This window comes from Lissotriton helveticus, chromosome 4_1, assembly GCF_964261635.1.
Source record: "Lissotriton helveticus chromosome 4_1, aLisHel1.1, whole genome shotgun sequence".
Lineage (NCBI taxonomy): Eukaryota > Metazoa > Chordata > Amphibia > Caudata > Salamandridae > Lissotriton > Lissotriton helveticus.
The window spans coordinates 263,725,263-263,797,351 of NC_136063.1; positions in this window are offsets into that span (position 1 = coordinate 263,725,263).

A 72,089-nucleotide genomic window follows, 5' to 3' on the forward strand; every position below is an offset into this window, starting at 1 on the left:
TCATTAAATGAAAGATTGCAGTGGATACGCAGGTGCACTGAGAGTTCAGAGTTCAATTGCAACATTGTTGTGTGAACTTGCAAACACCAGAGGTCTTGCAAGAGGTGGTTGCTATGCAGAAAAGGCATGAAATGGCAGAGGGGGGAAGGGTTTTCATTTGAAAAAAAGTGAGGGAAGAGTTTTGATTGGGTGACATGAGAGATATGTGTGAAGAATTACAGCATTTCTGTGCTTTTGATAGCTGCAGACTCTGGAGTGCATACCTTTTGCTCTGCTGAAGACAAATTGGTGTGTTTCTGAGACTGTTTTCAAACTCAAAGTATTTGCTAAGGTGAGAAAATATTTCTTTAATTTAGATAGAGAATAGTGTGCTTTAAGGAGAAAATTATGAAGAAAGTTGTGTTTTTCAAATGTTGCTTTGTCTCAAGTGTTTTACAAATAGATTTTGTTTCTTTGAGAAAATGTAATTGGAGAAAATGTGAAGTATTAGTACTGACAGGGTGTTTTTCTGCATAGGAGCTGTGGAGTCTTTTCAAATTATGACTTGAGAATCGTTTTTGAGGAAGATGAATGGTTATAATATTTCTGACAAGGACATAATGGTGTATGCTTCTTTATAATGCAATTGAATGTCTCTGATGTTATTTTTCCCATTTTAATGTAAGACCTTTCTCTGTGGCGCAAATTGCTTGTAAATATGCTCCCACCTGTGCATGGTAAATTTAGATTTTGAATGTTTGTGTTACATAGCCATGTTAAAAGTGATACAAACATGCTGCAAAGGCAATCAAAAAATGCTTTTATGTGTCTTAAGGACATTTTAAGTAATTTTCCCATGTGCAGTGTTTTGAAATTATGATTTGAAAATCGTTTTTGGGGAAAAGGAATTGTTTTTAAATTTATGACAAGGACATAATGGTGTATGCTTTTTTATAAGGCAATTGACTGTCTCTGATGTTATTTTTCCCATTTTAATGTAAGACCTTTCTCTGTGGCGCAAATTGCTTGTAAATATGCTCCCACCTGTGCATGGCAAATTTAGATTTTGAATGTTTGTGTTAAATAGCCATGTTAAAAGTGACCCAACCATGCTGGAAAGGCAATCAAAAAACACTTTCATGTGTCTTAAGGACATTTTAAGTCATTTCCTCATGTGCAGTGTTTTCAAATTATGATTTGAAAATCGTTTTTGGGGAAAAGGAATGGTTTGTAAATTTATGACAAGGATATAATGGTGTATGCTTCTTTATAAGGCATTTCTGTGTCTCTGATGTCATTTTTCCCATATTATATTAAAAGACCTTTCTCCGTGGGGCACATTCATTGTAAATATGGTCACACTTGTGCATGTTAATTTTGGTTTTTACTGTTTGAGTTACATAACCATGTTAAAAGTGACCCAAAAAAATTGCAAAGGCTTTCAAAAAACACTTTCATGTGTCTTAAGGACATTTTAAGTAATTTCCCTGTGGGCAGTGTTTTCAAATTATGAATTGAAAATCGTTTTTGAGGTAATGGAATGTTGTTAAAATTTATGTGCGCCATATGCCCCCAAATTTCTTTTTCAGGGGTGCAGCAGGGTGTTCTTGAGACACCCCTGCACCTTTGGAAAAATTCCTAATTTGCGATGAGCTAATTGCTAATCGCAAATTGCACCTTCATTCATATGGGCATCCTGGCCCATGGAAATGAATGGGTAATTTGCAATTAGCAATTTGCTCATTGCAAATTAGGAATGGTAAAGAATTGCTATTTATTCCTTAAAATTTGCTATTTTGGAAATGCGAAATAGTTATATGATACATATGCCGGTTGATGTCTAACAAGATAAGAAGCTTAGGGATACATTTATGATGACTGGCGCAATGAAGTGGACATTACTTACTTCATTGGTAGAGCTTTACATGTATTATGTCCTCTGTATTCTTCATCAAGCGTAACTTTAATCTGCAATCCTGAGTAGGCCTCACCTTAAACAAACCTCTGGATAGGCCACACCTTATCGTCATCATGAATTAATCATTTAAAATGCTAGGGACAGATTTATGATAGGTGTATGCCTCTTTTGCGCCACTTACAAAACACTGTCCACGGGGAAATGACTTAAAATGTGCTTAAGACACATGAATGTGTTTTTTTAAAGCGTTTGCAATTTTTTTGGGTCACTTTTAACATGGCTATGTGACTCAAACAGTCAAAATCTAAATTCACCATGCACAGGTGGGAGCATATTTACAAGGAATGTGCTCCATGGGGAAAGGTCTTATAATGTAATATGGGAAAAATGACATCAGAGACAGTGAAATGCCTTATAGAGAAGCATACACCATTATGTCCTTGTCATAAATTTGCAAACCATTCCTTTTCCCCAAAAACGATTTTCAAATCATAATTTGAAAACACTGCACATGTGGAAATGACATAAAATGTCCTTAATTCAAAATTTGCTATTCCTTATTTTGCGATTGCACTGAAGGATTTGCAAATTTTGCGATTTCTTAAATGCAATGTATCAAACAAAAAATATGTAAAAAATGACATTAAGGATTTGGAAACTACCACCAACTTCTAGTTTGTGGTAATTTGCGAATTCTTTTCAAAAAACATTTTTTTCCAAAAAACAAAAGGTGCCATATGACGCCAATACATGTCCTTAGGGCATGTATGTGCGCCATATGCCCCCAAATTTCTTTTTCAGGGGTGCAGCAGGGTGTTCTTGAGACACCCATGCACCCTTGGAAAAATTCCTAATTTGCGATGAGTTAATTGCTAATCGCAAATTGCACCTTCATTCCTATGAGCCTCCTAGCCCATGGAAATGAATGGGTAATTTGCAATTAGCAATTTGCTCATTGCAAATTAGGAATGGTAAAGAATTGCTATTTATTCCTTAAAATTTGCTATTTTGGAAATGCAAAATAGTTATATGATACATATGCCGGTTGATGTCTAACAAGATAAGAAGCTTAGGGATACATTTATGATGACTGGCGCAATGAAGTGGACATTACTTACTTCATTGGTAGAGCTTTACATGTATTATGTCCTCTGTATTCTTCATCAAGCGTAACTTTAATCTGCAATCCTGAGTAGGCCTCACCTTAAACAAACCTCTGGATAGGCCACACCTTATCGTCATCATGAATTAATCATTTAAAATGCTAGGGACAGATTTATGATAGGTGTATGCCTCTTTTGCGCCACTTACAAAACACTGTCCATGGGGAAATGACTTAAAATGTGCTTAAGACACATGAATGTGTTTTTTTAAAGCGTTTGCAATTTTTTTGGGTCACTTTTAACATGGCTATGTGACTCAAACAGTCAAAATCTAAATTCACCATGCACAGGTGGGAGCATATTTACAAGGAATGTGCTCCATGGGGAAAGGTCTTATAATGTAATATGGGAAAAATGACATCAGAGACAGTGAAATGCCTTATAGAGAAGCATACACCATTATGTCCTTGTCATAAATTTGCAAACCATTACTTTTCCCCAAAAACGATTTTCAAATCATAATTTGAAAACACTGCACATGTGGAAATGACTTAAAATGTCCTTAATTCAAAATTTGCTATTCCTTATTTTGCGATTGCACTGAAGGATTTGCAAATTTTGCGATTTCTTAAATGCCATGTATCAAACAAAAAATATGTAAAAAATGACATTAAGGATTTGGAAACTACCACCAACTTCTAGTTTGTGGTAATTTGCGAATTCTTTTCAAAAAACATTTTTTTCCAAAAAACAAAAGGTGCCACATGACGCCAATACATGCCCTTAGGGCATGTATGTGCGCCATATGCCCCCAAATTTCTTTTTCAGGGGTGCAGCAGGGTGTTCTTGAGACACCCATGCACCCTTGGAAAAATTCCTAATTTGCGATGAGCTAATTGCTAATCGCAAATTGCACCTTCATTCCTATGAGCCTCCTAGCCCATGGAAATGAATGGGTAATTTGCAATTAGCAATTTGCTCATTGCAAATTAGGAATGGTAAAGAATTGCTATTTATTCCTTAAAATTTGCTATTTTGGAAATGCAAAATAGTTATATGATACATATGCCGGTTGATGTCTAACAAGATAAGAAGCTTAGGGATACATTTATGATGACTGGCGCAATGAAGTGGACATTACTTACTTCATTGGTAGAGCTTTACATGTATTATGTCCTCTGTATTCTTCATCAAGCGTAACTTTAATCTGCAATCCTGAGTAGGCCTCACCTTAAACAAACCTCTGGATAGGCCACACCTTATCGTCATCATGAATTAATCATTTAAAATGCTAGGGACAGATTTATGATAGGTGTATGCCTCTTTTGCGCCACTTACAAAACACTGTCCATGGGGAAATGACTTAAAATGTGCTTAAGACACATGAATGTGTTTTTTTAAAGCGTTTGCAATTTTTTTGGGTCACTTTTAACATGGCTATGTGACTCAAACAGTCAAAATCTAAATTCACCATGCACAGGTGGGAGCATATTTACAAGGAATGTGCTCCATGGGGAAAGGTCTTATAATGTAATATGGGAAAAATGACATCAGAGACAGTGAAATGCCTTATAGAGAAGCATACACCATTATGTCCTTGTCATAAATTTGCAAACCATTACTTTTCCCCAAAAACGATTTTCAAATCATAATTTGAAAACACTGCACATGTGGAAATGACTTAAAATGTCCTTAATTCAAAATTTGCTATTCCTTATTTTGCGATTGCACTGAAGGATTTGCACATTTTGCGATTTCTTAAATGCCATGTATCAAACAAAAAATATGTAAAAAATGACATTAAGGATTTGGAAACTACCACCAACTTCTAGTTTGTGGTAATTTGCGAATTCTTTTCAAAAAACATTTTTTTCCAAAAAACAAAAGGTGCCACATGACGCCAATACATGCCCTTAGGGCATGTATGTGCGCCATATGCCCCCAAATTTCTTTTTCAGGGGTGCAGCAGGGTGTTCTTGAGACACCCATGCACCCTTGGAAAAATTCCTAATTTGCGATGAGCTAATTGCTAATCGCAAATTGCACCTTCATTCCTATGAGCCTCCTAGCCCATGGAAATGAATGGGTAATTTGCAATTAGCAATTTGCTCATTGCAAATTAGGAATGGTAAAGAATTGCTATTTATTCCTTAAAATTCGCTATTTAGGAAATGCAAAATAGTTTGATGGTACATATGGCGGTTCATCTGTAACAAGATAAGAAGCTTAGGGATAGATTTATGATGACTGGCGCATCACCAGGGATGTGCCAGTCATCCTGCGCCGCTGTTCCGCCACCCATGGTGTGCTGCATTTACAATGCGGCGCAGCATGGGGCAAAAATGGCACAGATGCGTGACGTATCTGTGCTGTAAAGGTGGCGCATTGCTGGAATTGTATCGCAAGTGCGATGCAGCTCAAGCAAGGCTCAGGGGTGCCCCATCTCCACAATGTTGCGTCAAGACCTATGCCTGCTTAAAGCAGGCGCAGGGTTTTGACGCAGCTTTCTCCTATCTGATTGTAAATACGGCACACCATGGGTGGCAGAGCAGCGGTGCACGTTAACTGGTGCATGCCTGGGGATGTGCCATTTAACATAAATCTGCCCCTTTACATTTAAGTATGTGCAGGGGACACAGAGTTGGTGAGGCTTATCCAAGGTTAAGAAGAGATGAGTCCTGTTCACTGAAAAATTAGACATAGGCTTCACCTGCTCAGCATCGCTGGACATGGCTAAATAATAGCTGCAAAATGTTACTCTTGTTAAACAATTTTACTATTATAATCTCTGAGATTTGTCTCTTACTCTGCAACATCTCATTGTTGTTATCTTTCTTTAAAGATAAAGACAACATCAACATGAGCGACAATCTGCAATCAGTTGATTTTGACCTCATCATTGAACTTGTAATTGAAACATCAGTGGATGTTGATCCCTTGGATGATTTAAATCCTGAGGATGAAGAAGAGCGTGATGAGGATGCAGATTTGTCCGAATTATATGACATAGGGTGGGAAGCTGACCTGCTTGAGCCTATGGAACTATAAACATTTATTTTTAAAATTTATAATAAATAAAAAGTAAAAGTGTAAACCGTTTAATTTAAAAATAAAGACACCTTCAAAAACAGGTTATGTGTAGTGTCTTCAATAAAATATTAAAAAATGATCATAAAATTAGATCAGATTCACATATAAAATAGCACAGGTAACATGAATATAAATTCCATTTCTTTTCTGCTATTTCTGTATTGTAAATTTGCCAAGGACTAAAAAATCTTCTATTTAAAATGTCAAGTAGTGTGTTAAGTTTTTGATCACTGTTATTGATTTACTGTTTGGTAATAGTGGTTAATAACATTTTTTAATATATTTTACCACAGATTCAACTGCAGATCATTTCAACATTTCACCATGCCAACGAAAGAAAGAGAGAGAAAGGCTGCAAAACGTCAAAGACAGCAGGCCAATCAAAAGAAGCAGCAGTCCTCTAACAAAAAGATTTGTCAAGTCACGAAGAAAGCACCGGGTAAGAGTACAAAAACATTCATAAGAAATATGTGTAGTAAAAAAAATATTACTACAGAAAATGTTTCAGTCCATAAAAAGAGAAGCAATTCAAATGGAAAAGAAAGGCCAATCAAAAATGTTACTGCTAGAGCAAGAGATAACTCTGTGCATGATAGTAGAAGGAAACAACAGTTTAGGGACATTCGTAAACGAATGTTCCGCAACAGGATAATTGGCAATTTGTTAAAAAATATTAAGAAAGGTCAACAGAAAGTGGTTTTTTATAAGAGAAAAAAAAATTGAGAAAGTTATTAATGAGGCATTTGAAATTAAACGTAAGTTATTTATTTTGATAATCAATAGAATTAGGAAGCTAAACAAGGCAATTTATGATTTCAAAAGAAATAGTAGATGGAAGAGAATAGTTAATCGTAGTAATTTTTGTGAAGTTTTTTCTTGAGAATGGATGCATAGTTCAAGCTCTGAGGCATTTTTTAATGAGGAGAGTTATTTCCAGGATAATGATTTGGTGCATGCAGTTGACACCAGTGGTCGTGCTTATGAAGTGAAAGATGGTTGTCCAGTTGAAAAAGAAAAACTTGTGACAACAGAGGCAGAAGAGGTGTTAGGTAATGAGGTTTTAGGAAGACGTGCTAAGGGTCCTGTGTACACCTGGAAGTGTAGTAGTATTTGTAGTGTGCGACAGGCTTCCATCAATTTGCTTTGTGATTTTGTACGGTCATTTAATAAGAAAAGTTTGAAGCAGAAAATAAGGTTGTTGCAAGAATTAGATCCTTGCAGAGTGAGAGAAGTGACAGGTTTGCATGGTCATTCACTGGCTTGTCTTTCCAGGAGAGTATGCCAGAGTGTTTTTCATCATTTCAGGATGCTAGCAGTGCATCATAATAAAGTGAGGAAATTAGTTAGAATGTTGTATTATGCTAAGAGTCCAGCAATTATGCTTAAACAATTATGCGCTGCTCTTTTGCATGGTTCTGAAATAGATGTGAAGAATATATGTGAAGAAATTGAGTTTTGTTACTTTGGAAGTAAAGAGGAGAATGTTGAAATTGACCAAGAAGAAGCGGGTAATGTGGAAGATAGTGTACAGGTTTCCAGTACAGATAATTTCCAGAGGGAAATTGCGACGTTTCAGGTCAAATCAAGTGAGAGGCCAAATTTCACTTGTGTGTGTTGTCGACGCACTTATTATAAGAATCAGACTAAGTTAGTGGATTTATATGCAAAAAGTGAAAGGGAAAATAATAGTGAACGGAAGGATTTCACAACATACTTGATGGTAGAAAATTGTTTTGATTTGGGATTGGATCAACGTGTGTGTACTTATTGTTGTAACAAATTAAATCAAAACCAGATGCCTGCTAGAGCATTTCATAATAATCTGGAATTGATTGAGATTCCTTCTGAATTGAAGGATTTAAATACTTATGAATCTATTTTGATTCAAAGTATCCATCCCTTTCAGGCTATTGTAAGAATGGAGCCAGAGACAGGGAAATTGCCTCCATCAGATTTACAGAGAGGATTAAAGGGAAGAGTTGTTTATTTGCCTCTAGATTTGAAGAAAAACATTAACACAATTGTAGTAGAAAAAGTGGAAGAGGAACCTCTGGTTATCTTAGTTAATGGGGTTCCGACAAAGAATAAGAAAATATGGCAAGATTTAGTAGATGTTAGGAAAGTTAAAAAGGCAACATTGTATTTGAAAAAAAATAATAAATACTATAAGAATGTATATGTTGCAGAAGAGGAAGTAAGTGAGGAAGAGGATAGCGATTTGTGTGCTGGTCAAATTGAGAAAGTAGAACCCTCTACTAGTGAAGAAATATATGAACATTATAGTGTTCATCCTTTGCATTCCAAGGAAGTCATGGGGAATGCTATTGAGTTGTTTCAAATGAAACAAGCCAAAGGGAGTCCCATTAGTGTTTGGGAGGAAAGTTTGGAAGCTCGGTGTTTCCCACAGCTTTTTCCAACAGGTCAGGGAGGAAGATATGATGAGCGACCTCATCAAATTCCTGCTTCTGAATACCGGACTTTGCGATTGTATGCAGGAGATGCTAGGTTTCGACAATGCATTCCTTATTTGTTTCATCTCCTGTTTGAAAGCGATCTGTCTGGACTGTCATATGCAGTGAACCACATCTTGAAAAGTGGTATACACATGCAAAACATCTCGGCAAGTGACTTTACGGATAAAGTCAATGTCCAAGACAGTATTTTGGATTCTCACCTGATTAATCTCATGGCGTGTCAGCGTGGTACTAATGAGTACTGGTACCGTCGTCATGGTGATTTAAAATGTATGCTGAGGAACTTAGGTACTCCCACATGGTTCCTCACTCTGAGCTGTGCCGAGTATGGCTGGGAAGACTTACTTGAATTTCTACGAGAGGCAAATGCTAACGTAGATAACATCGAATTCAAGACACCCGGAGAACTGTGCTCTTTGGATCCAGTCAATGTATGTAGGTACTTCAATCATAGATTTGAAGCTATGATGTCTTTCATCATGAATAAGAAGAATCCACCTCTTGGAGAGGTGTTGGATTTCTTCTGGAGAAAGGAGTACCAAGCAAGAGGTGCTCCTCATGTACATATGCTGCTGTGGATCAAGGATGCACCTAAATTTGGAACGGATCCAGAAGACTCAGTGATGAGATTCATCCAACAGTATTCTACGTGTGCTGTTCCAAACGCAAAGGAGAAGAAAAGCCTAAGAGAAAAAGTTCTGCGTTTCCAAAGCCATCGATGTGGAAAGTACTGCCGTCGTAAATTCCGAAACAAGGACAAGTTCTACACCAAATGTCGTTTCGGCTTTCCACGACCGGTGATTTCTAAAGGAAGAGTAAACCGTTTGATGTCTTCGCTGCGACATAATGTGATGAAGAAATCACCTAAAAACACATACAATTTGAAGAGGAACGAAGAGTCCAAGTACATCAACGACTACAACCCGGTGATTTTGTCCATGTGGAATGTTAACATGGATATACAGTTTGTGGCTGATAACTGTATGGCTGTGGCTCGGTATGTGACATCTTACATCACCAAAAAAGAGAAGACAGAATTGAAGGATATGTGGGAGGACATTTCCCATGAAAAGAGCCTCAGCAAGAAGTTGTACAGTTTCAGTCTGAAGATGTTGTCGCATCGAGAAATCGGAGCGTACGAATGCTCTGACCGGTTGTTTTCAGCAAGTCTCTATGCCAAGTCCAGGAGTATCGTTTGGGCGAGTCTTGGTCTTGCTGCAACGCGTAATCGAGTTCTGAAACCTGTGCGGGAAATTGAGTATTTGGCGGAAAAGGAGCCAAACAGTACTGACATTTTGAAGACCAACATGTTGGATACATATTATCCAAATAGAAGCAGTCACCTCGACAATGTTTGTCTGTATGAGGTTCTTCAAAATTACATATTCAAGAGGAACATCAAAGAAGATACTGAGAAAGGAGTGTATGCTGTAATAGGAAGTGAGGGATGTCTGGTCAAGCAAAGAAAATGCCACTTGTTAAACCATCGAAAATTGACTGGCGAATCTCCTGAAAAAAAGGAGTTTTTCTATTTAGCACTTTTGCAACTTTTCAAGCCTTGGCGTGCAGAAGAGGAACTGCTTGGAGATTTCCTCTGTTACGAAGACTCTTTCAATGCTGCCAAGGAGACCATAGAATGTCCTGCTTTTCCCAAATATGTAGAAATGTTGAATGCGGAAATTGAGCAGGAAGCAACGATTGCAGCCGAGATTGCCAGAGACAGTTCTCAGGACAGTCAGAGTTCTGCTTCATTGAGTCAGGATCCACTAGGAGGACCTGTTATCGAAAATGAAGCTGCCACTGCCATGATTGAAGTGGAAAGAGCCATGGCACATGCTCAGGAGGATGCGGTTAACTTAGAAGAGTTGGAAAGACAACTCAACGTTGAGCAGAGGAAAATATATGACGAAGTTACCATGCAAATTGATCATGGATTAAGTCATGACAAGAAAGAGTGCTCATGTACGTCGTTGAAGCCTGTCCGACTGTACGTGAGTGGAGAAGCGGGAACTGAAAAAAGTTTCCTCATTAAAGCAATTTCATGCTATTTGCAGGAAAGGACAGAGTCATCGCTGTCTTGTGTTGTCACCGCTCCAACTGGACTGGCAGCACATAACATTAAAGGGATTACTTTACATCGTTTACTGATGCTGCCAGTGGAGCATGACAACAAATTACAATATCACATGCTATCTGGAGATGCTTGTTTTGAAGTTTCAAGAATCTTGAGGAAAATGAAACTTCTTATCATTGACGAAGTAAGCATGGTTTCCAATGTCATGCTTGCCTTTGTGCATTTGAGAATGCAAGAAGTTCTCAAAACAGAGTATGATGTGTTATTTGGTGGCAAACACATCATTGTTTTCGGAGATCTTTTGCAGCTGACACCAGTGAAAGGGCAACCTGTGTTCAAAATGCTCACGCATGAAGATACCAGGAAGTGCCTAGGCAGCATTGGCAACGTCAATATATAGTTAAACTTCAATTATGCTGAACTGCATGAAAATATGCGTCAGGCGAAGGATGAAGTTTACAAGACTATTCTACAAGATGTTAGAATTGGAAAAGTGACCGAGCATGGGAAAGAAGCTTTACATGCACGATTACTGTCAAATTTATATCCAGAACAAGATGTTGTGCCTGAGAATATTTTTCAGAAAATTACTGATAAGAAATCTGGAATATGTTTGATGCCAACTCTTGCAGAATGTGCCAAATTCAACAACAAAATGTTGCATTTAGAAAAGCAAGAGATTGTGAAACTGGAAGCTATTGACAGAGTAGAGCATATGGGATCAACAATTATTTTGTCTGAGAATCTGAAAACAAAATTGGATTCATTAGAGAAGAGTATATCTAAAACTGCAGGTTTTGAAAAGACTCTGAATGTGTGCTTGAACTGCCGTATAATTTTAAGAAGGAATTTACATGTTGAAAGAGGTCTGGTAAATGGATCAATGGGTAATGTTGTTGATTTTGTAAAATACAGAAATAGAGATGGAATTGAATTTTTAAAAATTAAATTTGATGGCATTGAGGAAGTACAGCTAATTGGTCGTTGCTCTGCTAGATTTTTGCTTGTAAAAGACTTATATGTTCGCTGTAAGCAGTTTCCTGTTTGCTTGGCATATGCGGTGACAAATCCATAAATCGCAAGGTTTAAGTGTAGACTGTGCATTGGTGAATATTGGCAGTTCTGTGTTCAAGGAGGGTATGGCATATGTGGCATTGTCACGAGTTAGAACTTTATCGGGAATGTACTTGATTGAGTGTGATGTCACAAACATTTGTGCGGATCTAGATTGTGTTAAGGAATACAATAGGTTAAGAAGAGAGTATGCGCCACATTTGCCTCAGTATCCTTTGTTTGAGAAACGTGTGGTAGGCCGGAAACGAAGAAATGTGACCAATACTGGGGAGGTTGTAGCAAAAAGACGAAAAGTCGATGAACCTAAAATTACAAGCAAAAACAAAAAGGATTCTGTTGAAGATGTTGTTGGTTTTCAATTTGAAAACAGTTCTGGTGTCAACTGCTATGCTAATGTAGTGGTTAATGTTTTGTTTTCTCTAGAAAATGTAAAAGAAGAGATTGTGGTCAATTCTGATCAAAGATTTTGCAGTTTGTTAAATTCTGTGTTAGAGAAATGTAGCACTGATAGAACAAACATAGAAAGTGTGTCTGAAATTCGAAATCTGTTAGACAGATGTTCAGGCCAAACACAATTCTCTCAAAATATTCAGCAAGATTGTCAGGAGTTTTTAATGTATATGCTTGATGTATTGCATGCTGAAGGTGTAGATGTAGATCAGCTGTTTGGGCTTTCTTATCAATGGCAGCATGACTGCGAGAACTGTATGGTATCAAGTACTACTAGTGTAGACTCAGAAAGATTTATATATTTAACTTTGCCAGACAGTAAATCAGTCTCCTTTAATAAGCTAGTAAAAGCAGCTGATCACAACATGGAGTGTAGCCAATGTAAATCTGAAATGATGTCCACATTATTTATACGAACATATGGCCAGTATGTCATTTTAATGTTCCAACGATGTAGGCCTGATGGAACAAAATTGACAACTTTAATTAAAAATTTTGTAGCTTCGCAGTTGTCAATATCAGGAAGGACTTTTGTAACTGCAGCAATTATATATCATGACGGCCCTTCAATAACATCAGGACATTACACAGCTTATTTAAAGTCTAGAAATGGCTGGTCATTCTGCAATGATTCTGTTTTAATTTTCAAAAAAAAATTGCCGTATGACCTTAAAAACTCTTACCTGGTGTTTTTAAAACCAAAATTTTAGGGAAATAATCTCGGGATGTGCTCTGTGGAATTTCAAGAAGTTCTAATGGCTCCTACACAATTTGGCCTTGAGGATAAGTGTAGTTCAGAGACATAACTTCTAACCATAAGACTGGACGTCATGGAGAAATAAGTGCACTTTGAATGAGTTCAGAAAAACTATTTCTTTTTATAAGCTAATTGAAGCAGCCAATCAAAACATAGAGTAGAGGGAATGTAAGTCTGCAACGCTGTCTACTGTTTTACATTGCTTTGTGATTAAAAGTGATGTAGAGAATTAAATAATTGTAGTACTCATAGAGGTAGTGTAAGTCTGCTTCATAGTAAGCAGTATCAGTGTCATAGGAAATGTAGAACATGACTGAGCAAGAAGGGGAAGATATTACTATTCCAGGATTGTGAAAATGATCTTCAACATTTTAATTCTGAAAGTTGCAGAAATGCCAAATGACGGGATTGGCTTACAAGAAATCCAAGAGTTATAAATGGCTCTGACAAGATTTGGCCTTGTGGAAACTTGTGGTAGAGAGCAAGAAGTCATTTATTGCATGTAACATGTTTTTAAAAACGATGGAGATTTTCTTTCAGAAAGTGGCGGGTTTAAAGTAATAACAGCACAACAGAGTGTAAGCTGTTCATAGGACATCCTTTGACGTCATGGAAAGTAAGTTAACTTTAAGGAGTTCTGAATTCTGATTTGTTATGTTGTATGGGTTTTTTAAACACAATCATTTTGATTGTGGTTTTTTTTCCCCGCTGTTATATGATGAATACCTTCAAGTCACTGTTTTTAGTGAATTTTGATACATTCTGAGAACAGCAAAAATAAACCATTTAACATGTATAATTAATTCTGTACTGTTTGTATTTATGATGTATATGTAGAACTGTGTAGGAGGCATGGAGAAGGTGAGGCTTCTGTAAGTGTCAAAGTTGTTGCATGCAGTGCTGCACTTCTGCGTATTCTTTCATATGCTGGACTACATCTGCACAATGAGATACCTAAGCAAAGGAAACACAAGTGATGTGATTGTGAAATGAGCAAAATAAATTGCACGTATTTCATTTACATCACCTGTGTTTCCTATCATTACGAATCACATTGTGCAGATCAAGTTTAGGTCTGTCCAGGGAAACATAGGAGGTTTGGACTTTGTTCAAGAGTGCAGTGGACATGACTCACTTCATTGGTAGACCTTCACATGTATTATGTCCTCTATTCTCTTCAACAACTCGAAATTTCATCTGCAACCCTGAGTAGGCCTCACCTCAAACAAACCTCTGGATAGGACACATCTTATTGGCATCCTGAAGCAATCATTTAAAATTTTAGTGTCTTGCGACACTTTTCTGAGACAACAGCAATGCAAAAGATGCACCATGTTTTAAGATAGGCCTCACTTCATCTGCATCAAGATACTGTTAGTTTAAAATGTATATCTTTAGGACTGTGTAGGGGGCCTGGAGAAGCAGAAGCTTCTGTAAGTGTCAAAGTTGTTGAAAAACTGTTTGTCCTTCAATCTTTTCCCTTGTCTTTTGTAATTTTTAAATACATGTTTTAATATTTTTCAAATGTTTGTTCTCTCTTTCACAGATTGAAAGTATAAAAACAAAAAGTGAGTAATTTAACGACAATTATAAGGTAAATGTTTTGTACTCTTTTCGTTACATTTCTATCACATTTAACTTCTATTAGTTCCACTGCTTCATTTCTTTAACCCTCAGTTTCCTGCCTTTGCTACTTCCCTCATTCCTTTCTCTATTACCTACTTACTCAACTCCTTCCACTCTTTTTCTCAGTCCCTCTCTTCTCATAGTTCCTCACTCTTGTTCACTCACTCCGTCTCTATTAATCTTAGTGTCTTTGACTGATCACTGTATCACTATTTGTTCATAATGCTTTCTCTGTGTAGTTGAAGCACACTAAGGGGCATATTATGAACACAGCCAATAAAATTATTGCTCTTTTTATTGGCAGAAAACTGGTGCAAAAGGGGTTTTAGCGGCAGTTTTCTGCCGCAAAAGCAGCTTTAGCGACACATTTCTGCCAATAAAAGCTGCAAAACTTTTATTGCATATGTTGATGATATGGCTCTATGTTACTTACATTTCTTTGCTGTTTCAATTAATCTTTTTCTGTTATTTTTTGTTTTCTGTTTTCTATTTTTTCTCTCTGTTATTCTTCATGTTTTAATCTTATTTTGAACATTCACTCACATTCTCCAAGAAACTCTTCTTTGTTAATGTTATACTCTCTTTTTTTTTCTTTCACTTCGTTATCTATTTTGTTTTTCACAATTATACCCTCTTCCGTCTTTTCTTCGGTAAATAGATCTATTAAACAGTATCTCTTCTTTAGTCCCTATAGCTGTCTTTCTTTTAACATCACTCTCTGTTTACTTTCCTTATACTTACTTTATTTTATTTTTTTTAAAATTTTTGGGTTAGCTCCCGGTCCGCGTACCGGGAAGCTAACCGGGAAGCGAACCAAAAGAAATAGAGCTTGCCAGAGTGCTAAACATTCTAGCAATTTTTTAATAACGGGGAGGTAGTTCTGAAAAGAACTTTTTTTTATATATTTTTGTTGTTTTATATTTTTTTTTTCTTTTTTGAACATTATTTGTTTTTTTTGTATTTTTTGAACACTTATTTGTTTTTTTGTTTTTTTTCAAAGGGAAAGAACAGAAAGAGGCATTGAAAAAGGCTCAACAGGAGCAAAAAAAAAAATTGAAACTTGCTGCGTTTGGAGCATCGGTGTTTCTCGAAAGCCAAATTAATTAATTTCAGACTCATGTTTGCGCATGAAATTAAAGTGCCACAATATTAGCATGTCAGCTTCATATGGACAAATTTTTTTTGAATATTTGGCACTGTTTCGTTGGCCTCTCCAACTGTGAGAGAGATATCAGTAGATGTTCTTGTCACCGAAGTTGGGGGGTTCTGTTGTAGTTCACGCATCTCTGCACGACTATAGTTGTTTGGATGCCACCTCTGCATATGTCGGTGCATCGTGTGATTTCCATAACTGTATTTTTTATTAGTGCCCCGGGATAGCTTATCTTGGCAGATAAGGCACGTAGCATGGCGTGCATTGACTTTTTTCTCTCCTGGTGGAATGGAAAAAAATTGCCAGATAAAGCTAACTTTGCGATGAGATACCCGGGGTAACTCTTTGACAAATCGTGGTCCCTCTTCTTCCTCTTCCTCCTCTGTGTCTCCAATAAACTGTGCAGGTGGTCCTCTCTTCCTATGAGGAGATGGTGGTGGTGGTGGTGGGGGTGCAGAAGCTGAAGCTACTATTGAAGCCATTTTTTAATCAGAGCAAATGATCAGGTCTTCCTTTCTCAAAGTTGAAAGTCAGAGTGAGAAAAAAGGTGGGGGCTTTCATCATTTGGGAAAAAAAATAGTTCTAAACCAATGAAAAGTGTTATTTTTAGGTCACCTGACCTAGCCTTACATCATTATGAAACCAAAAGTGAAATGAACCAATGAAAAGTTTTATTAACAAGTCACATGACCTCTCACGCTCATGTTACGCGCTGCGGAACGCGCCCCGGTTAGCTTCCGGGTCGCTGCGCTTCGCGCCTCGGTCCGCGCCCCGGGGCACTTCCGGGTGCGCTAACGCGGTACGTCACAAGACGCATTACGCGGCAACGCGATATGTCATGCTTTCGAACCGCGCCGCGGATCGCTTCCGGGGAGCTGCGTTTCGCGCCTCGGTCCGCGCCCCGGGGCACTTCCGGGTGCGCTAACGCGGTACGTCACAAGACGCATTACGCGGCAACGCGATACCGTCACTATGTTGATTTCTTACCGGTTCGCGGACCGGGTCGCGGCATTAATTTGAGCTAACGGAAAGCTTTCCGGTTCGCGGACCGGGAGCGAAACAAAAAAAAATATTTAAAAAAATTATTAATAAACATATAAAATAAATTTTTGGATTTAAAGAAGAATACATTTTACAGCTATAGATATTAGCTTTTAAAAAACCAATGAAATTCACTGAAAAAACCATAGGTTATAGACCATATATAGTTAGGAATTAGCATTTACAAAACCTTGAAAATTCACTGAAAAAACCATAGGTTATACACCATATATAGTTAGGAATTATCATTTAAAAAACCTTATTTTACTCACACAAAACTAATGAAATTCCATATATAGTTAGTTGTACTAACTATATATCGCGCACCCGCAATCCACTGCTGATCATGTCACATATTACATCATTCATGACATGGTCAGTGACATCACTGATGACATCACTGATGACATCTCAAATTACATCACTGATGACATCACTGATGACATCTCAAATGACATCACTGATGACATCACTGATGACAACATCCAGTGACTGTATTTTTCTGTAAAGTTAAAATATGTCTTACATATTTAAGAATGAGTGGATGTATAAGTGTCTGGATGAAGGATTTAGTAGGTGCATGACTGACTGTATGAGTGAGTGGTTAAATGTGTCTCACTGAGTGCATGGGTTAGTGACTAAACTGTCTTAATTTGTGCATCATTATGTCTGTTCTTCTGTAAACTGCTGCATGTGTTGATCAGTAGCTATATGAGTAACTATATGGGTTATTGATTGGTTGTCCAAGCATTTGTATGGGAGACTGAGTGTGTGTGTGGGTGGCTGGGAGGTGTATGACTCTGTGCATAGATGTATGGGTTCAAAAGTGCATGTGGAAACAGCTGGATGGGTGGTTGACTGTGTGCATGAGTGTATTGGTGAGTGAATGGATATCTCAGTGCTACATGTCAAAGTAAGTACATATGTAAAATACAGTACATGTGAGAGTTGACATATATAAATAACTGTGCATAAGAGCCAGTGAATGTGTGAGTGGCTGTATGGATCATTGTGAACTTGTATCCAGGATTGTATAAGTGAGTAAATATGTTTTAGTATATGTTTGAATAAGTAAGGTGTGTATAACTGTATAGTTGTGAAAATGGAGGTGTGATTGATTCTTTGCATGACTGACTAGGTGTGTAAGTAACTCCATGGATGAGTGACAGTCTGTGAGTGTCTGTTTACACTGAGTGTATCTAAGGTTATAATAGAGTCTGAAGAGGTTCATCATATTATCACATGAATGATGTCATCAGTGATGTGATCAGTAATGTCAAATGAGATGTCATCAGTGATGTCATCAGTGATGTCATTTGAGATGTCATCAGTGATGTCATCAGTGATGTCATTTGAGATGTCATCAGTGATGTCATCAGTGATGTCACTGACCATGTCATGAATGATGTAATATGTGACATGATCAGCAGTGGATTGCGGGTGCGCGATATATAGTTAGTACAACTAACTATATATGGAATTTCATTGGTTTTGTGTGAGTAAAATAAGGTTTTTTAAATGCTAATTCCTAACTATATATGGTGTATAACCTATGGTTTTTTCAGTGAATTTTCAAGGTTTTGTAAATGCTAATTCCTAACTATATATGGTCTATAACCTATGGTTTTTTCAGTGAATATATATATATATACACACACACTGAAAAACCATAAGCTTCAGGGACGTTATAGTTAGTTGGACATTTCACTCGTACAAAACCAGAGAAATTCCACCGTTATAGTTAGTTCAGCTAACTATAACTCGCGCCCCCGCAATGCACTGCTGATGACATCACATATTACATCATTCATGTCATGGTCAGTGACATCACTGATGACATCTCAAATGACATCACTGATGACATCATCCAGTGAGTGTGTGTTTGTTTAAAGTTTATATATGTTTTATATAAATGCCAAGGTGTATTGAAGAATGAATGGGTGTATAAGTGTCTGGATGAAGGATTTAGTAGATGCGTGACTGACTGTATAAGTGAGTGATTAAATGTGTCTTACTGAATGCAGGGGTTAGTGACTAATCTCTGCGAATATCTGTATCAGTCTGTCTGTTGTTGTATAAGCTGCTGCATGGGTTGGTTAATAGCCATATGTATGTCTCTATGGGTTATTGAGTGGTTGCCTGAGTATTTGTATGGGAGACTGAGTGTGTGTGTGTGTGGGTGGGTGGGAGGTGTGTGACTATGTGCATAGATGTGTGAGTGGTTCATTCACTGGGTGTATGGGTTCAAGAGTGCATGTGGAAATAGCTGTATGGGTGGATGAGTGTGTTGTATGAGTGTGTTGGTGAGTGAATGGATGACTCAGTGGTACATGTCCAAGTTACTACATATGGAAAAGGCAGTGTATGTGAACGTTGGATTATAAAATGACTATACGTGAGAGTCAGTGATTGTGAGAGTGACGTTAAAGAAGAGTGTGTACTTGTATCAGTGATTATATAAGAGAATAAGTATGCATTAGTATCTGTTTGAATAAGTGGTGTGGTGTGTGTATAATTGTATAGGTGAGTTAATGGGAGTGTGATTGATTCTTTGCATGACTGACTAGGTGTGTGAGTAACTCCATGGATTAGTGGCGGTCTGTGAGTATCTGTATAGGTGTATGAGTGCATATGATAGTGTTGTATTGAAGAGTGACTGCATGTATGAGTGATTGTATGGGTGAAAGAGTGGATGTGTGTGTAGACCTCTGAATCAGTGAATGCATATGTAGTAACTGGTATTGGTGCGGCAATGGTTTCGAAAATGGTAGTCAGTATTTTACAGTGGGTGTATCAAGGCGTATATCAGAGTATGAGAAGGCGTATCAGCTTTTCACATGGATGATGTCATCAGTGATGTCATTTGAGATGTCATCTGTGATGTCATCAGCGATGTCACTGACCATGTCATGAATGATGTAATATGTGACGTCATCAGCAGTGCATTGCTGGGGCGCGTGTTATAGTTAGCTAAACTAAATATAATGGCAGAATTTCTCTGGTTTTGTACCAGCGAAATGTCCAACTAACTATAACGCCACTGATTCTTATGTTTTCTTCAGTGAATTTCTAAGCTTTTGATCTCTTCCAAGATGGCTGCCACATACATTTTTCTTTCTGGCCAATCCAAATTGCAACAACACCGTTTTCCATTTTCTCGACTTCCTCGCCTACTTGGCATTCTGTTTACTTCCGGGAGCAACATTTACTTAAGCTTACCACACTGGAGACATGCCTTTTGTAGCGATACAGACGGGAGAGGATTACGACAGTTTGCGGATGACTACACAATGAGGTTAGTACTTTCTGAATTTTAGGAGTTTGTTTCGGCATTATGCCCCTTTTTTTGAAGCTCCTTTTCTATACAAATCTCTGGGGACTCTGGGCCTCATTTATGAGGCCTTGCGTCAGTTTTGCGCTTCCGATGCGTCACTTTTTGTGACGCATCGGTGGCGTAAAACATGCCTCCTGTTGCGCACTATTTACAAAGTGACGCATCTAAGCAGATGCGTCACTTTGTAAACCCCTGCGCTACATTATACCTGCGTCAGGTATAATGTATGCAGAGGGGGCGTTCCCCCAAAAAAAGCCTCGTAATAGTGACGCAGTGAAATCTATGAGATTTCACTGCGTCACTTTTAGGACGCTGTTGCGTCAAAATCTTGCGCCTGCCTAACAGCAGGCATAAGACTGACGCAAGCCCTTTCACATGGGGCTTTCCCCATGTGAAAGGACGCATTGCTGGAGTTGCGTCACTTTTGTGTCACACTCCAGCAATGCGTCACTTTTGCACTTACAGATACGTCAGAATACTGACGTATCTGTAACTCCTTGCGACATGATGCGTCATACATTAAATATGACGCATCAGGTATGTCGCAAGGAGGGCGCACTGAGAAGTGACGCATCGCTGCTTTCACGCAGCGATGCGTCCTTTCTCATAAATGAGGCCCTCTGTGTCCTAGCATATAGATACAATTTATGAGGTTAGCGTTCATTGGTGAATCGAATGCCTTAGAATTCTAATCCAACCTGAAATCATGCTGTTTGTTTACAGGTACTTATCATAGTCCTTTCGGTGCTGTCTTGAATTGGAATTATGGCTTTCTACCTCTTTACTGTATACCATCACACCAGTAACACTGTATAGAGTCAATCTCCAGAACACTTACAATGATAATATTTATTTTCAGCCATTAAAATACTGAATTACTCCAAAGTCACTGACTATCATTATCGACGAGCTGCTTAATTCTTTTTGAAATATGCCCAATTTTGAGGTCAGATCCCTACCCCACTTTTTGACAATAAACCTCTTTGGAAATGTGTACCTCTGGTGTAAACCATTAGATTTCCCTCATTTCATTATGCATTTTTGTATAATTTTGGACTTTCGATTCATGGTTATATTATGGGCATTTATTATCCTGCTCTCAGCTGTGTTTTGCACAAAGCGTTTCAGATTCCCTTTCAACTCTCTATTTGTCTACATTATTTTTTGGATGGGGACTATAAACACTTTTCTCTAATATTTCTATCTTCACATTAGACTATATTCTTGCTTTTTTGCAAGGTTTTCGGTCCTTATTTTTCCTAATATCCTTTTTATACTCTGTCCAGTCATATGTGGATGTGATGTATTATATAGCTTAAGGATAAACTAAATGTATATATATATTTCTTTATTATTGTTCTTACAGCCTGGAAAATGTTAAGGATGTGACAAAACATGTGTTGGCTGTTTCGTGTTTTCTTCATCAAGGACTGGATTATTATTTCATCATTGTAGTGTATTTTAACTTTGAATGTATCACTTGGATTGAAGTGTTTAATTCCTTGCTTATTTTGTAACACATCTATGTAAAACTTGATACCAACCAGCTTAATTTAATGAAAAAATTCAATGTATGTCCTTATAAATGGAATTTCCTGTGTTTCCTGTATTTAGAGTATTCTTAAAATGTTTTTAGTTCTGACTTAATAATGTAAATAATTGATTATTAAATATTATGAGTGCCGGGGTATATCTGGGTTTTGAGGATTATACCACTTGGAGAACAATCTTTGCTGCCGTCTACATCAGAATACGCGGTACCACTTCCATAGCAGTCATTCCAGAAGTATTGAAACAGATGCAAAATGAGTATGGGCAGGACCTGCCCTGGACTTGGGGATGAAACTGATGTGTAATTTTGCCCAAGTCTCTGCGATAATGCTGAGCAACATAAAGGGGAGGAAGCAGCAGTGGCCATACACAGCTGCCTAAGGGAAATAGCACCTAGAAATAAGGAGTAGGAATTACCAAAAATTCCAGAAGAAACCTATGCAGCATTAGGTAGAGATAATCTGGGAACCAAAACAGGGAAGCTGCAAATGGTGGGTAGTACTGACAAGGACAACTCAAAGCAAGCACCTGTTTCTTCTAAAAATAAATAGGAAAATACAAATTCTAAAAAGAACAATTCAGAAAAGAATTCACAATCAAGGGGTGGGTCTCCCCAATGAGAGTCCTCTGAAAAAAAGGTATAACCTTAGGAATCATGATAATATTAGGAAACCTGACAGGTATCAGGACACTGATAAAGGTTCCTTTTGTTCCTTTCAGGGTTCATCAAAAAGCTCGGAGAGGGACAGGGAGCTTGGAGAAGGACGGGCCATCAGAAAAAAAGCAAGAAGATTGACCAAGAAGTTTGACCAAGAAAAAAAGGGATACACATTGAAATTCAGATTAGATTATTAAACAGGAAGAGCAACCTAAAGCAAAACCTCGATTCAAAGTAGCTGGCTTAAAACTTAGACATGCCCAGGTCACTGAGGACTCACCTTCTGAATGGGCTCTGACAAAGCTAGACAGTGCACCAGAAGTAACAATAGCTCAACAGAACCTGAAGGATTTTCTGGTGGCAGCAGTATTGAATGAACACATCAGGGTGGAAACACCTGATACAAGAGTTAGTATCCCATATAGACTATACAAAATTACACTCCAAATAGAGGGGAACATTTCAAGAAAAGTTAAAGGTCTCTTTGGAAGAACTTAACATATGGATCTGACATACTGCTAGCAGAAAAAGATTGGCCACCTGAGTTTGTCAAAGATTGCCTAAGAGGGGAAAGCGTCATTTTGCCTGCCTTCTCCGATCTCGTTCCAGAATCTTTAAAACATTCATATGCACAGGAGTGGGCGCTAGCACTAGCTCCAGAAATATAACGCAGCCATGCAGAGTGGGAAGTGTAGTCTACTCACCACAAAATCCCATTAAAATCTACTCCAAATCCTCAGAGACAGTACCCTATTAAAAATTTTGCAAAAAGACAGGTCAAAAAAATCTTAGACCAACTTGAATACCAAGGTGTGATTGAGACTTGCACCTCCCTGATGAATAATCCTTTGTTTCGAGTAATGAAACCTGACAACACATAACGTCTGGATTAGATTACCAACATTTAAACACATCCACATGGATACTCTTCACTTTTGCTTTGTGGACTTCAACGCGGCCTTCGACAATGTCAATCGAACCAATCTTTGGAGAAAATTAGCCTTCTGTGGGATCCCTGCCCCTCTCCTAAGCCTTTTGATCGAACTGCACTCTAATACGTGGGTTCAGGTGAAGCTTGGGAATGGCACCCACCTCTCCAGGCGCATTCCAACTACAAAAGGCCTCAAGCAGGAGTGCGTTTTAGCGCGAACCCTTTTCAATTTATTTACATCCGATCTGCCGCCTGCTCTAGAAGCCTGCAATGCGCACGCACCCCGACTGGGGGGTAAAGCCATGCCCAGCATATCCTACGCATACGACGTGGTCCTGGTTAGTCATACCAAAGTAGGACTGCAGAATCTCATTAATACGCTGCATGGATACGCCGAAGAGAATTTACTTGAAGTAAACATTGACAAAACCAAAGTACTGTCAATAACTGGGAATAAAAAGTCGCACTCTTGGCTCCTTGGAACACAGGTAGTTACAAACTGCTCTGAATATAAATATCTTGGTATCATAGTCGACAAAGGAGGTCGCTTCTCAAACCACCTTGAGGCCACAAAGAGAAAAGGTATGCTGATCACGACAACACTTAAACAACTTAAAACTAAGTTGACCGGCCCCACTCTTCTACCATTGCTTTGTGTTGCCCAAGTTAAAATACAGTCATCAATTACTTACGGCAGCGAAGCATTAAGAGGCACAGACGCGAAACTGCTGGATACAATCATTTCAAAAGCATACAGTCTTCTCTTAAATCTCCCATCTTATACCTCACAAACCCAGATCCGGCTATAATTTGGACTAACGAGCCAAATGCTCGCAAGGAGAGGATCATATATTAAGTGCTGGCACAAAATAAAGAACTCACCAGAGAATACATTGAACCATCAGCTTTGGCAAGATCTGTGCAGCTGCTCCAAAATGCCGGGGAAAAAATACTTAGAGGAGTCCCTGATTGTTACAGGACTAAAAGAACTATGGGAAATCCCATTACCGCACGCACAATTCAAACGTGTAGCAAATAAGAGACTCTCGCTCATAGAGGACAAAGCTATTTTTTCCCATAGGCGTCACGTTTGGATGACTCTGTGTACATATAAATCACCCGAGTTACAGGCATATTTTGGACTGGGGTACTGCAGGAAATCAAAAAAAGCCTTTTTAAAACATAGGCTAGGAATTCTACCAGCTATACCACATCTACAACCATGGTTGAGAAGTAACTGTGGGACAACATGCAGGTTATGCGGTGCAGGGAAAGAAGATATTGAACATTTGCTATGCACCTGCTTGAGGTTGAATGGGGAAAGAGCAGCTCTTCTAAAAATGTCTTTTAATGAACACAGTATACGCACACGCAGACAAGCAGTCCTTGCATGTTTCGACGCAGGATTTCTGTCACTAAACGGGAAGTTGGTGAAATTCCTGAAATTAGTGGTGCTGAAATTAACAAGCCAAGATGTCGGCCCAGACAAGATATAATGAACTATGGACACTTCCCAAACCCTATTTTTCTACTAATATATCTATTAATATTCATGATCTCTCTTTTTAAGCCTTTTTATTGATGAAATGTGCACCCAAATGTATTTTTGTAATGGTTTTAATTAATCAGCAACAATACATTTTTTACTTACTTACTTACTTACATGGATACTTGCAGTTCCAAACGCACACAGTGCCACATTAATGAATAACATGGTGTGGAAGAAATGCAAAACAAATTTATATAGCTCAAATGAATTCTTCTGCCAAAATATAGCTCCTGAAAACAGATATTTGACAGCATTTTCTGCCCTCTGCACTCAGGGTCACTTCTATTGTTTGCCCCAAGGTTATAGAACAGCCCAGGGCTATTCTCTGCAAGAGTGTCAGACACATTACAAACATGCTATGAGGAGGCAGTATCCTGTGTAGATGAAATCTTCTGACAAACTATGAATTACTTGAACACTTGAGCAGGGTGAACAACATAATTATTAATTTCACCAACTTGGGCTACAAATTTAATTTCAAGAAATCAAAAAATTGCCCATCTCAATGTCTTATTTTTTGGGATATGAGCTCTTCACCAGTGAAGGCAAGAGCCTGGCAGACAACTATTTAGAAAAGAGTGTGCTGCTCCAACCGCCAAAGACTCTCAAAAGTTTGAAATCCATTTTATGATTTTAAAATTTTATCAGAACATACTTTCTAGATTATGCAGAAAGAGTAAAACCTTTCTATGACTTAATCAGACTTGATTTCACAGCACATCAGTGGACACAGCAACACACAGATACTCTCCATTCAGTTCAGTCTGACATGATAGCATCAAAACATTTCCATTCCTGTGTGAATACATCCAACTTGGTGATCCGGATTGTTCCGGGTTTATCAGAATATACATATATCACTTTCTCCCAATTGCATACAAGTCACACTTATACACAAATGCTGAAATGCGATTTGCAGCAACTGATAAAATATTGACCGCAGAACATACTGGTGTAGTGAGAGAAAGAGCGCTAGCACTGGAGAAACGTATTATCGTTGTAACCCCGGTGCCAACTTTAGAAGCTGTTACCGAAGCAAGCATTCTAAGTACAAAAGCATTGCATCAGCGATGGATACTATGGTCTAGTTCTCTTACTGCAACAGATGTAGATTACAATTCTACATTAAAAACACAAGCGTTCCTGCAAGACGAACAAGAATACCCTCTCCTAAATGAAATATTGCCTCTAGAAAAATATGAATACATAATTTATACTAATGGTTCTGCTCAGCCTTTCATAGGAATGAAACAACAGTATAGTGCAGCATGTGCTATAGGAAAAGGACATATGCGGGACGGTAACTTCCATCCCAGCAATACGACTATGCAATCTCTAAGAGATTGTACAGCGCAGTTGGCTAAGCTAAAAGCCACTAGCACTACAGTATACTGATCGGGAATTCCGCACACTGATAGTGTGCAGTCCTATAATGAATATCTTTATTACTGGGGCCAGAATGGGTATAGAGATTCCAACGGTTGCACAATCAAACATAAATTATTATGGGAACAGGTGGCAAAGCGGAAAGCATGCCTGCCACAGGCTCAAGTTATTCACACAACTTTTTGGCATACACGTTGAAGGGAATTCACTGGCTGATGAAGCCGCTAAGGCGACAGTATGAACTTCTGCCATTGCTGCAATCACTCCTTCTAGCACGGAGATAGACGGAGACATACTGATAGATGTAATTCCTGCAAAGAATGTCACTGCCGCCTCGAAAGGCTTCCCACTCAAATATTCCTCCAAATTTGGTGCGCAAAACACATCGTATGATTAAATTCCAGGAGTGGGGGATAGAGTTACACCAAACAGGGATCACAGATTAGGTTTAATTCCAGCTGTACACGATGGTCTGGGCTCAGCACACGCAGGAGTCACTGCTACAATTTCATTACTGAAGTGACGATTCTGGTGGCCAAGTTTGTCTAAACAGCAAAGGCTTATGTCTTAAAGTTCGACATCTGCCAGCAGATGAAGGGTTCCACCGAACCACGGCCACCACAAACACAATTACTCATTTCAGACAGACCTTTCACATATGTCTATTTGGATCACTGCTGCCCCTTAAATTTAGTACATCTTGGTGACAGTAGATTCATGCTCTAGATTTCTATGGGTTTGGCCTTAGCACTCCGCTGACGCTCGAACTGTTATAAAGGATTTGCGAGTCTTCATTGGGACATACTCAAATATTATTATATTCCAATCGTGGCCCAGCGTTTAACTCGCAGGCTTACAAGGAAGCCATGGAAAGTTTGGGCATGGCCTTGCAGTACTTCTCCCCTACCATCCCGAGGGAAGTTCTGTGGTAGAGAGGAAAAAACAGGACCTAAAGTTATCCTTAACAGCAAGAGTATTAGATGTGGGCGGTAATTGGGTCAATCACATATATGGCATCCAGGGAGCACTAAACAATATGCCAAGAAAATCCTTGGGAGGACGTACCACCTATGAGATCCGGTTTGTGGCAAGAATGTGGGTAACTGACCTCGATTGCACCAGCACAGTGGCGGATGTAACACCATTTGAATTGAATGATCGTTAGGCTATTTTACAGGAACTGAATGAATTCCGGTCATTACAAAGCAAAGTCCAAGTAAAACTTACCACCACTGGGGAAGCGAAACCAGTACCGGTAAGACCTGTCTGGTCCTGAAAATTGGCGACCTGGTCAGAGAAAAGATTGTGGACAAGATGGAGGTTTTGCCATCCTACCAAACACCTGTCCCTATCCTGACAGTTCAAGGAACAAGAATAGTACTTATTCCACCTCCTGCCGGCAAAAAAGAAAAAAGATTTGTCTCCATTGAACTGGTCAAACCACATAATGTGACTGATTCTTAACAGTAGGCCGCATGGAATCCTGGGTAGTCGCAGATCTACTCTTGCTACTATAAAGGAAGTTCAGATGGTAAGACTACAATGCTTCAAGACTCCTCTGCAAGTGGTGTGGTGTGGCTCACTGGTTAGAGGCGGCAGACCCGGAAGCAGAGAACAGCCCGGGACCAGGGTTCAATTCCCGACGCGGCAGGGTCGTGGACCAGGGTCAGCGGACTCGATAATTCTCACCTCGGTGCCTACTCTAACCAGGGATCACACTCGGCAACTCTGGGCATTAGCTTGCCTCATCTCCACAACGGCCCCCCACGTACGCCGGGGATGCCTGGTTTCACCTTGGAGATACCCAGTAGGGACCATCTCACAAGGAAAGCCAGGACGGGTTCCCCAGCGGTCTACAGCGCAGAGATACTCCTTCGGGAGTCGATTCTAGCGCTTTAGAAACCCACAATTAATTAATTAATTCATTAAAGATGCCGGAGTTACCAATAAAGGAGTTCAAGTTACACCTGTTGAAACAGAACAACATCCAAATGAAACTGATAAGCAGATTGCAATTTGGCCCAATAATGAAGTTTACATCAATGTGCCAGTTCTACAAACACTGCTGAGTTTCCAAAGATGGATGGACCTGTGGCTGGCTACTTTATCAACTTCAATGACTTTTCTTCAGATCCAAGTGAACCTGAGCAAACGCCACCCATTTCTAAAAAAGAACAATTTCGACTATTCTATCTCTGGGTGAAGAAAATATATTTGTGCCCCTTGGCTGCATCTTTGGTTTGCATTAGGGATCCTGTGAATTTGCTGACAACACCAAACCTATATATTCAGTGCTCTTTATTTACCAACTGTCTATAAAAGTTTTTGACTATTGGAGGGACACGATAGACACAAAATCCATCTGGGGAACGAAAGATTGGCCAGTTCAGGGATCTGAGGCCTTATTTTGAGCTTGCCCCATTCCATTACAGATAATATTCCAAAACAGAACAGTGCATCAGACTGCCTGCTACAGGTTTGCAAAAATGAAAGACCTGAAAACACCACGCATCCCCTTGCCCATACCTATTGATGGTATATCAAATGATACACTGATTAGTGAGGAGGTACTGGGTACAATGATACAGAATGGTGCATCCAAATCATCAGCTCCCAACTGGAAGGGTTGGTTGGTTTGGCCTATCGACACAAATAGGTCTCAAACAAGATTCAAGGGTACCACCAGAGGGTTTAGTATCCATAGGCCTGACCCCTGCTATGTACACACAGGCGACCCAGGGGTAGTGGGTTCTTATAATGTTGGTGAGTTGTGCCTAGAATGGCTAAAAACCTCAACACTATAACAATTAAAACAACTCTTGTCCCTTCTGTCAGACAACATAGATATAAGGGATTCCTTGCTAGGTCCCAAGTAACCACATAAAAAACACTTCTTATATGCCATATACAATGAACTGTGTAAAGTCTCCCTACAGGATGCTGCTGAGAGATTACATGAAATTGGTAGCATTAACCTAGAAGCGGCCACGGCTGTGGTAGACAATTGTATAACCACAGTTTCTTCATATATTTATTCACTGGGCAATATTGTGTCCTCTGCAATTGACATAATGGCACAGGATATGTCTATTTTACAACATGGTCAATCTCAATTGTGCACCATTTTTCTTTTGAGCTGGATGCTACAATCGCTGCATTCTGATCATGTGCCATGGCGGTACATTAATGGCTCAAATCTGTTTTTGGCATTATAATCTGATTGACAGACAGTTGACCATGGCACTCAGAAATGCAAAGTACACCATGCTGCTCATTGAAAAATTGGAGAAGTTACCTTTTACAGTAGCAGACTCACCATCTACATAATGGTTAATTCATGGCTACATCACACTGCCAATCATGACATTCCAATGCCAATACTGCCTTAGATACATCCAAGCAGATAGGTCTGAATCATTGGGTGGAGGGTACACACAGGAAACCTGGGAGTTATCGTACAGATGTAGGTGTAGAAATTAGGACAGTGAAGTTTTGTTAAGAGGAACAGACTGTGAGAATGCTTTAAGAGGATCTTTAGTGTGTAAAGAGGTCTCACTTCACAGAGAGAGTAATGCTTCAAAGGCAAACTTATCTTGCTACTTGAACGGCTCCCCAGCTGCAGTGATTCCTAAGGTTTTCAAGTTACTTTTGAATGGAAGGTATTTATTGTTGAATGATCAAGGCTGTTGTAGGATGGCGGCAGGAATTTCATATCTTGTCAAAATAAACCTCAGGGTTGCTTGTTGTAAGCAAGTATTGTTTCCCCTAGCCCGCATAGTTAAGGAGGCACCACTGTAGCCTTTGTTGAATGTTTCCAGTACAAGGTTTGATTCTCTGAGCAGACCGAAAGCCATGCTGTTTCAACAAAATGTTGCCTTAACTTCAGCCCCAGAGACTTTTGATCTCCAGGTAGCAAGGTCTTCCGCAGAGATACAGGCCCTGGTCCATATGTAGTTCCTGATCCTTTTAAGAGAAATGGTTCATCATATCTTTAACATGTCTGAAACGAGTGGGATTGTACACTTATTTAAAAGTCTTGGATCAGATCTCTTAACCACCTTTCAGACCATCTTCGGAATGATTCCAGCAAGCATTTTTGGAGGGCTTCCTTTGGTCTTACTTTCAGTAGCAGGTATCCTGATTTTATTCCTATTGCTTCGCAATGGACATCTCGATCCCTCAAGAAATGGAGAGAACACTGCTGAAATTACGTTGTCATGAGCGTATGGGGTTCGACCTGACTACGCCTCGGCTTCGAGAGCTGAGTGAGCATTGATTCCTGTCTTTCAGACTGGTTTGGCTAGACTGTGTCCTGCCTGTGTTCCACTGCCTCTTCTGCGGATTCGGATGCATGTAGGACCTGTGTCTGACACTTTCATTGGTTGTGCCACTGGACATAGACATGCTACTAGAGCCTTTGCAGGCCCACGTGTACAGTTGTCCACAGCATATTCCAATGTTGATGACGGCATTTCTAGAGCCTCCACGAAATGCTTCCGCTCCTGTTGGAAGGGAAATCCACTCCACTTCAGAGGTAAAGGCATCGGTTCCCGGCATGCAGGAATCTAATTCTTCCTAAACAGCTGCTGTGGGAACCAGGGATGACCATCTTTGCTCACTAGACACTATATTGGAAGTGTTGGAGGGATGGCATCTGCGGATGCAATGTTCATTCTATGTTGAGTCTTCGGCACAGGATTCATAAACAATCTGGCCTTTCCTCTGCTGGGAACTATTTGGCCTTTTTAAAACATTTTCCAAATTGAAGGCCAAAACTGACATAGTGGCTTTCAAGGTGCTCAGTGTAAAAATAACTCATATACATTTAGAGGACCTTTTGAACATTTTTAGGAAAAATGGTGTTTCTTTTACGGACATTTTTTACAGGCTTTTAAAGAGCTTTTCATATTCTAATTATAGATGATTTTTATGCTATTACTTGCCTTAGCTATATCATTATCTAGCTGACACTGTTGAGCTTTTGATGAGGAGTGGGTGTCATGTCTTTTAGGCTAGTCCTGTCATGTATACCCCTTTTTACATACATTGTACCATCCACACGAAAATAATGGTTATGAACTGGTGACCTTTTAGCTTGCTCCTGTCTCTCTGACATCAGGCTCTTAGTAGTCTATCATAATCCCTGTACCTGACATACATAAACATGTCTCCAGGCACGGTATAATTATTCTGTATAAAGGTCACTACTTTTTACATCCTTGGACAACAGCCATCTGTGCATTATCACATTTGTTTGGAAAAACATTTATGATTGTTTTCAAAACATTTATGATTGTTTGCTAAACATTTTGATTCTAGAAGAAAACCTGGAGTGACCGCTCTAGTATATAAGACCCTTATTTCCACCTGCAAATCAGAGTAGAATTCCTTATTAGCTGACACGTGGTCCTGCATGCTGAATCTTTGACACGCAGCGTGTCATCCTTGAAGCAGAGATGGGGTCCTTCGTTCTCAACCATCAGGTGAGGGGGATGGTTCTTCCCTAGGTGTTTCCCGGGTAGATACACACACACACACATAAATATAACTATATATATATATATTACTGCTCCGTTACACCTAAATCATGGAGCACTCTCGAACCTGTGCTGGGATCACGTTGGTGCACCGCAAATTTATTCAAAGCTCCACTATTCACCTTACGGTAAACAGAAGCCAGCACTCACGGGGAAGTTGGAGAAAGTTGTATTTCCTCAAAGCAACAAACAAACGCGTTTCGGCATTGCACCTTTTTTCGGTGCCCATACCCATGTATATTTGGGCATGCCCCGGTGGATAGGGTCCCCAGGGCGAATGTAAATTAATGAAAGTGGCCTTCTTTTTGTAAAAAGAATTTGGAGTTGCGACCCTAGTGCGGCGCTCAGTGCGGCCCCCTGGTGGGAACTTGGGGGTGCATGGCTCCCAACACGACCTCTGTTGGGAACGCGAGGGGTGCATGGCGCTCAGCAAAGCCCCCTAGTGTGTAAGCGATGGGTGTGCACCTCTAAGTCGCACTGGGTGCGCTACTCCTAGCAAAAATAATTACGATTTTTTTTTATATACACCTAGGTTATATGTTGGGTTATTGGATGGCTCTTAAAAGAGCCCTTGTGTTTATTTTGAGTTTCTTGCAGCTACATGTAAGTGCGGATACAGAGCTTTGAGAAACACTCTGTTCCCTTCATCAGTGAAGTGTACTCCGTCACTCTTGTAGATGCCCTCCATATGGAAACGTAGATTGTTGTTATATATGGAGCCCATTCTATGGTCTCTGAGGTAAGCAGAAACAGCTTTTTTTGACTTTTTTCTACTTTTCTCAATCTGTGGACAAAATGTATTGGACCACTTCCATTTCTCTCTTTGGCATATGGCATACTTTGGCAAATGCAGTTTGGGAGAAAAGCAACATCAATTCTGCAAAGGTGTCCTTCATTAGCATTTCCAGACCTACCCCAGTCAATGTGCCTAGGTCATTGCCAACACAGTGCACAATCATGAGGTCAAGGGGTTGGAGATGCAAAAAAACTTTAACATAAGGCATCAATTGGTTCCACTTTAATCCTCTCTGTCCAATCCATTTAATGTCTACATTTTGCAAAGCTAGGTCTTTTTCAATACCTCTGCGTTCAGCATACCTTTTACACCAGAATACATAGATGTGCCCAACAATCCGCACTGAAAGCATTTTGAAGGGATCTCTGTAGGTAATCAAAAGATGTCTGTAGCTGAGGTAGTCAGTTTGTAGAATGAGAGATATCTAAAATGGTGGAGAAGATGCTTTGTTTAGAAAGTAGAGATATGATTGGCTGTTTAAGAAGATTATACATTCAAAAATAGGGTGCATTTTACTTTGTTTAAAAAGCATGTTTCTTATTGGTTAGTAAAACATGTTTGAAAGGTACTACAGAAAGGATAAGGGCATGTTTTGCAAACTCAATCACACTTGCTGTTCTTATTTGCAACAATCTGTGGTGAACTTGTGACTTGGCAGTTAAGTTGAATGTTGCATGACTTGTTGCTATGGAAACTGGCATTAAGCAGAAGGGGTGAAGAAGTCAGTTGAAAAGGGTTATTATCTATGGAAATGTGTTTGTCAATTTGAAAATCTCTGGGAAGCAATGTAATTTGTTGCTTATGTGTATTTGTATGGAAAAATAAAGGGACATCTTCCCATTACTGGTTTCACCTTGCAGAGTCTGGTGTTCTATATTCACTGTGTGTAAAGAAAATCCTGTCTGAGTGTGTGAGATTTTTCATTCAACAGATTTATTTCAAAGGTGATTTATATATTTTTGAGGTTTATCTAAAAAAGATTTGACATTATTGTAGAACTGTGTTGTTTGAAATATATTATTAAATATAGAGATGTATATGGGGATTATTTTTATTGTACTTGAAGTTTGTTTGAAAAACAGTCTGTACAGTAAGATATATATTTTTAAGTCTGTTCAAAGGTGTAGTTGACTGATGCTTCTTATTTTTAGATAGTTGGTTGAACATGCACTATGAATGCGTATTTTCAAAGATGTTCATATAAAGTGTAGTTTAGTAGGCATCATTTTTTCTTCTTTCTACAAAGGTATCGTTTAATTATACTGCATAATTATAGATTGTTTGGTAAAATGTAGCACAGCTGTGCTGTTTGAAAGATGATCATATAAGGTGTAAATAATGAAAGTTTCTGTTATTAGTTTATACAGAAGGTAAAGTTAAAGATGCCATATGTTTAAAGATAGAATGGTGAAAAATAAGGTGTTGTTAATTATGCTTCTTTTTGTAGTTTGAGCTAAGGTATAGTTGAATGATGCCACATAATTTTAGATACAATGCTGATGATGTATAATACAAGTTTGGTTTTAGAAATGCTCTTAAATGTGTTGTTTATTAGTCTTCTTCCTTAAGTCTGTTGAGAGGTATAGTTTGATGATATTGCATATTTCTAGATTTAATGGTCAAGATGTAGCTTAAAAGTAAACCACCACATTTTACTCTTTATGGTATGTTGTAGTTATCTATACAACTAAATAGTATGTAATGACTCATGTATGTATTCAGATTGTATTTATATAGTTGTATGTATATTTACTGAATTATTGGGAGGTGCCTGACTAATAACAGGAGTGCAAAGGTAGTGAATATGTGATTTTATAAGTACATGAGACATGATTTACTGATTCTATATTGTGCAATCACCCAGTTAGTATCCAAGCATTACCCATGCATTCATGCAATGACTCATGCACTAAGTCATGCAGTGGTAAAATCTCCAAAGCACTACACATGCAGTCCAGCAATCCCCCTGTCACTCCCTATGGACTATTTTAACCACTCTGTCATGCCCTTATGTAATCACTGTGCAAAAACCCAAGCACTTATAAATTCACAATGCTGTCAAGTTGCAGCACTCTAAGTATCCAGTCACTATGCATGTACTTGTACAATGACTCAGCCATTAACACATGCAGTGCTACAATCAAATGTGCACTATCCATGCAGTCCCCTAACCACCTCCACACTACTGATTCACTCTTCCAATTACCCAGGTAGTACCCATGCAGTCCAGCAATCACACTGTCAATTTCGTCCTTTCCTCCAATGATGCAGCCAATACCATGTCCTTATCTAATCACTGCGCTAAAACCCAAACACTTATAAATTCACCATGCTGTCAACTTGCAGCACACTACATATCCAGTCACTCTCCATGTACTTGTACAATGACTCATGCATTAACACATGCAGTGCTACAATCAAATGTGAACTATCCATGCAGTCCTCTTACTACCTCCACACTGCTGATTCACTCCTCCAATTACCCATGTAGTACCCATGCAGTCCAGCAATCACACTGTCACTCTCCGTGCACTCCTGCAATCATCCAACCAGTACCATGTCCTTATCTAATCACTGCACCAAAACCCAAGCACTTATAAATGCACCATGCTGTCATCTTCCAGCACTCTAAGTATTCTGTAACTATCCATGTACATGTACAATGACCCAGACACTAACACATGCAGTGCAACAATCACATGTGCACTATCCATGCAGTTGTCTAAAAACTTACACACTACTCATTCACACCTTCATTTTCCCAGGTAGTTTCCATGCAGTCCAGCAATCACACTGTTACTCCCATGCACTCCTCCAATCACCCAGCCAGTACCATGAACTTATCCAATCACTCTAACAATACACAAAAACTTGCAAATTCATCATGCACTCTCTTTGCAGTACTCTAATCATCAAGTTAAATAGGCACTACTCATGCAATCATACAATCACGCATGCACTACCCATGCACTGTGTGAATCAATCAACATCTACAGATATACTCATGCAATCACCAACACATTAGCATGCAGTTATTTCTCTTTTTTTAACCAGATAAGGTAGTTCTGAAAATAACTATTTTTTTGCCTATTTTTTTGTTTTTCTTAAACTGTTTTGTATATTTTTGTGGTGTTTTTTTCAAAAACCGGAAAAACAAAAGAACTAAGTTTGAACTTTGGCAATTAAACAATCATTGCAACAACAAAAAAAACAGTGGTGATTTTTTGCTGCAGAAACCCCAGCATCTACGGAATGCTCCCCATAGCAAACCACAGTGTTGATTTTACGCAAAGTTGTTTAAGATTGGCAAATTCAGGAAGAATGTCCGGGCCTGAGATGAGGAGCTTGAGGCTCCTGAAGTAATAGGACCAGCTCCCTGGTCATGCTGCTGCATTTGTTCTTGCGCACGTCGCAGTTGTTATCGTGCCAATGGTCGAGGGTGAATTGTCTGCAGATGTTTGAACATGCTAGATGTTCCGCAGGAGTATTTCTTATCACTCCCCCTCGAGAGTAATCTTGGACAAAGAGTACAGCTGACCTTTTCCGCATTCATTTTTTTTTCAAAAGGTGGAATAGTGAAAGATTTCCACACAATGCTTTCCTTCGTCGTCTTCTTCAATGAAATGTCAGATTTTTCTTCTTCCGATGGAATATCCAGTACAGGAGTAGAAGAAGCCATTTCAATGTGAAAAGGAAAACACCAAATAAATAAACAAGAAAGCTAAAAAAACACAGCAGGTGTGTCTCCTGGGATGATGTATGAAGAGTGAGGAAAATGGGTGTGGTCCTCCAACTTCTAGAATGGAAAAGCTTATGAACCAATGAAATGCCTTCTTTTAATGTCACATGGGAGTCTCGCACCCAGCACGCAACCGACGTGACTTCACGAAAGTATATTTAACAGTAATATAACTTTATTGCAATTAGGAATATATCATTTTCATATTTAGTTTACATATTCTCTTGGTCTAATATACATATTCAACTAGTATACATATAGTTTTTTAACTTAAAGCATCCCCTGACTAGGGGATTTCCCTTAGGGCACAGCGTTGTAGCCTGATTGGGGTTAATAGTTTATTCATTTGAAGCTGAAAAAATGAAAAATTCCACAAGAAGTGTGGTTGACTCTGATTTTAATGATGTATATTTCTCAAAACTCATGTGAGTCATAAATAATAATTCTTTTCATAAATGATTCTTATTTCATTCCAAATTAAAAGCGTTCCCGATGCATTTCGGGCATCTACATGCCCTTCTTCAGGACCCTATCTGTAGATGAAACCAAGTAAAATGCGCTATTTAAATTCCACAATGTTTGACACATTCATAATCAATAAGTCTGTGAACATTATGATCTTCATAATATCCATGTTCATGCAGAGTATTATTAATAAACTAACGGACAGTAATTGTGCTCATAGCTACGATAATGTGAAATCCAGGATGTGCAAAGATGTAGTTGACAAACGGAAAAATTTGCTGTGATTACTACATGTATTGGCTGATTTGAACTTCAAGCAAACCAGAATATCGGGCGAAAAACGCTCCCTGAAAGTGACTATGGCTTAGAGGATATATAAACCATAATTGGTCCGTAAAACATGCTGTATTGAAAACGTGAAACTTATGAGTAGTATGTTATAAGCACATAACGTGAGAAAATGACCAAAACGTCTGGGTGGCAAGTTACGCTGGTAAACAGAGTTCCGAGCAAGCTCAGTGTAGAGCGACAATATCTGAAGAAAGAGGGAGGCAAAGACCATGCATAAATCTTGCGAGTTACAAAGTCTACATGGTTTCGAGTGGGTAAACAAGGTGTATGTGTTACTTACAACAGATGATACCAAGCGGCAGCTGCACAAATCTCTATCGCGATGTGAGTCTCGGTCTGTCGTTCTGGCATGTGTGCGCTCCGATATAAAAAACGGACTCTAAACGTCACGTGGCCACGTGAATAACGGTGGGCATCTTGGCGTGTTGTGATCAAAACGCAGAGGTGAATAAAGTTAAAATTGACATCGAAATAAAGTAAGGAGTAGTAGTGATGCGAGTGTATATTTCAACAACGGAAAAGGTGATGCTATAATACGGGGAGTGAACATGAACAGAGATGTACATGTCAATATGTTGTAAGACATGCTGTAAAAAAATGTATGAAACACAAGTATGAGTATGGATGTCTGCATATGGAAAGTGTCTATTATGGTGCACTATTATATATATGAATAAGCCATTAGTGACAAGGGAAGATCACAAGATAAGGCAAACTCAAACGACATTCATAATAATTGGAATTCAATTAGCATATTGATGCCTTTAAGGTAAATGGATTACAGATAACATAGGAATTCCATCCTATTGTTAAGTCCATTAAGTTGCATTGTGTTTAAGTAACGGATCCAAACATTTTCTCTTTATAAGAGTCTTTTGTTTAAATGAGTTCCTCCTTTGGTTTCCACTGTTTCCAATATCAAGAATTTCAGTTGTGAAATGTTGTGTTTCTTGTCTGCAAAGTGAACAGCTAATGATGATTTAGTGTTCTGCAAACGGATATTGCTTTTATGTTCAAGTATGCGAATTCTTATTTTCCGTGAAGTTTTACCCCCATAGCATAGGCCACAAGGGTATTTGATCATATAAATAGCATTCACAGTGTTGCAAGTGGCATTCACTCAGAGTTTGATTGGTGTGCCTTTCATTGGATGATTTATGGTTGCTCCGTGGATGACATTATTGCAATTCCTGCAATTTAGACATGGTTGTAGACCTTTGTATGAAGTTGCGGTTTGGTCCTGATCCGGTTTTGTTAGCATGTCTTTGAGATTGGGGCCTCTAGTGTAGGCAAATATGGGTGGTTGAGAATAGATGTTGTTAAAATAGGTTCTGCTGTCAGAATGGACCTGTGTCTCATTATAATTCTTTTATATTGAGGGCTCATTGTTGAGTATTTTGAGGTGATCGCCATGCGATTCTGTGGTAATTTGATATGGGATTTGAGGAAGTCCTCTCGGTTTTTGTTGTTGCTTCTCCCTAATGCTTTTTGCAATACTTGTGCCGGATATCCACGTTTTTCAAATCTTTTGATCATTTCTTGAACTTGTCAGGTGCTTTCTGCAGGGGCAGAAACAATTCTTTTACCTCTAAGAAGTTGAGAGTATGGAAGGTTGCATCTTAGTTTGGGTCTATGAAAACTGTGAAGGTGTAAAATGCTGTTTCTGTCAGTCTCTTTATGAAAGATTGTGGTCTGAATGCGATTATCTTGGCGTTGTATTTGGACATCAAGAAACTGTATTGAGTTTTGTTGAATCTCATGAGTAAACTGTATCCGTTCGTCAATATTGTTTAGTTATTCAAGTGAGACAAGCAGCTCCTCTCTGTTTCCGGACCAAATAATAAACAAGTCATCATTGTATCTTAGGAAGATTCTACTATGGGTACTCCAAGGTGCTTTGTGCAATATATGACTTTCTTCAATGTGGTGCATGAAGATGTTAGCATATGTGGGGGCTGCACAATTTCCCATCAACGTACCGTAAAGTTGCTAGACCCATTCATTGTCCCATTTAAAGTAACTTTGGTACAGTGTAAACTGTAGAAGTTGCATTAGGAAAATTAGTAAGTCTGTGTTGATGTTACATCTTAGTAAAACATGTTCCACCGCTTCCGTCCCAAATCATGAGGTATCAATGTAGACAGTGACCTTACATCTGCTGTACACAACCAAATTTCTTCTTCTGGTTAAAACCAATCCCATCCAAAAATTCTTTATTTCGGCCATTGAGGCCATAAAAGATACATATAAAAATACATATATTACAAAAGATACATGTTATGTTAAAAACATTGTGTTAAGACATACTTGGAAAAATGTAAATAAAAACAGATATCAATTCCCGAGTTGGTAACCAAGAAATACATTTGCAATACGATTGTATATAAAATCCATCTTTGGAAGTCAGGGTTTTATCAGCTTCCTCCTAATGTGCCACATGGCCATTAGAAATTTAGCAACTGCAAATACTATATGCGGGGAAGTATTTGTTTTCAAAATTCTGTATGAAACCACAAAGCTCCTTACACCCAGGTTCCTACATAAAGGTACTAGCCAGTGTTTCCTGGGTCTATTGTAGGCTGGGCAGAAGAACAGAACATGAATTTCCTCCTCAGCATAGATGCTACAGCCGGGGCATGATTTATCTTCACCCTTAGCCCATTTGCATGTAAAAGATTTAATGGGCAGTGTACCAAACCTCCATTGGATGAATAATGTTCTTGCCAATATCGGGAAGATGATGTCCATAAAATTTTTGAAGTAATAAGAATTTTTGGAGACCAGGAAGCGTTCAGTTAAAATCCCATTGTGGGGTGCAAGCACAAGGGAAGCAAGACTTTTCTCCTTATGAATCTCCACAAGTCTTTTCCGGGAAACTTTTTGGCAGCCTATCTCAGGAGCCTCCCAGAGCTCATGGAGACTAAACCGGTACAATTCTTTCTTTACAAAAGCCAACCACGGGATTCTGTCACATTGGTTCAAGTTCATTACATGGGTAAGATCTTGCCTATAGTGTACAAGCTCAGTGGTGGTCCAAAGCCTGTCCCAGAATCTTAATGGCTCTGATTCCAGATCCTCACCTATAGGGGGAAGGCCCACGTCTAATCTTAGCGGAAGCAGGGGCGTGCCACGGGGAAGAGCAAGGAGGTGTCTCAAAAAGTTGTTTTCTACGCTCGCCAACGCGGACTCCGCTTTGTACCCCCCTTCGTACCAACCTTCAGGATTGCCCCAGACAGTTGAGACAACCTTATCCGAGAACTTGCTATTTGTGGTTCCCAGGATAGATTCTCATGCAGGGTTACCCCCAAATACTGGAATGTTTTTACCCTCTCCAACCTTACAGAACTCAGTAGAGGATTTGGTCTCGTTTTGAGTGAGGGGTTAAATATCATGAATTTGGTCTTCCCTGTATTGATCTCTAGACCGTATTGTCTACAGAAAAGACCAAATACATCCAGGATTCGCTGTATCCCCATCGGGGATTTGGAAAGCAGGAGGGTATCGTCAGCAAATATGATGGCCGGCACCCTCCTGCCTGCCAAAACTGGAGCGTCATTGTCCCTTACGTTACTGAGATGGGATATAATATTATTCACATAGAGGCAAAACAGGGTTGGCGCCAGGACACAACCCTGCCTTACCCCCCTGCGAACTGGAAACCTTTTTGACAAAGCTCCACCCCTCCCACACCTGACCTGAGCAAAATTACCATTATGGAGCCGGATTATGGCCTGTAGAAGGTGTGTAGGAACCCCCATCGCATTTAAAACCTCCCAAAGTTTCTTACGGGGGACCAGGTCGAATGCTGACCTCAGGTCCACGAACACCATATACAGCCTCCCCCCCTCGATCCTCACGGTTTTCCAATAGAGGAGTACGAGGCGGAAGATCTGGTCCATGGTGGACGTGTTTTTCCTGAAGCCAGCCTGAAGGGGGCTTAGGATGTCGTTATCCTCCATCCAGTCCAGGAGATGGTCCAGTTTGAGTCGGGAAAAAAGTTTTTGGGGCACATCTATAAGACTGATCGGCCTGTAGTTGGCTGGGAGAAGAGGACAGCCCTTCTTGAAGATAGGTACTATCTCTGCCCCCAGCCAAGTATAGGGGATCTCCATGCCTCCTGCAATTGAATTAAAAAGAATATGAAAATAAGGGGCCCAAATCTCAGGATGGGACCTAAAGAGGTCACCAGGTAGTCTATCAAGACCCGGAGCTTTACCCAACGCCAGCCTCTCTATTGCGTTGGCCACCTCCCCAAGACTAAATCCCAGTCCATCGCCAGATTGGAGTAGGACGGCTGCAGCCACATCATTGGTATCTTCATAGATATCTTCATAAAGTTTACCAAAGTGGGCTTCCCGCACAGGGGCTGCAATATTAGGCTCTACTGTAGTTTTTGGTTCACCTGTGCCAATATTTACCAGGGACCAGAATATCCTGGGGTCCCTAGATTCTAGGGCAAGAGAGAGACCCTGCCATCTGTCCCAGTCCCATTCTGACCTTGCCCGTGCCATGACATCCTTGTATTCCCGCCTTAACTTAGCGACCTTGCCCCTATCTGTGCCTGCTTTTAATGCTGTTATTATCTCAGTCTTGGCCTTTTTACAGGCTGAGTTGTACCAGTTGGAAGTTTTGGTCTTTTGTTTGCGTTGCACTACCTCCGGGTAGAGGACCTCACCCAGAGCGCCCACCAACTCTTCGTGGATTGAGGCTAATCTCTTATTAAAGTCCTGCGGTCTGGGTTAATTAATTAAATTGTCCAGGTCCTTTAACTTGGGGAGTGCTAGCTCATACAATTTCCTGGTACTTTCTTGCGAATTTGCCAGTTTTTCCCATTTTATCCTACGCCTGTTAGAGGTAAGAACCAGGTTACATGGGTCCTCCCCAGTCTCAACAGATTCTGGTCCTACTATGACTACAGAATGCACCAAATCTAATAGAAGTGCATTATGGTCGCTATCCGTTCGTGCAACTACTTGAAAATCCTTCACCTTGGACCAGAGGCTAATATCTACGAAAATGTAGTCTAGCCGCGATTCCTGGCCCTTCCTGTTGAAGATACAGTGTGAGGGGGTGTCTGAAATTGTTCTGCCATTGCAAGCCCTTAGCGCAAAGTTAAGGGTCATTGACATAATTTGTACCGCAAGTGGAGACCAAGATTTGGGGTGGGGAGATTGACACACCGGAACACCCCAAAAATCATCTTCTGCAGTGAGTGCACCTTCCCTCAACCCCTCCAGGGGTTAAAAATGACAATTAAAATCACCGCCCATCACTATCTTGTAATTTTTGGGTAACTGGCCCAGAAAGGACGAGAGATCATCAAGTATGGATGACTCCATAGTAGGACCAACTGGACGAGAGTAGACATTTACGATTGCTAACTTTGGGGCGTTGGGCCACTTAAGTAGGACACACTGTATGTCCTGGGAGAACGTATCTACATTCTCCGCAGAGCATCCAATGTGGCTGGTGACCCACACCGCCAAGCCACCCGAGGGCCTCCCGTTGCCACTCCAGCTCGCCTTAATTTCAAAGATTGCATATCCCGATCTGGACAGGGGTTCCCTAGCCCAGGTCTCTTGAAAGAGACAGACATCACTATTAGCTACTAGGAAATCCCAGTCATCAGTATGTATTTTGTTGGCAATGCCAGCAACATTCCAGGACAGAACCTTCAAAATACCAGGTAGAACTTTTGATTTGGAGCCCGCTACCCCAGTTATGACATGGTCGATGACCCCTTGCTGAACAAGGGACCCTTGTGATTGTGTTAATTCCTAGTTAGGTGAGACAAAAGGTGTTAGGATCTGGTCAGGGTTATCAATGAGTATCAGTTCACGAGCATGTGCACTATCAGATAAAGTATTTTCTTGAGCCCGCACACTGTGGGGGGTTGGGTTGTCTGGGTGGGACGTTTCATTTTCCCAAGTAGAACTAGCAGCATTTCCTCCCACAGTCCCCTGGCCTTCGTATACACTGGTGGTTGACCGAGTTTGTTCACAGTGACTTGGGTACACTTTATTACTATTATTCCTCAGGGGTAGCAATGAGTTAATGATTGTACCCAACCGTCATTCGCAATCGGACTTCAAATCTATTGTTGACTTCTAAGGGAGTAAAGGGTAGCAGATGTTCCATTCCCCTTGTTTCTAACATATGATCTGCCCTCCCGAAGTTACTGCCGTTGCCCCTATAAGGAACATTGTCCCACCCAAATAAAACCTCAATTGACTGATCTTGCCGATGAATTATGTAGTGCCACGTATGTAGGTGTTCATGTTTATCACAAATGACTGAAGATGTCTGTCTAAAAAATTTCCAGTGGGTTCATGAATGCTCCCACAGGTGGAAACTATCCGTCTAAATGGTGGTTGTTGCAAATTGTTTTGTACCTTAGGTAACATATACAAGGTTGGTGATTTAGGGTTTGCTTGAATCAAGATTTGTTTACTTTTTGTTTGATGGCTACTCTTTCTACAGCTTTGGAGATGATGCTCTTGAGTTCCAATTCAAATTGGTTTGTGGGATTGTATCCAAGTGCCATATATGTGTTGGTATCGTGAACATGGAGGTTAACTTGTTCTTTGTAGAATTGGCTGGCCATAATAATGAGAGCACCTAACTTATCTGCGTTCTGGCAAACAATTTTAGGATTATTGGCAAGGTTGCGAAGGATTTCTTTTTCTTTGACAGTCATGTTGGAATGTTTGGATTTGTGTTGGAATTTTAATATGGAGGTAGGAATGTGCTTTTAAGTCTCAATCCTTTGAGGAGATTGTCATCATCAGGTTCTGCCACCATTACAACATTTTCAAAATAGTGCCTTAATCGTAGGTTCCTCATGCATTTGAAGAAACTGATTTCGAGTTCCAGGGTATTAGAAGATGTAGTTGGGACAAATGATTGTCCCTTTTCTAAGGTGCGTATTTCAAAAGATGACAATTGTTGAGAGGAAATATTGATGACCAGATTGTCTTGATCTGCTACTTCTTGCCACAACTCTTCTTGCTCATGGTTAGTGGAGTCTTCTCAGTGGGGGTTACTTTTTCGAGGCTTTTGGCTCTTCCTGGGTCGCTTGCGTCCTTTGTTCCTTCCTCTAAAAAATGCACCACAGAAGTAGTGGGTGCTTGGGTATCTTCACTCGGAGTTGTAATAGTGTTGTGTGAATGTGGTACTCGAGGACGAATATCTCCTTCCGAGGATGATGTTTCAGTTTCCGAATTGGGATTGTATGTTTTGTTTTGACGTCTGCGAGCGTATACTTCCGCCCACGTATAAACCTCCCCTAATTTATAATCAATAGTGTCTCTTTTATATTTTCAGATTTTGCAAGCCTGTATTTCTCTTCTTGTAGATTTATATCCTCCAAGATTTTAGTAATTTCATCCTCCTACAACATGTTATTCAATTCTGTTTTAATCTGATTGATTTCTGTATTGAGTTCTTCCAGTACGTTTGATAATTCCTCTATGATTAACATAAGATCGAGAGAGCACTTGTTGAGTATGGCATACCATTTATCTACAAAAGTTGAGTTGTTCTTGCAAAGTAAAGGTTTGAGCGGTATCCTTAAACCACGTGGGATCCGTTGAAAATGATGGTACCGAATGAAGGTACTGGCATGAAGCCTTTCATTAAATATAGTAATTGTTTAATGTGACTTTCTTTGTTTCTGTTAGATGTTATGGGAAGTATGTTATCGCGGATGAGCGCATAGATTTTGGTGGCATCTGGTGACTGACAGAAACAGCATTTTACACTTTCACAGTTTTCATAGACCCAACCTAAAATGCAACCTTCCATAATCTCAACTTCTTAGAGTTGAAAGAATTGTTTCTGACCCTGCAGAAAGCACCAGACAAGTTCAAGAAATGATTAAAAGATTTGAAAAACGTGGATATCCGGCACAAGTATTGCAAAAAGCATTAGAGAGAAGCAACAACAAAAACCGAGAGGACCTCCTAAAATCCCACATCAAATTACCACAGAATCGCATGGTGATCACCTCAAAATACTCGACAATGAGCCCTCAAAATAAAAGAATTATAATGAGACACTGGTCCATTCTGACAGCAGAACCTGTTTTTAACAACATCTATTCTCAACCACCCATATTTGCCTACACTAGAGGCCCCAATTTCAAAGACATGCTAACAAAACCGGATCAGGACCAAACCGCAACTTCATAGAAAGGTCTACAACCATGTCTAAATTGCAGCAATTGCAATAATGTCATCCGCGGAACAACCATAACTCATCCAATGAAAGGCACACCAATCAAACTCCGAGTGAATGCCACTTGCAACACTGTGAATGTAATTTATATGATCAAATGCACTTGTGGCCTAAGCTATGTGGGTAAAACTTCACGGAAAATAAGAATTCGCATACTTGAACATAAAATCAATATCCATTTGAAGAACACTAAATCATCATTAGCAGTTCACTTTCCAGACAAGAAACACAACATTTCACGACTGAAATTCTTGATATTGGAAACCAAAGAAGGAACTGATTTAAACAACAGACTCTTACAAAGAGAACATTTTTGGATCCGTTACTTAAACACAATGCATCCTAATGGACTTAACGATAAGATGGAATTCTTATGTTATCTGTAATCCATTTACCTTGAAGGCATCTATATGCTAATTGAATTCCAATTATTATGAATGTCATTTGAATTTGCCTTATCTTGTGATCTTCACTTTGTCACTAATGGCTCATTCACATATATAATAGTGCACCAACATAGACACTTTCCATATGCAGACATCCATACTCATACTTGTGATTCATAATTTTTTTTACAGCATGTCCTACAACATATTGACATGTACATCACTGTTCGTGTTCACTCCCTGTATTATAGCATCACCTTTTCCGTCGTTGAAATATACACTTGTATCACTACAACTCCTTACTTTATTTTGATGTCAAATATAACTTTATTCACTTCCGCGTTTTGATCACACCACGTCAAGTTGGCCGCCGTTATTCACGCGGTCACGTGACGTTTAGAGTCCGTTTTTTATATCGGAGCGAACACACGCCAGAACGCCAGACCGAGACTCACATCGCGATAGAGATTTGCGCAGCTGCCGCTTGGTATCATCTGTTGTAAGTAACACATACACCTTGTTTACCCACTCGAAACCATGTAGACTTTGTAACTCGCAAGATTTATGCATGGTCTTTGCCTCCCTCTTTCTTCAGATATTGTCGCTCTACACTGAGCTTGCTCGGAACTCTGTTTACCAGCGTAACTTGCCACCCAGACATTTCGGTTATTTTCTCACGTTATGTGCTTATAACATACTCCTCATAAGTTTCACGTTTTCAATACAGCATGCTTTACGGACCACTTATGGTCTATATCCTCTAAGCAGTAGTCACTTTTCGGGAGCGCTTTTTGCCCGATATTCTGGTTTGCATGAAGTTCACAACAGCCAATACATGTAGTAAACATACCGAATTTTGCCGTTTGTCAACTACATCTTTGCACATCCTGGATTTCACAATATCACAGCTGTGAGCACCATTACTGACCGTTATTTTATTAATAATACTCTGCATGAATATGGATATTATGAAGATCATAATGTTTACAGATGAATAGATTATGAATGTGTCATACATTGTGGAATGTAAATAGCGCATTTTACTTGGTTTCATCTACAGATACCCCTGAAGAAGGGCACGTAGATGCCCGAAATGCATCGGGAATGCTTTTAATTTGGAATGAAATAAGAATCATTTATGAAAATAATTATTATTTGTGACTCACATGAGTTTTGAGAAATATACATCATTAAAATCAGAGTCAACCACACTTCCTGTGGATTTTTGAAATGTTTTCAGCTTCAAATGAATAAACTATTAAGCCCAATCAGGCTACAATGCTGTGCCCTAATGGACATTCCCTAGTCAGGGGATGCTTTAAGTTATTCAACTAATATAACCCTCTACAGGACTGGAGAGTGACACCTTAGGAGCACGCTACATCTTGTTGACCTAAGGAACAATTCAGGCTGTGCGTGTCAACACTATTTTTTTGTCTTACATATAGATTTTAACAAAAAAACAAATTTGCGGGAGTCGCGGACCCAGCACGAAGGCACACATTCATTACGTTACCCAGGGCGGGGAACCAAGCTTCCGTCGCATACCAAACGCGCATATGATGCGATCCCATACGTATATGATGTTACGCGGGGCCAGGCACCGTGCACCCATCGCTAACCAAATGCTTATCCTTCAGACCTTTGCCAATATAGCGACTTGAATCCGCGCACACACCGAGATAGGCACATGATGGGTGCATGACTCCACTTTTTCTAAAAAAAAAAGAAATTATTAATATATATGAAGACAGAAGAAATTATATAATTTTAATAACAAAAAAATATAACAAAAACTATTTTTAAGATATTAAACTTACAAAAAATCACCCAAAAATCTAAATTACTGAACAAACTATAGGTTTAATGAAAATTATAGTTTGAAATTAGCATTTAAAAAAGCTTTGAAATTCACTGAAAAAACTGAAGGTTTAAGGCATGTTATAGTTGAAATTAGCATTTAAAAAAACCTTAGAAATTCACTGAAAAAACCAAAGGTTTCAGGGATGTTATAGTTAGTTGGATATTTCACTCGTACAAAACCATAGAAATTCCGCCTTTATAGTTAGTTCAGCTAACTATAACTCGCTGTCAGGCTCCTCCTTCCCGAATCCTCGGAGTGGTATTGATGCTCTCTAGGGGCCCACCTCCTGATAACACCATGTCTGGAATGAAATACTCTCAGACTGCTCGAGCTGTCAAGCGGGGGAAGGATAGGGTAGGAACAGCTAGTAGGGAGACCTGGGGATGACACAGGAAAACACTATAAGTATATATACTGCAACATTCCTACTCAGGTACGTTTTCAATTTGACTCTACAGCAGTTCTCATACCCTACCTGTAAAAAATAAAGAAGTGAATGAAGGATACCAGAAGAGAGTAGGGTAGTTGCCTGTTCCTCCACCTGAAACTATAGGAGATAAAGAAGAGCATGCACTGTGAACACTTCCTATCTCAATTGAAACCTCAGTTAAATGTTTTCTTTAAGGAAACCTTTATATCATGTACCACAGGTTATACAACATTATGGCCATAAGTGAACACTGAGAACCACACCCTATTAGCATCACTCTCTTCTGGAAGAAACCATAAGAAAAAACAAGGAACAACCAATTTGCAGAGTACTAGATAGGGTAACGTTCAATCACAGTCTTGAGTAACGTGCACACAAAAGAAAGAAGCCCAGATATGTTGATACTCCTCAATATCCTTGGCATAAAGTAAATGAAATACAAAGTACCAGTATGACCCATCCGTTATGAATTGCCAATAGTTGTACAAATGTCATGGTAGGGTATTGAACATATGTCCTGCCCCACGAGTCCACATACAGAGAAATCCAACAGATTGTTTTTGTTTCTCTCCTGGTTGAAACCTGCCTGGTTTCTTCCAGCAGATTGAAATATTGTTAACCAAAATAAAGCACCAATGGCTGTAAGCATTCCTCTGCAGGGGACAGTAGATTACTGATCCCTTCCAACAGAGAGTAGCTCTATAATAAGAACCAGTCACTGGAGACTGATAGCCTCCTCTGCAGGAGCCCAGATCAGGACTCATCCAACAGAGGAGGTGCATAAGGAGGAGCAACGAGGCCCAAACCCTTTGCTTCTTGCTCTGGAGCAATGCGATACCGGGACTGTGCTAAACAGCACTCTTACCACCTTTAAATGAAGTCCTTAGGAGAAGTCTGCTACAGCAAGCGATCAGGATAATCGGCAGCGTCTCTTCCTTAACTACCACCATTTTCCTCGCTTCCGACGTTACCTCGCGGTCACGTGGGGCGTGACCCACTTTGCATGCCGGGGTTTGTAGTGCGCAGTTTTCTTCACTTCCTGGTTCGCGCTAGCAGTACAGCCAGTGCGCAACCGGGATCGATTTCCTGACAGAACATCCCCCTTCCGGAGAACGCTGTCTGACCAATGCTTTGTCAGGATGTAAGTGATGGAACTGGGCCACCAACCGAGGTGATTGTATCTCTTACATGCGAGTAAATACCAGATCTTCCCTCGTACCCTTTGGGCATCCAAGATCTCTTTTACCTCATACTCATGCTCCTGACGAATCCATATGGGATCAGGCCTCTTTTGTAATGGGCAATGGGAAGGCTTCAATATCGAAACATGGAAAACAGGGTGGATTCAGAAATGGGCCGGCAACTGTAGTTTTACCGCCACAGGATTGACGTGCTTGACCACCCGATAGGGACCGATGAACTTAGGATTTAATACACTGTATCTCCTGAATTGAATATATTTGGTTGACAGTCACACCCTATCTACTTTTTTATACCCGGACCTGGTCTTCGATGTTTGTCTGCCTGTGCCTTGAATGTCATTTTTGCCATGAGTAGATTGGAACGTGTTGCAAGCAATGTCTTGCGGATGTGTGATAGTCTCACACCTACTTCGGGTAGTTTGTTGTTCTTGCAGGGAAGAACTAAAGGGTGAAACTGAGGATGAAAGCCGTAGTTGCTGAGGAAAGGGGAGTGTTGCGTGGAAGACTGTTTGGCGCTGTTGTAAGCTATTTCCGCCACCCATAACCATTCCGCCCAAGCTTCTGTATTGTAATTCACATAACATCTAAGATATTGTTTGAGGGTCTGATTAAGCCTCTCTGTCTGCCTGAGGGTGGTAGCTTGTGGAAAGGGAGGACGCGACCCGTAACTCAGAGCACCAGGTCTTCCAGAAAACAGCTGTGAACTGGGCCTCTCTATCTGAGACTATGACTTTGGGAAGGCCATGTAACCTGACGACATGTGTTAACAAGATGCGTGCCAATTGTCCTGCCGAGGGTGCTTGTTTGCAAGCAACGAAGTATCCCATTTTGGTGAGATAGTCCATGACCACACCGATTGCTGTGTTGCCTTGATCCTTGGGTAATCCAACTATGAAGTCCACAGAGAATCTTTCCCGTGGCATCTCAGGTGTGGGCAAGGGTTGTAGTAGTCCTTGGGTTTGTCTGTGGTCGGTCTTCATCTGGGCACATGTGGGACATTCTCGAACCCATCGCAGAACGTCCGGACAAACTGTGGGCCACCAACATTGTCTCAAAACCTTTTCCAGTGTCTTGTTTCCTCCAATGTGTCCTGCACTATGACACCACACCATCTAGTGTAACTCTTGGGTAGGAACCAGTACCTGGGAGCCTTTCATGCAGAGCCCTTGTCTTATTTGCCATTCAGGATGAAGCTTGAGTCAGGTTCTCCAGGTAAACGATTGTATCCCACTTCTAGTCTTCTCCAGAAAGCTGTCCGTCTGTTCAACATACAGTGCAAGGTTCTATGAGGGATTGTTCAAGAAGCTGAAGGATTGTTGAGCAGGGTTTTCTTGCCTTGACAAAGTGTCAGCCTTTTTATTGTCTGTGCCTGGCTGGAAGGTGACAATAAAGTGATATTCTGCAAAAAACAACGTCCAACGGAGCAGATGAGGAGTGAGATGCCGTGCTGCTCGCATGAACTGAAGGTTGCGATGGTCGGAATCGACTGTTACCTGGTGGACCTCTCCCATCAACCAGTGTCTCCATTCCAGAAATGCATCTCTTATTGCCAAGAGTTCCTTTTCTGCAATTGTATAATTTTGTTCAGCCGAATTTCATTTTCTGGACATGAACACAATGGGATGCAGATAGCCGGTTGTTTTGTGCCTTTGAGATAACACAGCTCCCACAGCTATGTCAGATGCGTCTGCTTTCACAATGAAAGGCAACTGTGGATTGGCTTGCGTGAGAACCGGAGCAGATGTGAAGGCCTCCTTCAAAAGATCAAACGCATCTTGTGTTTCTGTGGTCCAAAGAAAGGGCGTCTTCTTTCGGGTTAAGCGGGTCAAGGGTGCCACTAGGTCCGAAAAGTGCTGAATAAACCTCCTGTAGAAGTTAGCGAAACCCAACAGGCTTTGCATTTCTTTTACTGTAGTCAGACATGGCCATTCTAAGATTGCTCGGATCTTGCTTTCCGCCATGATCTGTCCTGAGGGGGTAAGCATGACCCCTAAGAACTCAACAGTAGTTACATGGAATTCGCATTTGGTGATTTTGCTAAATAATAGATGTTTCCCTAGAGCCTGTAGTACTTGACCCACGTGGATGACAGGTTCTTCCTCATTAGCTGAATATATCAAGATGTCATCGATATAAATCACGACGAAGTGGTCCAAGAACTCTCTGAGGACGTAGTTGAGGAAGAACTGAAACGCCCCCGGTGCATTGCATAGGCCAAAGGCATGACGAGGTACGCACCTACTAAATCCTCCATCCAGCCACTTATACACCCTCTTATTCTTTATTTCACCTAGGCATATACATTAAACATATTTAAACTTTACAGAAACCCACAATCACTGAATGATGTCATCAGTGATGTCACTGACCATGTTATGAATGATGGAATATGTGATGTCATCAGCAGTGCATTGCGGGGGCGCAAGATATACTATAATGGAGGAATTTTTCTGGTTTTGTACGAGTGAAATATCCAACTAACTATAACGCTACTGAAACTTATGGTTTTTTCAGTGAATTTCTAAGGTTTTTTTAATGCTAATTTCTAACTATAACGTGCCTGAAACCTAAGGTTTTTTTCAGTGAATATATATATACATACATACACACACATATACATGCTACACATACAGATCTAGGCTGGTTCATTTAGGCAAATTACTTAGGGCGTTCTTTTTAGAAATACGCAAGTGCTACTGTTTTTGTCTGAACTGCTTATGTTCATCTTAGTAGCACTATGGTCGAGATGTATCTACTATTTACTATATTGTCACTAGCAATCTCTTTTGTATGCTTCTGTCTCCTGATTGGTGCAGAAAATAGGTTTTACACAAGACTGATGCTGGACCAATAAATACTTATTGAATGTCCTAATCTCCCTCCGGTGTATTTTCTGAGAATAAGTGAGCACGAGTGACTGAGCGAAAAGTACTGTTTTCTATGATCCCTGAGGAATCAGGGTTGTCATGTTCACTGGTATCCAGAAACTACCTAAACCACTTTAAGATACAGGGGAGTGGTAGTGGCACTGAAGAGCTAGCTGGTTTAACTGCTGACATATCCTGTGGGGGTGTTAGGAAGCGGTTGGGACAATAAGCTCTCAGTTTAGGTAATCCAAAATGTGCAGGTCCTGGGGTTGCCTAGGAACTACACGACAATGCCCCCGCCCTGCATATGGTCACAAGCTCCCTTAGTTCAGCCAGCTAGAGCCAGGGTAATCAGCTAGTGATCCACTGCAACTGTGCAACAAAATATTAAAGCTCCAAGCCTGGCACCCCAAGACAGTGTGGGTCTCTGGAGTATGTGCAGTGGCACCCAGGTGCGCTGGCCATCCCAAATCAGCTTTTGAAGAAAGCCATTGAGGAATCTGAGCCATGCTCTCAGTATCCAGATAGATAGAGATGCAAAGTAGTAAAGAACCCTAGGCAACATGCCCATTTTAGTCAATGCAATGCAGGCCTTTAGAGGGAGCCTCAGCATTCTTCAAAATGCTGTGCATTATTCCTCTAAGTCTGCACCCTCTAACGTTTTCAGCATGGTATATTCTGACCTCCAAGTAATTGAGGACTGACTGAACATGATTTCCGTCAATTCACCCATATTCCAGAGATGTACACAAAGTCTTCTAATAAGGCTACACTCCACAGCATACCTGCAAGGGCAACCCTAAAAAAAATAAGTATATTTCCTGCAAGTGATACCATGTGTTCCCTGTCATGCAACAGGATCCCCTTAGCATGTCTCTCCACACTCAGCAGAAAAGCAAATGGCTTGACCACCAATACAAACAGCATGGGGGGAATGGGCAAACCTGCCACATGCCTCTGTGGACCCCAGAGGTTCTAAGATGCACCTGTCCATGCACACACCTGCCGCCGCATTCGCATAGAGTAGTCAAAGCAATTTATTTCACCACTCTCCCAGAGCCATTCGGTCATGACCGCCTGTAGGTAGTCCTACTGCAATGTGTAGAAGGCCTTCCATATGTCAAAAAAGAGTATCAATGCCTCAGGAGACTGAGCCCTGGCCATTTCATCTGGAATGCAGTAGAGTCATTCAATGTTGTGAAAGGTGTTGCACTTAGGAATGAGTCCGATTTGGTCCTCATGTACCAGGACGGTAAGGTGGGGTTGAAGCCAGTTATCTAGTACCTTTCTAAGGATCTTATAATTCAGATTCATCATTGATAAGGTACTGCTTCAAACAAGGGCTTAAGGATGGAGACTATGAGGGCCTTCTTGGCTGTATATGGAAGGTGTTTACGGTCCAGTACGTCATACAAGCACTTATGGATAGAGACTATGATGGACTTCTTGGCTGTACCTGGAAGGTGTTCACGGTCCAGCGCATTAGTAAACATTTCAGCCAGGCTCAGGGCTTAATGAGTGGCGTATAGGTGGTAAAATTCAGCCTGAAAGCCATCTGCCCTATGCATTTTAGCTCGAGCTAACCCCTATGTGGCAGCTCTGATTTCAGGCTCTACAATGGGGATACCCACCACCTCTTGCTCCCGTTCTGGAACCAGCAACAAGCTCACCTTATTAAAAACGCATCAAGTATTTCCCCTGATAAAAGGTCAATGGCCTCATACAGGTCCTTATAATGGCCCCTAAGTACATTCAGAATACCTGTTTGGGAGTAGACCCTTTGCCCTGTTGGGTCAGTTTCATGTGGGTTAGACACACCAGTAGCCTACCAGCTCTCCCATAATTCCGCCATTGTATAATGTGAAGCCTACCCTGTACTACTGTGTTTTTCTTGAATTCTTCTTTCAGGGCCAGCTGACATGCAGGGTGGCCCAGAGCCTCAATCTCTCTAAGCATCAATTAGCTCCCTCCAGTGTGGTCAGTTCTACCTAAAGCTTGCATTCCTCACACACCGACTGACTGAGGCAATGCCTACTGATAATAGCTTTAAAGGCATAGTATGGGAAATCAAACTTGAATTTGTAGCAAACTAGTCTGCAGTCATATCATTCAAGGGATGCTAGAAGGTGGGTTACTGCAGGTAGCTAGATGTAAGCCTCCAGGTTGGCATGGTCTCTATATGCCCCCCGCAATGCTACTCCATCAATAAGCGATCATGGTCTGAAAATGTACGGCCTAGGCATACAGCAAGCTCGACCTACCCTGCAAGCCCTGCAGACACAATACTAATAATATCTAGGCATATGTTGGACCTGACCCTCTGTGCAGGGTTACGCCCAACCTTTTGCTGTTCCCCTCCTTTTTTTGCTGAATTTTTTTTTTATTGGCCTTAGGACTCTGTGCACTTTATCATTGCTAATCAGTGCACATGTGCTTGTGCTCACTCCCTAAAAGATGAATTATTTGGTTTATAACCAATAAGCATATTACATTTACCTTTAAGTCCTTTGTAGAGTGGTATACCACATACCCAAGGCCTGCAAATTAAATACTACCAGTGGGCCTGCAACACTTATTTTGCCACCCACTTAAGCTCCACCTTAAAACATGTCCCAGGTCTTCCACTGCAACTTAAGTGAGGTTTTAAACTGCTACGTCAACTTGGCATTAAAAACCCCTTTCATTATATATATGACACCACTAAGGTAGACCCTCGGTAGCCCATAGGGCAGGGTGTTGTGTAATTCAAAGGTTGGACATGTACTGTTAAGTTTTACATGTCCTGGTTAGTGAAAAACTCCTAAATGTGTTTTTTCACTACTGTGAGGACTATCCCTCCCACAGAAAAACAGTGGAGAGTCCTTATTACATTTAATAAGTTTTCATTTCCAATTGAGAGCAGGTCGCTATGTCATGTTTGGTGTCTTTGGATTCGTAATTAGTAACACTATTTAATGTTAAAGTCAGATTTTTTATTACAATTTTGAAAATACCACTAATAGAAAGTTAGCATTTTCCTGCTCTTAGCCGTTTGTGCCTGCAGTCTACCTTGGGTCACATGACTGAGAGTAACTGTTGGTTAGAATTTGTGAATTCCTCTCAGACAGTTGCACAATAGATGACTAGGTGTGCCTGAATGGTCCATCTGCTGGCAGGATTAGGGGCAGAGCCTAGCACAGCTCCAGATACAACTGAATAGCCTTCACACAAAGGGCCTAACAACCTTATATTGTTACTGCATCAGCTTGGAGCCAGGGCGGGGGGGGGTGTAGGAAATTCCATGCACTTCAAAGCCACTGTCTAGATGCTTCTCTTACCTCCCATAACCAGGGCACCAAGGTATAAAAAGTGACCTCAGGCACCAACTCTTCAGTTCATTGCTGGACCTACAGAAGGACTCTCATAAGACTGCCTGCTGTTGTAACCTGCTCTGCAATCTGCCAGACTGCTGCTCTACCTGGAAAGACCACTTTACTACTTGGAGCCTGCTTGAACCCTCGGATGTAAGCCCAGCTGTTAAGCCCTACATTTGCATCTGCACCCAGGACTACCAGAGTGACTCTAAGGGCTAGGTTGCTGGCATCCTATTCATAGCCACAAACATATAAAAGGCTCCCATCATCTTGAACCTGCACTTAGTCCCAGTTCGGTAACCTTTGGTTATGGCGTCAAAGGTGCCCGGAAGACCAAATCCCAAAACTGAGGACTTTCTTGCCCAAAAACTGCTCTGAAAACCAGGAGGAGACTGGGACCAATTTGCTCACTCTTCCCCCGAAGTGCATTGTTAGTTGTATTGACTTTGCAGCTTCTCCTGCTACATTCTTCCCCACAGAAGCTAAACTTTTTCAGCAGTCCTTCACCAGAGGGTTATCTTACCTCGTGGAATTGTCTTTGGCTACAACCTTATGCCTTGTCCTGATGGAAATTTTTGACTTACATTTCGGTGACTAAGTCCGACTGGAAAAATCTTCACTGCGGCCTCGACCCAAGACAAAGACGCTTCCTCCTTGCACACCTCTGGCAGCCTTGCCTAGCTGATCTTTACTTTCTCAGACACTATTTCTTTGAATTTCTTCTTAGTCCAAAAGAAAGTACTGATTGGGCCTTATCTACATTCTGTGTTCCATCGCAGTTGGCCATATTTTTCGACTTTGATCCGGTCTTGGGCAATGTGATGCCCTGCCCGTGGTCGGCACTTTGATCATTTAGGTGCTAGTTTTCACTAAAATCTTTAAAAAATTCATAACTTTGGTTCTACTGATTTTATTTTTGTCATTTTGGTGTCAATAATTTATTAAACATCACTCTATTTGATCAAATTGATTTGGGATTTTTCTTCTGTTGTGTTTTCACTTTATTGCTGTTTGTTTACTGTATAAATACTTTACACATTCCCGCTAATTTAAGCCTGGCTGCTTTTTGTGCCAAGCTACTAGGAATGAGCACACAATAATTTAGGGACTTTTTATAGTTCACCCAGCATGCCCTAGTCAACCAACAGCCCAATTTCTCCCAGTGTACATATAAGCCATGCACTGGAGGGTAGAAAGGGTACCCCCCTGTCCCGAGTTTCAGTCCCGCCATACATATCTAAGAGTCTAGCGTCTCTGCCAGTCGCAGAGACCTTGTGTCAGTCTCGCCACAGGGGAGTCAGCCAGTGGGGGAGTGGATCTGTCAAATGTTGTGTCTACGCCTGACCCACATTTTTTATCATAAAGGCTGTCAACCAGTATTTGTAGTCTGTTAGGCCTCCCCACCACAATAACATAGTGCCTGTCATCATACAAATGTGTTTATGTGACATTTATGGGGATGTCCAGTCTGACTCAGATTAACGCCCTTCTAGAGAAGGCAGAATACCTGTCACATAGACTCATCCCCTACACTGTCTATGCAGCCTGGATATGTCAGGCCCCTTCAAGTGGATTTCCTGGAGGAGAGCCTTATCCAGGCCTCTGTGCTTCAGGAAGGAAAGGATTTTGTACCGCTTGCCAGCAGAGTCCACCCCTCTGACATTCCAGGTAATGAACGAGTATTGCATTATCATTTCAACCATGACAGGTCTGAGGTGCCTGGTTTCTTTCATCCGCAGGTTGACAGCAGCACACCCAGAACCTACTGAGCATGAACAATATAGCAATTCCAAACTCCTCAAACCCAGTTCAAAATACCAATGTCCCTCTTGAATGGACCAGAAATCAAACACAGCTGTAGAATCCAAACTCCCAATGCCATATGACTGTATTGGGGATTTTGTGGGGGGAGGAGCTGTTGGCATTGTGTCTATGGACAAAGGCTTCTCTGCCTCGGATTCCCCTGTTCAACTATGTTGAAGGATCATGTGCATCTGGATTTGGTCTGGTTTCGAATAAGGAAGGTTAAACACATACGCATCCCTTCAGAAGTAATCGATGGGTAGCACCCTACTGCCCCACCCCCAAGTCAGAGATTTCTCCCCATTGAGCAGACAGAGAATCTAAGAAGTGAGGTACAGGGTGTGGCACCACCAGCATTTGATGTCTTCCACCATTCTGGGAGTTATCTGAGGTCCAGTGTTAAACTCATCTGCCTTGGTGTTGAGAGAACAATTTTCAAAGGAAGGCATAGAGCAGTGGTTCTCTGGGGACTTCTCAGCCAAGCCCTCAGGTAGGGCACTGCATTGATTGCTGCCGCCCCCTACTTTTCCATTTGTCTCCTAGTTTGGAATCTGGTGTCTGCCCGGCATCCCTGGAGGTGGTGTTTTGGTTTCAGAGGTTCCATGCTCTATCCTCCATCTAGTCCAGCCCTGTAGGCCTCTAGCCCGTCCCATGCCTCAGACAGGTCATTAAAGTACCGCGTGCTGCCATTAACCATGACCTTGAGGTGGGTAGGGAACAGAAGTATGTCAGGTATTCTGGTGTTTTTCTCTCATGTGCTCTCTTTTTAACTTCAAGGAATGAGGAGCATTTTCATAGTAATGTCTGCGAATATACACACAGAGGCATTCTCAACACAAAAATTGTGCTACTCCCATGCTTTCTGTAATATCATGACTCTGTCTCATGTAGAGTAGCAGACGGCATACTATGGAGTGAGGGGACATCATAGGTGGCGGCAACCTTGTGGAATCCCATGTGTGCTCCCCAGGGCAAAAGATGATGACAGTCACTGGGGTGCTACTTTCCTTGCCAGCCAAGAATCGAGGAAGGCTAATCATGTCCAATCCCTCTGTCTTCTCGGCATCCCGACTCTCCACAAGTTGTTGCGGTGCCTCCAACCCTCCACATCTTCAGCACATCGATCTAGGAGGTGCACTCGGTGCAACAACTCAGTCACCTTCGTCTGTAAGCCCTTGCCAGTGGGACCCACCTCCTCAAGGGTCTCAGCATTTCATTTCACCTTGTCTGTGATCTTGCGGTGACCATCTTTGAGGATGACTAAATCGATAGAGACCATGTCAATTTTGCTGTCTAGCACATCCTGGAAAGGGTTCTCATCATTCACAATCAAATCCAGTTTGTCTGTGGCAGCCAGGTCAATGTTGAGGTTCCACCCCTTGATCCTCCCCAGAGGTACTTTTCTGCTGGGTTGTACTTTTTCTCTTTAGTGCATCCCATAACGCCAGGGTATTCCCACCAGGGGTCTCGTTATAGCAGCTCACTAAGCAATGAGTACAGCTCCCATGTGTTCAGAGGTAGAACATTGATGAGAAAGCTCTTGCAGCACTCTCAAATTAAAACAAATCGGTTCCCCACCAGAAGGGCAGTGCTCATCACCATGCTTCCCACAACTGCACCTGGAATAAATAGTGTCCATTAGAAATACAATAGGACATAATGCAACATAACTTAGAATAACCTAACCAAACATAACTGCATAGCATAGAATAATGACATCCAATACAAAAACACAACCTCTCAGAATGCATGATCAAATTCCACACCCATCCATCTCGTATCACATATGAGCATGACCACATCAGTCACAAACAACCTGCAGTGCTCAAGCACCTACAAAACACACTGTGTAATGTGCAGACGCATACACAAAAACACAAAGTACCATAACCCATGCTAGCAACATGATAAGTGTCTCACACGGCTACATTGCACACAAGCTGAACTTTAAATAAATTTAAACCCTCCAGCCCCTTTTTTGGTCATCTTCACTTGCCTCAAAATAACACACAGATAAACAACTGGAGGTCCCACTGTACACATTGCAAAATATTCAAAAATATCATATCAAGCAGACAGAAATAACAGATTCTCACACAATCAACAATTTGTTACACAAGTTAGCAAAACTAATATATTTGGCTATTTTATAGGTGAAAATTGTTATTCATTGATTTACATGTCTGGTTATGTGGATGGGTGAGTGGGTGAATGTAAGAATACAATGGCGATGGAATGGATGAGTGGGTGCATAGATGAATGATTAAGTTTAGCAAAAATTAATGAATGAGAAAGTGCATGGATCAAAGGTTGAATAAGTAAGGGATTACTTAGATGAATCGTTGAGTATACAGGTGAGTGTATATATGGAAAAATAAGAGACTGGCTGTATGGCAATAGGTTATCCCAATCTTACAGACAGTTGGCTCAAACAGCATTACTAACACTGTTAAAAAATAAAATGAAAATAAATGCTAATCTTATGTTAGTGCAGGCATACACCACAGCCGGGCACCCTTGTGCCAAGAATGTCCACAATACTGTCAAAAAATTGGAACCATTGTGCATATTTATGTTTGTACCATCACTCCGCTGTCCTAAGTGGATCCTCAGAGTTGCACCATTACTCATTATCGCTAACAACACATTAAGTGTTTCTGAACATGTCACGGATAGGCTCGATTGACTTTCTGAAGCACTTTGCACATATTGCCTGCAGAGGCTCCTTTGGCTTTTCAAACTCTCAAGGTCTTTTTTTCCCCTTAGTCTGCCTTCATCTTTTGTTCAAGTTTCAGAAACTGAGTTTCTTGCACACTTTCATGACAGAGTTGATAGGTTGCAAATTAGAGGCTTCTATGAGGTCTGTGGGGTAAGTGGTGTCCTGTGGTGTCCTAAATATGAGCTTCCTTAGTTCCTAGAACGTGGCTATGCAACAGGGTGCAAGGGCTACCCTACCATCAATGTCTTGGTGGTGTGCTGGCACCCACAAACCCATGCAATGGAAGCCGCACAAATCTCACATTAAAATGAGCATGATGTGATATTGTAGCTTTTGCAGCAGCACGCTGACACAGCTGCTTCGCACACAGGTAACATTTTCAGTGTGATAGCAGCATCTGCGGTGATTTAATCTCGCACTGTAGAAGGAAACTCCTATGTTATGTTATTTGCATTTATATATGGAAGTGTCTATTTTCGCGGCTGCCAGGGAAATAGCACAAAATCTCTACTATTTACCCAGCGGCTGGCAAAATAGTACCTTATTCCTGTTGTTTAGCTGGCAATAGACTAAATGGTAGTGAGACAAAATATCGAGATTAAAATATCGATATACATTAATATCGAAGTTTTAATATCGATGTTATAGAATATCGATGTGTAAAATATCGACAGACAGAATATCGTTTTTTAAGGTATGTATGTTAATAAAATCGAAATTTACTAATATCGAAATTTTGTTTAGTGTTATGTATTTTATTATGTTGTTTATATGTTTGTTAAACATGTTTTGTAATGTATGTTTGAAAATGTGTAAATTTGTTTACATTTTGCGTTTTAGTATCAGAGCGGGTTGTGGGTTTATAGGGGAATAGGGTGGGAAGTAATTTAATAATAATTAATTAATTAATATATGTTTGTAAATATTTTAATTAATAATTAATTGGTAATTAATTAATATTAATTAGTTAATTAATTAATATAATTTTGTACATATTTTTTATTAATAATTAATTGGTAATTAATTAATATGAATTAGTTAGTTACATTAATTAGAGTAATTTTTTTATATATATACTTTTTTGTTATTGTTAATTAATTAATTGGGGAAAAATAATATTAATTAGTAAATTAAATTAATTACAGCTAATGTGCTAATATATTTACTTTATTGTTATTGTTAATTAATAATTAATTGGTAATTAAATAATATTAATTATGTAATTACATTATTTAGAGTTAATGTGCTAATATATTTACTTTATTGTTATTGTTAATTAATAATTAATTGGTAATTAAATAATATTAATTATGTAATTAAATTATTTAGAGTTAATGTGCTAATATATTTAATTTTTTGTTAGGGTTCAGGGTCAGTTTTCAGTTTTTGGGTAAAAGGGTATTTTTAGTGTTCAGGGTCAGTTTTCAGTTTTTGGGTAAAGGGGTATTTTTAGTGTTCAGGGTCAGTTTTCAGTTTTTGGGTAAAGGGGTATTTTTAGGGTTCAGGGTCAGTTTTCAGTTTTTGGGAAAAGGGGTATTTTTAGGGTTCAGGGTCAGTTTTGGGTTTTTGGGTAAATGGGTATTTTTATGGTTCAAGGTCAGTTTTCAGTTTTTGGGTAAAGGTAAATTTTTAGGGTTCAGGGTCAGTTTTGGGTTTTTGGGTAAAGGGGTATTTTTAGTGTTCAGGGTCAGTTTTCAGTTTTTGGGTAAAGGGGTATTTTTAGGGTTCAGGGTCAGTTTTGGGTTTTTGGTATTTTTAGGGTTCAGGGTCAGTTTTCAGTTTTTGGGAAAAGGGGTATTTTTAGGGTTCAGGGTCAGTTTTGGGTTTTTGGGTAAATGGGTATTTTTAGGGTTCAGGGTCAGTTTTCAGTTTTTGGGTAAAGGTAAATTTTTAGGGTTCAGGGTCAGTTTTGGGTTTTTGGGTAAAGGGGTATTTTTAGTGTTCAGGGTCAGTTTTCAGTTTTTGGGTAAAGGGGTATTTTTAGGGTTCAGGGTCAGTTTTGGGTTTTTGGTATTTTTAGGGTTCAGGGTCAGTTTTCAGTTTTTGGGAAAAGGGGTATTTTTAGGGTTCAGGGTCAGTTTTGGGTTTTTGGGTAAATGGGTATTTTTAGGGTTCAGGGTCAGTTTTCAGTTTATGGGTAAAGGTAAATTTTTAGGGTTCAGGGTCAGTTTTGGGTTTTTGGGTAAAGGGGTATTTTTAGGGTTCAGGGTCAGTTTTGGGTTTTTGGGTAAAAGGGTATTTTTAGGGTTCAGGGTCAGTTTTGGGTTTTTGGGTAAAGGGGTATTTTTAGGGTTCAGGGTCAGTTTTGGGTTTTTGGGGTACATGGGTATTTTTAGGGTTCAGGGTCAGTTTTGGGTTTTTGGGGTACAGCGGTACAGGGTAAAAATAAAATAAAATTAAATGTAAATTAAATCAATTAAATGAAATTAAAAAAATTAAATTACATTAAATTATATTAAATTAAATTATATCATTTTCAATTTTTTTAAATTAAAAAAAGTAATATATACTTACGAATACTTACGTTGTAATGGTATGCGTTGTAAATACATGCGTTTTAATAGTTTTTGCGTTAATTTATATGTAGAGTTTTTAATTTATTTTAAATGTATATGTATTAGTTTTATTTTTTAATTATGTTTTAATGTTTTTATTTAATATTTGTAAATTTATATGTATTTTAAAATTATTTTTACATTATTATTAATATATTTAAAAAAAACGATATTTTTATTTTCGATATGTTTGTACTACGATATTAATTTTTCGATATTTTTGTACTTACCTTTATGAAGATAGGACTCCGATATTTCTGATTTCGATATTTTTGTGTCGATATTTTTGTATGTAGATATTCTGTCTGTTGATATTATGTCATAGATTCGACTAAATAGCAGAGATGATGTACAATTTAACCAGCGGCCAGATAAATAGAGTGAATGAGGTCCTTATTTAGCCGGCCATAAAGATAACAGGGACTCCTGACAATGATTGTGTTGTGACCATCTTATAATGGGGTGCAACATGTGTGAAGCATTTGAAAGTAAGTGCATAAACGAATGTACAATAGTTTGTAAAGAGGTTAGTGCATGAATTAACCTAAGAAGTTTACAGATAAAGAGAACGTAAAATCAATTTTGAAAAATAACATGTTATTTCAATATTCAATATGACAAGTAGAAATGGAACAGGAACTTTAGGATATAGCACAAAGAAATGTTATGCTTCAGTCGAGTATTATTTTGCTGTCAGCAAAGATTACTCAGTATGGTCCTAAAACATGTTACATAAATGTTTTATTCACTCATGAGAATACATTGTGTATTTTTAGTATAACAAGCCTACTCACACGTTCCTGTCTGTAACAACTTATAGTAAGCATTCAGTAAACTCAAAGTTGTGAGCAGCAAGTACACTAAAAATACCCAAATTGAAACAGTAAGAGAGATAGTTCTTGTGTGGGGCAATCTGGCGACTATCGAGTGTGTGTAGCTTCGGTCATGAGTAAGTCGGTGCAAAAGGTGAGAGAGAACACCCCAAGCCCTTCAGGTGGACCCGAAGGTTAGATCAAAAGTATAGCAAGCCTATGCACATGCTCCTTTCTGTAAAAACTTATACTAAGCATTCAGTAAACTCAGAAAAACATTAAATATACAGATAAATAACAGAATGAGAGTAATCCGTGTAGTTGTAATAGTCCTGTTCCTTTAATCCGAAAATTGCCCAGCAAACACGTGTTTCGTCATTAGGGGCATGGCCTTTGACTTCTTCAGGGATGAAAAAATGTATAACAGAACATGATAGGTCACAGATTTTTGACACATTATTACGAATATGATGTGACATATTGTGCATATACCAAACACCCTATAGTGGAAACCCTCCTTCGATTGAGTGCACATCTATTAGCAATTTCATCTAGAGTCAATACGGTGGGAACAATTCACGTCTGAAGTACATATCATCCAGTGGCGATTGGCCTCTTCATGATTTGTGATAGGCATATCTCAGCCCCTAATACATCGGGTGACATTAATTCATGCACGTACAGTTCCCAATATCCCACTACAAGAAACCGTAATGACGCTGAAGATAGATAATTGAGAGGTAATGAGGGCTGAACATTATAGATTTCGAAAGAGGACCCGCAAATTTTTATGTTTAGAAGGGGGTTTCATAATACCCCCGGATTCGGTGGCTGAGAGTGACAAATGTTTACCCTAACCGTGGGTGGTTCATGCAGGGATCTGAGTGGGTGCGCAAAATTACGGCGGGATAGCCCTACCTGTTGGGCTAATGCATTCATTGCCAGACTCCTAAGATACGGAATAAAAATGTAAGCCTAGTATGAGCAAGAGAACACGAAGACCCATAGCACTTATTAGAAATTCACTAATTCCAGTGAGTAGGTGAGTGAGAACTTCTCACCTCTCTGCCGGTTATACTTCCGTACCGCCTGGCTCTAAAGGTGTGATGTGGGACCAAACGTCAATGAAATCCCCATTATACTATCACAAGTAGTTCCTATATGAATGAAAATGTTAAAGAAACTGTATCTCCAGTGCTACCGTATAGTGATGAAGGCTATCAATCATGTCCATATAACTCTAAGCAACGCTCCCAGGTCTCACCTGGTATTCAACGACACGGTCAGTCCCGTCATACGTTTCCACATTGGACTAATATCCTGTCTGTATTGGTGTAAGTATTGGCACTCTCAATACGAGTACCAAAAATGGCTGAAAAGATGACTATGCGTGAGTCACACATGTTTCCTGATTATTTCTACGGTGCCCCCGTATTTCTATATTCCTGTCCGTTACCTTAGCGAGTGCGCCTTCCCGTCTGGTTCCTGTTCCCTGGTTTCAAATTACGACTCGGAAACAGCCTCCCGGCGGAAAGGAAATCTATTTAAACAAAATGCAACAAAACGCTAGACCGCTAGCTCCCAAATCAAGGTGCGGCCGTGTAGTAACCCGGAAGTGAAACCCGATCGTAGTCGCGTTATTGCCTGTGAATATATCTAGTGTTCACGCTCTACATGGGCTGAGGTGAACATGCAGCAAGGCGAAAATGTTCATATAATGTTTCACAGATAGCCCCAATGTCTTATTCAAAGAGATGGGGATGCCTGGTAGTTCAGAAAAAAGGTCACTATGCATTTGTGTAATACGCCGAATAAACCTATGATCTGAGCCTCTTATGTTATTACTGTGACATGTGAATGGTAATAATTCCAACTCCGAGTGTGGTGTGAGATTAGGTAGCTGTGCATGGTGGTTAACAAAAGGCTAGAAATGGCGCCTGATTTTGATACACTGAGTGAGTCTATAGAGCGAGCCCGATTTTTATTACCGTCACGTGCGGGAGGGCATTAACTCGTGCCGGTAAACATATTGACACATAACCTTCACCCTCATATGGAAGGACAGTGGAGACAAATAATAACCAACATCAAAATGCATTATAGATTTGGAAAGTGACAAAAGTATGCGTTGTTACAACAAACACAATTCATATTGTTCATATCCTGATCTGATGACAGTACACTCAGTGTGCCTCTCCCCCAGGCCATATGCAGTCATTGAGTAACATTCCACAGTCTGTTGATGTAGGCCTCCCTTCCTTTTTTTCTTATTGTATACAACTGGACCACTCAAGTGTCCTGTTCAGTTGGTATCACTGCATACACACATAATTGTAGTCCAAGTGTATCATTCTTTTTTTGTTGTTTTTGAAAACCTTTATTGACATCAAAGGAAAGACAAGTCGAGGCCTACAACCAAGCCGGCCGGCCGCAATGTGCAAAATAATCAGGAGTCACCAGGCAAATATTACATAATCAATCAACACAAAGTAGAGGCCGTACAATCGTAGAAGGGGAAAATTACAGAAACCCAAGGGCTAAAACACAGGAGTAAATAAGGCTTAATTTTATAATATGGGGAGAAGACATATGACAGGCTCACTTTCAATACGGAGGCATCCGATATCCCAAACCAACCTCAACATTAATAAGGGGGCATGGGGGCAAAATATCGGGGGGACAATACAGTGCATTCAAGAAAATCAGGATACGTGAGACACAATCAGCCCCTGAGCATTTTCATCGTAACATGCCCGCCACCCAAGACACTACCAAGCCAGAACAGCGGGATCGGAAAAACAATGCATCAAAACCAGCCCGTCATAATAACCTCTGGGACACAGGAAGGAAAAAAGGGGGGGGAACGAAGTGGGGAAGGGGAAGAGGAAGGGAGAGGAAAATGGAGGGAAGACAAAATAAAACAATAAAAGGAAAATAAGAAAATATGAAAAAACGAAAGGAAGAAGACACGCCGACACAGGCCCCCCGTGGCGGGAAGACAGGAGACAAAAGGAGTAGCGGCCCAAGTGGGGGTATGGCGATCGGGGAGAAAGACAGCCGAAACATAGCAGAAGGATAAACGACGCCACACCCCCCACCCGAAACACACCACAGGAGGTCGGGACAGATGCGGCCTCACGAAAAAGAGATACAAAAGGGCCATAGAACCAGAAGACAAACAAAAAATAGAGCCCAACCCACCCGTCCCACCCTGCACCCCTGTAGAAGGCTATGGCCCACCCTTCAAACAGCGTGCCTGTCGCCCTAAACCAGAACCCGAAATATAGCGAGAAGTAAGAGAGAAGAAAGAGACAAAAAGGCAACAAAAGCGGAGAAAAGAAGACAGGAGGGAGGAGCAGAATAACCATAATCCGAACGGGCGGCCGCAGCCCTCCGCCCAACCAGACAAGCACAATCAAAAACAGACCAGGACGACACCCCATCACGTGCCACAAAACATTAGGAGAAGGGGACCTCCCATCTTTCCACGATTAAAAACAATTATGCTACTAAATCGTATACCGGGAATCAAACGGAAGTCGTACATTTCACCCCCAACCCTTTCGAGCGACAAACCCCACCCACCACATGGCAATGTAAAACCACATACTAAGTACTAAATCAGCATGTAATCGAGTGGAATGGTGACTAGCATAGTTACGTGGGGGGTAGATAGATCCACAAGGGAGCAATAGTCCAAACAGAAAGTATCGATGCATCAAATATCGCAGCACGAGCAATGAAAAACAGGAGTTCAGTTGCGCCACTGGAGCAGGCGAGGTGGCCCTAAGTATAGACACAGGCAAAGTCATCGAAGCAGGCACAGTCGGCAGTCCACCAATAGTTTCAGGCAACAATGTCGAACAGGGTCGCAGTACAGCATCCAAGTCCCCGGGGTCCGAACCTTGAAAAGCAGGGCGCCCCAAAGTCACCGACACACTAGACGATCTTCGATCAGTGGCGGAGACACTCAAGTCAGTCGAGGGGGGCGAGGCAATGAAGTTTTCGAAACAAGAGGGCGACAAGAAGAAATGGCCGCCCAAAATGGCGGCAGATCGTGGCGTACCCACCGAGACGCCCAGGGCCAGGGAAGCGTGTAGGGATCTCAGGGCTTCCAGGATATCTCTGACCGTCGGCTCACGTCCACCAGATCCGCTCCCCACACCAATAGGCAACACGGGCCCGCCGCCACAGGGTGATTCTTGTTGCAGAGGGTCGGCCGCCATTTCGTGAATCAGCCCAATCGCCGCTCACCAAGACCCCCGGAAAGAACAGTTCTCAAATGTAGGACTTTACAAGCGCCAGGGGTCCCAGCAAGGGCGGCCTCGATGCGAAATGGATGTCCGCCCGAGACGGGTCTCCGTCAGCACCAGCACCGGTGCCCCAATCAAGCGGAGTCCGGGCCCCGAGGACCAGGGCCGCCAGACAAAGCAGCGGCGGGGAGAGACCCCCTCACAGACTAAGGTCCCCGGCCCTCTCACCCACGTCGGCCATGCGGCCACCAGGGCAGGCCCGGGTCAGGATCGCCGGGATCTTCGCACATCGGCTCCCAACACTGGTTCTCGCTCTCGGCCGGGGCCGAGAGCCGTCGGATCCCACCGGCCAGGTCCCGGTCCAAGTCTCGCAGAGGCCCCGATCGCTCAGAGGCCACAACTCCGGAGCCACTGCACACCGAGACCCCGGGGTCGGATGGTAAGTACAAACAAGCCGTTATGTTTCCAATGCCCCAAAAATGTGTCGTCCCCGGACAGGATGGAAGACAGGATAGGCAATCAGGACAGAGGGCTGCGGGAGCCGAGCTAAAGGGCGACCATTACGGCCGCGAGCTAGGCTCCTCCCCCAAGTGTATCATTCTTAAGACTTCTTGGGTCGGGCATGGACCCAGGTTCTCTCTGAAATGGACACAGGTGTGTGAGCATTCTGTGGACAGTAGTGTCTCAATGTGATAACAGTAACAAGTTCACTCTATCTCCCAGAAAGTACTGCATGTCGTGGTCAGTAGTAAAACCCCATTCCACTGTTTTAAGACGCATGATCCAAGTTGCATCATTGCGTCTGAGTTTCAGCTCCCTGTTGCCTCCCCTAGGGCTCTAAGGAATTGACTCAATTCCATAAAAGGTGAATTGTTTGTGGGGTCCCTGTGCATCCTGTGCATGTATTGCCATGGGGTATTTCTCATCACATTGTTTCAGTGCTCTTGAATGTACACCGATTCTCTCTTCCAGTGTTCTAATCGTGCTTCATACATACATTTTCTTACATTTGCACTCAATGATATAAATCACAAATCTGGAGTTACAATTAATGTTCTGTCTGATCGTGTATTCATGCCTGTCTTGCATGCAAATACTTTTCTGTTGTCTGAGGCCCATCGACATACCCCACAGGACCCACATTTGTGGAAACCTACTGAACATAATGTAAGCCAATCCAAATTTCTCTTGTTCTATGGAATACTGGGACTTAGAATGGTCCTCAAGGTCCAACCTCTTCTGTACATTATTTGGCGTCTATTGGTAGTGACTTCCTCCAGCGATCTGTCAGCTTTCAGAATATCCAAGTGTTTGTTCATACTTTTGACTAAGATAACAGTCAGACAACTATAGTTGGTGACTAGTCTCACTGGCTGTTTAGTGGTAGTGTCCTTGCTTTTGTCCACTAATGTGTCACTTCTCGATAACCTCAAGACTCTGTGTTCTGCTTTCGTAATGTGCTGTGGGTTATATCCTTTTGCCTTATACCAGGTCTTCATTCTTCTCAAGCACGATAAGAACTCACTGTCTTCACTGCAGTTTTGTCTTGCCATAGTAAATTCTCCAAATGGTATTGCCTGAATCTGATGGGGTGAATGCACTCTGTTGTGTATCGGATCGAGTTGCTTGCTGTAGGTTTGCGATGTAGCTTACTGTGGAGTTTGTTATCCTTCACATAAAATTCAATGTCTAAAAAGGTAATATGTGCCCTGCTGTGTTGATATGTAAACTTGATGTCAACTGTGTTAGTGTTCATGTATTCACAAAACTCTAACAGTTCCCCTCCGTACCTGACCATAGTAGTAAGCAATCATCGATGTATCGCCCCCAGTAAATATTGTACCCATTTCAAGGACTTCCTCTTTGGCTCCATATCCACTTGTCCTTCAGAATCCCCATTAAGAGGTTAGCAAAGGATGGGGAAAATTTAGAGCTCATTGCCACCCCTTGCTTCTGTTTCTACCACTCTTCTCGAAAACGAAAATATTTATTTTTGAGGATCAAGTCCATCATGGTCAACAACATTGCTGTGTGTTGCCTCTGAGTGGCTGGTCTTTTGTGTAACTGAAGTTCAATTGCCTTCATTCCCAGGTCAGATTGTATACTAGTGTGGAGGGATATCACATCTAATGTGACCAAAATCATGCCTTCTCCTCATGCAAAACGGATAGAATGCTCAGAATGCTCAGTTTTTATCCCTAATATAGCATGGGAGGTTTTGAACAATAGGTTGGAGGAACAGGTCACCGTATTCTACCAACCTCTCTGTTGGACCCCCTATACTGGATACAATAGGTCTCCAGGTGGGAATGGCAGATGTTTGTGAACTTTGGGTAAGGTGTATAACAAGGGAAGGTAGGTCTGAATACCTTGAGGTACAGGTGTTCATCCTCATCTAGCAATCGCTCAGAGTACCAATCTCTCTAATGTCTATTAATCTTGATCGTAAGAGGACATATGGGGTTCATATCCACTTTCTCATGGCACGTGTTCTCACTCAATTGTACAATTATCTCCTGGTTGTAATCCTCCCTATTCATAAGGACAACATTGCCCCCTTTGTCCGCTTCTCTAATCATTATTTGATTGCCTGATGTCAGTTGTTACATAGCTCCATGGCTCTTGGTTCCCCTATGAGCTATGGAGTAACTGAGAAAGTGGATATGAACCCCATAGGTCCTCTTACGATCAAGATTGATAGACATTTGAGAGATTGATACTCAGAGGGATTGCTAGCCAGGCAGTACGGAAGTATAACCGGTGGAGTGGTGAGAAGTTCTCACTCACCATCTCACTGGAATCTGTGAATTTCTAATAAGTGCTATGGGTCTTTGTGTTCTCTTGCTCACACTAGGCTTACATTTGTAAAATTGTATTCCATATCTTAGGAGTTTGGAAGTGATTGCATTAGCCCAACAGGGCAATAGGACAGGGCTCTACCACCATAATTTTGCACACCCACTCAGATCCCTGCATGAACCACCCAGGGTTAGGGTAAACATTTGTCACTCTCAGCCACTGAATACGGGGGTATTATGACACCACCTTCTAAACATATATATATATGCGGGTTCTTTCTCCAAATCTATAGTATTCAGTCCTCATATCCTCTCAATTATCTATCTTCACCGTCAGTCCGGTTTCTTGAAGTCGGATATTGGTAACTGTACGTGCATGAATTTATGTCACCTGATGTATTGGCGGCGGAGGTATGCCCACCACAAACCATGAAGAGGCACCATTGCTACCGGATGATATGTACTTCAGACATGAATTGTTCCCACCGTATTGACTCTAGATGAAATTGCTGATAGATGTGCACTCAATCGAATGAGGGTTTCCACTTTAGGGTGTTTGGTATATGCACAATATGTTACATTATATTTTGAATAATATGTTAAAAATTCGGAGCATATCATGTTGTCATCACGATGTCTTGTAGTGGGATATTGGGAACTGTACGTGCATGAATTAATGTCACTCGATGTATTGGCGGCGGAGGTATGCCCACCACAAACCATGAAGAGGCACCATCGCTACCAGATGATACGTACTTCAGACATGAATTGTTCCCACCGTATTGACTCTACATGAAATTGCTAATAGATGTGCACTCAATCGAATGAGGGTTTCCACTATAGGGTGTTTGTTATATGAACAATATGTCACATCCTATTCACAGTAATGTGTCAAGAATCTGTGACATATCATGTTCCGTTATAAATTTTTTCAGCCCTGAAGAAGTCGAAGGGCACACCCTTAATGACGAAACATGTTTTGGCTGGGCAATTTTCGGATTAAAGGAACAGGAGTATTACAACTACACAGATTACTCTCATTGTGGTATATATTTTTATATTGAATGTTTTTCTGAGTTTACTGAATGCTTACTATAAGTTGTTACAGAAAGAAGCGTGTGCATAGGCTTGCTATACTTTTGATCTGACCTTCGGGTCCACCTGGAGGGCTTGGGGTGTTCTCCCTCACCTTTTGCACTGACTTACTCATGTTGACCGAAGCTACACACACTCGATAGTCTCCACATTTCCCCACACAAGAACTATCCCTCTTACTGTTTAAATTTGGGTATTTTTAGTGTTCTTGCTGCTCACAACCTTGGTACACACAACTTTGGATTTTCAGGAAATCTAGGATGAAGGACTGAACCCGAATTATTCTTAGTTCTCTTCCACATTTCAAAATGCACTACTTCTGGACCATATATCCTACAACTTTCCTTCAAAGCCTTAACGTCTGAACAGCTCCTGCATGATATCAGGCATAAAATAATAGCCAACTTCCCTAAAAAAAATGTTTAATCCAAATGCCTGAATAATTGTAAAATCTTATTTACATCCAAAGTCTCACCTCTCTGTCCAAAGAATTACGTATCCACTCTTTAATGAATTTACCCACATGTTCCGTGGGCGACCAATCTGCACTTCTGGGGTTTTATGTTAAAAGGTGAAAACATCACCTCACCTAGAGGATTCCTCAACACCTCTACCGAAGAGACTTCCTCATAATTTTCAAACTCATTATCCATCTCCTCATTCTTCAAATCTAATTTATAT